The sequence below is a fragment of the Chamaea fasciata genome, unplaced genomic scaffold (genome assembly GCF_029207755.1).
Source record: "Chamaea fasciata isolate MVZ Bird 193981 ecotype frontalis unplaced genomic scaffold, bChaFas1.0.hap1 SCAF_11, whole genome shotgun sequence".
Lineage (NCBI taxonomy): Eukaryota > Metazoa > Chordata > Aves > Passeriformes > Sylviidae > Chamaea > Chamaea fasciata.
Genome location: NW_027094096.1, coordinates 3,250,783 through 3,307,602, shown reverse-complemented (window position 1 = coordinate 3,307,602; position 56,820 = coordinate 3,250,783). Strand labels below are relative to the sequence as shown.

Genomic DNA, 56,820 nt, shown 5'->3' with positions numbered 1-56,820 from the left:
CTTTTGAGAGAAAACAAGCTTTTTTTAGCATATTCTGACACACGCTGCATGAGATTGGGTCAGCAATGTCCCAGGAATAGGAGTTCACTCTGTGCTTACACATTTGGTTCTTGTCCCAGCGAGTTTGGAGAGGTGAGAAAATGAAAACTGGCTGTGCTGTAAGTTAGCCAGGCTCCTCTGATCAAGGAAGTTCAGCTCGGGTTTCAACCAGCAGCTTGTGGTTTGGCATGAAAGAGACTATTCCAGCTCATGGCAGGATGTAAACACCCTGGGCCAGCATTACTCTTCTTTGGGAGACCTCTGGCCACCTGCTCAAGCATTCATCCTTAGTCTGAACTCATTACAAGTGCCCTGGGATTTGGTGTGGAGGAGTAGCAGTAAATACATGGTTTTTTCACTCTCTGAGATAGCTTTGAAATCATTGCTATACGTGCCAGGAGAGAGGGGGAAAGTGAGCACGTTTTCACACACGCCGCTGGGCCTCATGCCCTTTTACCTCAGGTCTCCCAGCCTCTCCCACCCCAAGCTACCCCACACAGCCCTCGTGCTCCAGCCAGAGCAGGGCCCTGAAATTTGCTGGCAGATCCCCAGGACCTCCAAAACACACGCTCTCACAGATGCTGCTGGCACGCGAGAGCCTTACCCCAGCCCAGCACTGTGCTCTCGTGGGGCATTCCAGAGCAATCCCCCACCCCACCCTCCTGAGGGGCTCCTGTGCAGCCTTCCAGAGGGGCTGTGGGGTGAACTCACTCCCCAGTGACGTCCTGGGAATCATCGTATTAAGTAAGTTGGAAAAGACCTCTGAGATCATTGAGTCCAACCTATGGCCCAACGCCACCTCGTAAACTCAACCTGGCACTGAGTGCCACATCCAGTCCTTCCTTAAACAACTTCAGGAGCAGTGGTTCCACAACCTCTCTGGGAAGTCCACTGCAAGGTCTAATCAGCCTTTCTGTGAAGAACTTCTTCCTAATGTTTAACCTAAACCTCCAGCACAGCTGAAGGCGATGTCCTCTCATCCTGCCCCTTGTTTGCTGAGAGCAGGGCTGGTCCCCACCTGGCACAACCTCCTGCCAGGGAGCTGTGCAGAGCCATAAGGTTCCCCCGAGCCTCCTTTTCTCCAGGCCAAGCACCCCCAGCTCCCTCAGCTGCTCCTCACAGGACTTGTGCTCCAGCCCCTTCCCCAGCTCCATTCCCCGCTCTGGACTGGTTCCAGCTCCTCAGTGTCCTTCCTGAATTGAGGGGCGCAGAATGGGACACAGCACTCGAGGTGTGCCCTCACCACTGCCCTGGTCCTGCTGGTCACACCACTGCTGACACAGGCCAGGTGCCACTGGCCTTCCCGGTGACCTGGCACACCTGGGCTCGTGTTCAGCCACTACTGACCAGCTGCCCCGCGGGGGACCCAGTTTCCTCTGGGCCGCTTTCCAGCCCCTCCATCCCCGACCCGGAGCGCCGCAGGGGGCTGTCGTGGCAATGTGCGCCATTGGCCGTCTTGTACCTCATGCTGTTGACCTCGGCCCATCGATCCAGCCCGTCCAGATCCTCCTTCAGAGCGCTCCTACCCTCCAGCAGTGGAAGAGCCGAGTCCTCTGCCCCGATGCTGCAGGGAGCTGCCTCCCCACAGCGCCGAGGGGGCGGCAGCGGCCCCGCCCGGCTGCGGCCCCCGCCGCTCTCGAGGAAGCAGGAGGTCGGCACCCCCAGGCTCCTTCCCAGCCCATCCTGCAGGAACACCAATCCCTCCTGCTTAGCGCCTCTCGGGGTTTGGGGGCTTCGTGGGGAGCAGCGTCCCACCGGGGAGTGCCGCGAGGGGAGGGCGGGCACAGGTGCGGTGTGGCGGCGGGGGACACAGGTGCGGTGAGGAGCAGAGGGCACAAGTGCCGTGAGGGGCGAGCGGGCGCAGGTGAGGTGAGGGAAGGCACAGGTGCGGTGAGGGACGGGCGGACACAGGCACCGTGAGGGGGGGAGGGCACAGGTGCGGTGGGGGGCAGGGGGCACCGGTTCCGAGCCGATAAATGCCCGTGGTGGAACAGAGCTGGGTAGTTTGGTTCAAGGCCCGTGTTGGCGGCCCCCGGATCCGGGGCTGCCTTGCAGGAGCAGCCCCTTGGGGAGGTGAGCGGTCGGGTGTGAGCCTTGCTCTCTACAGCTCGGCAGAGCCTCTCGAGTCGCCGTGTTCAGGTGAGCACTTCAGGCTTACCGGGAGCCGCGATAGAAGCTGGGACCTGGGGCACAAGCTGCTCAGCTGGAAACGGTTGGGGCTGTTTGTTTGCAGGAATTGTGTGACACAGGCTGAAGCTGTCCGTGTGTGATCGGCTGAGTGTGCCGTGGGCGGGAGTCACGCGTGTCGGAGAGCAGAGCATGGTCCTGCGGCGACAGGTGAGCGCTCCAGCCCCCTTGGCCTGTGCCAGCAGGTGTTCAGCCAGAGGGTGCCGGTGAGCACCGTGGGTTGTTATCTGGCGCACCCCACCCAGTGTGTGTTTCATGGTATTTTGCTAATTTCTGCAATTACGGCAACGTGCCTTTCTTTGTTCCGTGTGTGTTAAATAAGGTGCGTTATCAACTGAGTTGTGTTCCTTTCATTCTCATTCTCGTGCCTGTCATTACCTTCCTTATTGCTCAAGATGCACCTTCTAAGGGACCCCCAATAGGACTATGTGGGTTAGTACTTGCGTTTGTATGATTACTGTTGCATTTCAGATTGTGCCAGCTTTCATTGTATCGGTGTTCCATCATGGAAAAACTGGGCTCCTTCCTTCTCTTTCTGCAATTATCTGCTTAGGAGCATTAATGCAGGGTTACAATTATGCCAGCATTAAGCAAACTGTTAAAAGGAACTTGTACTTGAGTGACAGATGCTTATGACTGAATCAATTTAAATATTCAATATAAGACTATCAGGGATAAGATTACAGCATTTTGATCTTGATATTCTGATTCTCCCAGTGCTGATTGACTGATAAGGCAGGTTGTCCTACACAGAGGAGAAGAATTAGAGAAGAAGTGAATTTTGCCTCTATAAGCCTTTGATAAAGGCTGGGGATTTAAAGAAAATAAAATATTCAAAAGCAGTAGGAGGGTTTTTTTTCTGAATAAAGAATTTGCAGAACTGGAAAATAGCAATTCAATAATGTCATATAAAACAATAATGTGATATTGACTAGAGACCAAACAACATTGAATCCAAGTGACTTTAATATGTAATGTAGAATATGGTAACTAAAATATAATACATAAAGCATATATACATTAGATATGACATATATGAAAAATAGTTAACAAAATACATTAAACAGCATATAAATGCATGTATCTTAGTTATATAATAAACCATGTTTGTACTGAAGTTTTATTAATCTGCTACTCAGATTTTTAAAAGGTACCTGCTTCAGATTTCATCCCTATTCTTGAACTTAAGTTTGCACAAATCCTTTTTTTGAGTGTGTGCATACACACTTATTATTTTATATATATATATATATATATATACGTACCATGCATATACATTGTCAATCCGGGAGTTTTATTCTTTTCAGTAAGTAGAAGTCAGAATATGTTACGTTGTTCTCTCTTAAATATTCCCTCATTTTACCTGTAACTTTATTGTGCATCCTGTGCTTTTTTTTTGTAAAGTGTAAGCATTTCCAATATCCTGCCACCAGATGCTCCAACTTACTTAGAACAATGGAATACTGTGAGTGAAGCAAAGTGTTGCTCTGGGACTTGTGTCTAAGTTCCCATCTCCTACATCTGACTGGGATGCCTGACTGCTATTTTAATACTTTGCTTTTGGAAGGAACACTTACCTGACAATCCCTGTGGGCCTGATATTTCTGCCTACATTTTTTACAGACATTTTTACCACTATGAGATTATTTGCACTGCAGTATTTAAAGGAGTAAGTGCTCTCTCCACTCATAGCAGTACATGTGGGTTTATTAAGGGTACTCAGGTACCTGGTCTTTGTGCTGGGAGTTCCAAAAATGCCTCTGAAATTCCACTGAAGTCTGCATTAAAAGAAGGAATGTCAATAACTGATGTCTTAAGAATATAGGGTTTTTTAAAATAATTTTTTCCAGAACAATTTTTTTGCATTTTAAAGAACCATAAGATGAGGGGAGAGGGGAAATCCTTTTTTTCCTTTTTGGAGGTTGTCTTCAGCACAAAGGTATTGTTCTGATCTTTGTCTGGACACAACTAATCACTGCTTCCATACTTGCAAAAACAAGACAGAAAGTAGGTGAACAGTTTCATACAAGCTGCTCTGAAGTTTTGTATCCAGAAAAATCTGAAAAAGTCTTCATATTTTATCTTAATTTTTTGTTACATCCATTGAAAAGTTTAAAAAAATCCATCTAACACCAAAGTGGAATGACAGTATGTTAGACTGAATGCAGCCTGAAGAAAGCTGTTCTCACAGCTACATACTGCATGAGAAATTGAATAGTTACATGCAGTGAATATTGAGCATTCACATTAATTGCACCAGCATGTCTTCGTTTGTAAAAGAGGTGTTGCTTGGGAAATATAACAAGTTTAATTTAAAGATTCTCCTTTAAACTCATATACAGCCAATCTTAGTAAATGCTTTATTTAGTATGACCTTGAGGAGGGAAGTTTTCTGTTGGTTCTTTAAGTGGAGATTGATTGAGCCCCAAAGATTTTTGAGCTTTCCCCAACATTGCATCAGCAGCCATGCAACTCCACAGGGAGAACTAGAACAGACTGCCCACAAGCATTTTTTCTGTGGTATGTAATGCAGATCCACAGTTGGTTTTTTTTGGCAGCATGGATTGAACCCAGGAACTTTGAGGGTCAGAGTGCAAGTGTGAGGAGGCTGCACAGCAAGATCACTACCCTGGACTTCAGGAGAGCAGACTTTGGCCTCTTAAGGGATCTGCTTGGTAGAATATCATAAGGTAAAACCCTGGAGGGAAGAGGGAACCAAGAAAGCTGCTTGATACTCAAGGATCATCTCCAAGCTCAGGAGAAATGCATCCCAAAAAAGACGAAATGAGGTAAAAAATCCAGGAAGCCTGCACAGGTGAACAAGAAGCTCCTGAACAAACACACACACACACAAAAAAAAAAAAAAAAAAAAAAGAAAAAGGTCAATGAGGATGGAAGCAAGAGCAGGTAGTCTGGAGTCTGGTAAGAATACACGGAAATTGTCCTCACCAGCATTGTCCAAACAGACAGAGATTAGGAGAGGAAAGCTAAAGCCTGATAGAATTAAATCTGGTCAGGGACATCAAGGGTGCTAAGAATAGCTTCCATAGGTATGTTGGTGATAAAGGAAAGATTAGGGAAGTTATGAGCCCTGTCTGGAAGGAAACAGTAGACCTGGTTACTCAGGATACAGAGAAGGCTGAGTTACTCAGAGACTTTTTTATTTTAGTTTTCACCAACAAGTGCTCCAGCCGCACTGGCTGAGTCACAGGAGGCAAAGGCAGAAGGAAAACAAAGAGCTGTGCATTGTAGGAGAAGATGAGGTTCAAGTACATCTCGGCAACCTGAAGGTGCAAAGGTCCGTGGAATCTGATAAGATTCATCTGCAGGTCCTGAGGGAAGTAGTGGATGAAGTGGCTGAGAAGTCACAGCAGTCGAGTGAAGTTCCCAATGACTGTAAAAGGGGAAACATAACCCCCATCCTCAAAAAAAGGAAGACCTGGATTGCTACAAACCAGTCAGTCTCACCTCTGTGCCCAGCAAGGTCGTGGGACAGATCGTTGTGGATAATGTGCTAAGGCACATGGAAAACATTGGACAGCCAACATGGCTTCACTGGGGACAAACCATGCCTGGTAAATTTGTGGTGTTACAGCGTGAGTGGGCAAGGGGAGAGCAATTCACATCTACATGGACCTGTGCAAAGCATTTGACACCGTCCCACATGACATCCTCAGCTCCTGACTGGAAAATGGAAGGACCACTCAGTGGATAAGGAAGTAGCTGGATGGTCATGCTCAAAGTGTTGTGGCCAACAGCTCAATGTACAATTGGAGAGTGACAAGTGACTTTCCTCCAGGGCTGGCTTTGGGACTGGCCCTGTTTACATGGGCAGTGGCACCAAGTGCACCTCAGCAAGTTTGCCAGTGACACCAAGATATGTGGAGCAGTCCACATGCTGGAGGGAAGGGATGCTCCAGAGGGACCTGGACAGGCTATTTATGTCAATGCATAAGAGCAGTACAAGCCCCTCTTTCTTGTCTGCATTTGTTCCCTCTGACTTGCAGACAGCAGCAGGGATTGGTTAGCTGTTACTGATGAGCTGGGCTTAGAGGGAGAAGGGCAGCAGCGGCAGGAGAAAGACACCAGTTTGGGAGGTAAATGAAGGTAGACAAATCATTTGTTGCTCTGTGCCTGTGGGGTGGGAGAAATAACAGTCTCCTTTGAAATACTGTCTCCTTTGCTATGTGGGAGCAAGATGACTTTTTCTTTCCATTGCCTCTGTTTCCCTCCATGAAGTCAGTTACTCAGCCTGAAATCCAGGGAAGAGGTGTGCAGTGCACCACAAGGGTGAGAAATTCTGCCTCTGCTTCCTCGAGGTTCTGGGCTCTTCATTATAAGAGATGTTGGTGAGCTGAAGCCAGTGAAGGGGGCTACTGTGGTAATTGCAAAAGGAAAGGGAATACTTGTGTGAGGAACAACTAGTTTTTGTACAGACTGTCTGTTGCTGGAATATTAAGCCCTATGTTTATTATTATTTGGTTAGCTCAATTCTAATGTGTCACTTAGTATTTTAGGGGAGAATGCCTCTATGACAAACTCCTTGGCATTTCAGGGTTTTTGTAGGTTAAATGGCAACTTCGAAGCAGTCTTCAGAAATACCATTGTGTGCCATGAAAGAGGGTCTTAGACACTTATAATCTATATTTTCAGGAGATACTCGTGGTAAAATGACTGCATTCTCAAAGTTGATTTGTGCTGACAGTCTTGGGGTGTTGGAGAGAGAAGCTCTCCCCTTCAAAAGTCTTGAGTAATACTGAGAAAGCTCCATAGCTAGGGGAAGTGATTTCACTTTATACCTTCATAGTCCTGCTATTTCATGCATTTTAAAACCCAGATTCTGCAAAATGCAGACATCTCTTAAATACTGTGGTTATATATTCTTTACATTATTAATGATCAAAGGTAGAAATTAAGTTTTAACATCAAAATTCAGGCATGTAATCTAAGCTATTTTTCCCTTGCTGCAGTTCCCAGCCTCATGCCCTTCTTCTACTTTTCCCCATGACAACAAATCTCAGGGCAAAGATACTGCCCCTAAATACTGTCCAAGGCAGGATACTAATGAGGGGGTTGTAAAGATCTCTGCAAACATACCATGGCCACAAGGGACCATTTAATCACCAGGTTTCATCTACAAAGCATAGTCAGTTTTTTTCAATTTATTCTCAAAATATGAAAGCCAAGACCAGATTCAAACGAAGGTATGAAAATGACTGTTCTGTTAAACTAAAACCAAGAATACCACAAAAAAAAAGAAAACTGGGTTAACAGTGTATCTTATCTAGTACTTTGAGAACAGTTTTTCTCAATTAGAAATTAGAAAAGGAAGACTTTGTATAAGGTTAAGTGCAGCTGTTATCATGGATATTAAAAACGTGTTTTCTCTCATTTAAAATGGAATCAAATAATTTATCTTTTCAGTCGTGATTTTCACATATAATTCATTATTCTACTCACAATTTCTGCTACAATAAACACATGTCTTTGGACAATATAGGGCATACTATATTCTGCTTCCTGATATTTCTGTTAAAAATAATACCTTTTCCTAGGCACTAAATCTTGCCATATCAGCGTTATCTGCAGCCTAGAACCTTGTAGCTTGGTTGCCATAAAATATATAAAGCTTTTCTCTAAAATTAAAGAAAATTTAGTACAACAGAAAACAATTTTACCTCTTCATATCAGCGTCCCAAATGAAAACTCATTGTGCACATACCTGTGTTTTAAAAATATACTGATATTTTCAATTGTTGTGTGGCAGAATATGTTGATATGACAGAAATAGGCTATCACTTTTTTTCTTAAACCTTGTCATGGCATGAATTTTTTCAAAATTCTACTGAACTTGGGTTTGGTTTTGTTCTTAAAAAAGAGTATTAGTTACCAGCCGTCTGCAACTATGATTTCAGGGGTGTGTGGTTGTCCAGAACTCCTAACTGTGCCTGTCATTCCAACAGACTGGCATGATTTTCTCCTGTAACACTTGGGTGAGGTCCCCAGAGAGAAGTCCTTGTTGATTCTGCTCTTGATATAATGTCATGGAACTGTCATGCTATGCTGTGTTGGGAGCGCACCCATATCTACAAAAGGATTCTTCAGTGTTGCACCTGCAAAATAAGCAAAAATACCTTAAATGCTTGCATATTTGTTTCAGGTTTTTATTTTAAATATATTGGTGAGTGAATGAAGGAAAATAACTAAAACCAGAAATTAAAACTAGCTAGCACCAGAATGCAACCAGGGTCAGATTAGCTGTGACATAAGAATTCCCAGTTGTTTAGACAAGCTAGTCTAGAGTAACTTGTCAACTGTGTACCATATGCCATCTGCATCTCCCTGCAAGTGTTTTTTTAGCAGGAGTTTTGTCATTAGGCTTCTGAATTTTCATGAGATAAGTAAAGCAATCCCCAAAGCCTTCACTATTTCTAGAAATGTGGTTATAGTTTTTTGTGATTCTTTCCAGTGATGCAGTGCAATGGTTTCCCAGCCTTTTTTGCAGAGGAACCTCACCTAAAGAACAAAAGGTGGAAAGTTACAATCAGTTCTGCTTTGCTTTAATGTTCTCCTACCAGCTGCAGCCTTTCCATTGCCCCTCCTACCCAGCCCAGACCTCTCAGCTTTCCCTTTCTTTCTTGTTGTCCTGCTCCTTTCCTGTGACGTCTCTGTCTCTGCTGCTGTCACAGGCTGCAGTGGCACTAAAACAGAGCAAGTACATTTGGACAGATCAATCTGTTTCTGGTGTTATTTGTGTCCTCTTGCAGGCAGAATCCTTTTCTTTGGCTCATCTAAATGACTCTCTTCATGGGTTGGAAGGCACTGATCCACAGAAGTCCAGGTTGAATGAGGCTGTAGAGGAAAGAATATGCCTGCTCCCCCCCTGGATGGTTCTTGTTAAGCAACTGCCTAAAGAGCTCCTAAAAAATATTATCAGATCAGCTGAGACAGACCTCTCTGGTGCATCGGGACCAAGAGGCTCTCATGGATGCAGTTCAGAGAATGGCTCTGGCTGCACTCTTGATTCCCTTGTGCCAGTTGCAACCTTTGCCTATGGTGAGGAGCAGGCACCAGGACTGTGACTGGTCAGGCAGTGGAGGGCACCCTGCCTGATGTACACGGGGGACTTGGCCACCAAAGCCATCTCTGTGTCAGTGGGAGCTCACTTACCCAATTCTCAGCTCTGAAGCATGTAAAATAGGGCCAAGAAATTCAACTGATAAGAGTCACCCCAGAAATCAGAAAAAATTTAAAATGTGCTTAGAGGTGGCTGACTTAAGTAAAAAAATCAGTTATTGTCCCCTTTCTATCTCTACATTTCATGTAACTGGAAATATAAATATAAGACATCTTTTTATTCCTTCAGTGCTCAAGGTTGGTTGTTTGTTTTTGTTTGTTTTTTTACTCAGAAACTGGTGCTTAGGGTCTCCTGTACACAGTCAGCTTGTCAGTGTCCCCAGGCAGTAGCAGAAATGACTCTCCAGTTTGTGCCCGAGCTCCAGGTGCTGGGTATAGCTGCGTTCCTGCCTGCTCTGCTGACCCAGGTACCTTCCCAAGCACGGAGGAGGCCTAATCCTTTGAGAATCCCAAACGCAAATACTGCTGCGGTATTTGGCAGGCCAGCACAGGAATTTGGGATATTCATAAGCTTGCTACAGTTTGTTTTCCTTGACCTGGAGGCTGTTTTTCCAGGGGTTAGAAGGCACCGATGGAGCAGTTTCCCACTCCAGCGTGTGCGCTCCCGGCGCTGAGCGGGTTTTCCCTGCGGAGCCCCAGCGCAGCGCTGCCGGTGGAGCACTGACCCCTCGCGGCTGAGCTCCGGGCCCTGGGCACGTCCCCTCTGTGCGGCTCTGCCGCAGCATTTTTACATAATAGACGGGTTTTGTGATCGGGCTTTCCAGGGCAGGATTGACTGCAGTGAGGAGTTTATCAGGCTGACTCCCCAGCTGTGCAATTCCTACAAATTTTTGCTTAGACCACACCCAGGTCGTTCAGGATGCTTTACAAAAGCGAGGGGTTAGGCACCTGAAAGTCCCCATGTAACCTGAATGTCGGCAGCTCCTGAAAAAATCAAAGAGGTTCAGGATAAGTCTGGACAAATGATATGAAAATCTGCTAAATGCAAAGGCCCTCTTCAGCTGTTTGGATTGCTGTGCTTCATTCTGCTGAATGTACTCTGCAAAGCTCCAAGTGTGTGCCCTGTTGTCAGAAAGGTGTTTCTGCCAGTTTGTTAGAGCAATGTCGTTTGCAGATCTGTAAAACCCATCTGCTGTGAAAAATCGTGCCAAAGCTCTGTCACCCTGGTGAAATAAATAAGTGCCGTCTGTTTTACAGTGAAGTAAGTAAAAAACACGAGGTTGTCATGTGGTGATTCAAAATACTACACGTCAGCATCAAAGTTGGTAAAGGAGAGGGAAATTCTTAATGTGCGTTCCCTGTTCTGGGCCCTGGGACATGCTGCTCGACAGCCCAGAGGACAAGGACAGCGGACAATGCAATGGCTCTGGTAGCAACTGTGAGAAATATCCACCGTGCAGATCTTACCCAACGAGCTCAAAACTCTGCCTGCAATCACTGAAAGTCTGGAAACATCTGTGAGCATCTCTGCCGTCACCAGAATACAGACAGGATTTTGACAGTGCAGCGCTCCGTCTTCACCTGTCCTGTTTCCAGCTGTGTCACCGGGCACAGGCCACATTGCTCTGGTCTCAGAAAGGCCAGCACGAGGGACTTCAGTGATGTGCAGGTGTCCCTTTCCATGCAGCAGTGTCAGCTGGCGAGCACGAGGTGGCACAGCAGAACAGCAGTAAGGAGGAAGAGGAGAGGGCTGCAGCGGGGTCGTGGGTAGGTCTGGTAGCTGAATTTTCAGGTCCTCATTGTGTGTCTGGAAATTGCAGCCTGTAACTTCTGATATCATCATTCCTACTAAGTCCAATTCTCTCACAGAAAGCCTGATTTTTCAGTGTTTCCTAGGCACAGCACAGTCATTTCATCTGCAGATTCCCTAGAGTTCATGAGTGAATATCAGCTCAGTCCTTATTGGCATTATCAAATGACTCAGTTCCTGAGCTGGTCCCCTTTTATGATGAAGTCTTCACTACATCTCCAGTGCACCTGCAAATTAAAACTGTGTGATAGATCCAGCGATGTTTCAATTCTCAGTTCCTTCCTCCTGCAATCACATTTGATGATTTTTCTCTTTTTCTTTTCTGGTGTGACTTTTATCAGTTGAATTTATAAGCCTCGTTGTACCTACTTTGAACACTGGGCCTTTAAGGCCAGAAGGGATGTTTTGCAAGATCAATTGCTCATGTGCCTAAGGAAATCTGTTTAAAAAAATATTTGATGTAGCCTTTGCTGGAGAGAAGAGTGTCTTGGGAATTATTAATCTCATGAGCAAGTAAGAATGTAGGGCCACTGTCCCCCTAAGGGCTTGGGATGCAGAATCTTGCATGGTAGGATTTCTCCTTCTCTCATCTGGGACAAAGATATGCCTATTATATCAGCCTGAGAATCGAGAGTGATTGGATGAGTGAAGTTAAGCATGTAACTGATGGAAGATTGGACTAATATGGACTCTCCAAGCTGGAGAAAAGCCTGCTGATTGCAGTTGAAGAGGAGCAGGAAAAGCTGATTTTAAGTCAAGAAGTCTGAACTGGAAGCTTAATAACAGCATCAGTTAATAGATGAATAGAGACTTCAGTGCCCCCACCTCTGCCCCACCACCACCACCCTGAAAAAAAAATGCTGATTAACTTAAGTAGATATTGGGAATGGGAAATTGAGGCAGGCCCTTTGCAAGAGCTGTTTCTTCCATGAGGGAATGCCCTGAAGCATTCTTTGTCTAGCCTGGCCATTGAACTGCTGTAACCTTGATGCCAAGGTTATTTAATAGATCTGCTATCAGGCAGAGCTAATTGCTCTGGGTGAATTGACAGTTAGCTGGGAGTTTTACGATGGAATGATTTTCAGATGGGGAATATGTTGCTTTTCAAAAGTTTAAATATTATTTGTGAAAATTCGGTTTACTCAATGTCTTGGGCCAGGAAAATAAGAAAAACGCCTCACTACCTAGAAGATTTTACAGTAGAACAGGATTGATCAAAATCAGCATGCACAGAACAGGCATATATTCTGTCTTGCCATGGAGATATGCAAAAACTCCCTTTGCATAAAAAGGTATTGTTTTTAAAAACTATAATAATGAATTTTATTAAAATTCATTTTCTTAAATGATTTTTTTTTAATGGAAGGGCTTTATTTTCCAGTCAGTTCAGTTTCAGGGCATGTACCATTTCAGAATGGCACCTTGAGCACACTACTGCTCACTAACAAAAATAAGTACTGTGATTTCTATTCAAAAACACATTTGGTAGGAAATTCCCAATACTACTGGGTTGGATTTCAATCCTGCTGAAGACTGACCACCCACACAGAAATACTGCAGCCATGCTGGTGCCCTGTGAGCTCAGAGGATCTCTGTGCAAGGGCCAGAGGACCTTGATGCTGTAATATTATATCTCTGAACACTGTGCAGTTTTGTTTGCTTGTGGAACTCAAATTCTCTCTCTGTGTCAGGGAAAAAATCTACTTCGTATCCCCTGTCCTTTTCCAACCTTTATATGCCACTCCAGAGGTCCTAAGAAGTCAAAGCGGTGTTTTCTAGGTAGAAGCAGAGGTTCCCCCATGGCTCAAAGGCCAGGACTGTTGTACAGATTTTGTAATGGCAAAGTCACGCACAGCTCAGCACCTGGGGTGTGACCTGACAAATAGTTACATTGCCAGAAGTCACTTGTGCATAAAAACCAACCTGTCACTCCAAGGTAATCAAGAAGTTATACTGTAAAAACCTTTTTTTGCTATTATAAGCTGCATCTGCCTTGGAATGCTGTGCCAGCATAATATACTGCATAATATTATAATACATGATCCTGTGCTGACAAAGCATTCTGAGTGTGGACCTTGCCTAACCTGCTAGCTCCTTCCTTCCCTGAGCTACACCATAGAAAAGGCACAGAAGGAAAATAAAGACAGAGTCTCTTCAACTGCTTCTCTCTGGAGAAACAGTCCTGTAATAGTAATGTGGTCCTTGGCTGTTCTCTGGTTCTGAACAGTTTGTGTCTGGTCCCGTAACTCAGAGCAAATTTTAAACCACTCCAGCCACTCTTCCGTGTTTTTCTTAACTACATCACATGGTTTATCAGAAACCACTGCTTTTCTCTTCCTTCATGACTTCATTCTTTCTGTAAAACTTCACATTACTGCAGACCCATCATAAAAAATTTCAGAGCAGAAAATGAGTCAAATATTTTATGAGCGTGTGAACAAATGAAACTATCAGAATGTGATAAAATAACTGATGCATTGTATAGAAATTTCGCTTCATCTTTTCCTTCATCACAAGTGGCTTGAATAACATCTTTCTGAAATGCTGCCTCAGAGAAATAGTTTGCGAGTTGTTGTGCTTTCATAAACACCCAAAGATCCCTGCAAGTTAAAATATCATCACATGCTTACTGCACTTGATTATGGGGGCAGGGACAGGCCGTCAGAATTTGTCTGTAATCTCTAATTCCAAACCAAGTTTGCTGTTTTGCTGTCTGCAGCTTGTTCCTGTCCTCATTGTCTGCTTCACAGCTCGTGTTCAACCTCTGAGTCAAGGTCACAGTCAGTCTGAAAATCAATTTTCCATGCCTCCATTGCGCCTTCCTCAACCTTATTTCTTTTCTTATCTCTCTCACTGAAAGAGCTGCCTACACAGCTCAGGCTGAAGCATGGGAAGAGTTCACATGTGCAAAATCTTAGTCAAATAGGAAGCCTATAATGAAATAATCTGTAAATAATCTCTGCCCCTGCTATCACGAGCCTTTCAGATTATTTATATTGGGTAGTCATTTAAATCTCGTCAGTGCTGCATTGTGCTGCTGTTGATTGAAATGGTAATGAATGCAATACAGTCTCTCAAATGGTTCAGTTTTTTAAAAAATGCATCATTTACAGGCAGTTAGCAGTGTTCCAATTGCATCTGGCTCATTGATTGCCAAGTACAAGCTGGCTGTGTCTGCAGGGCAGTCTGGGTTGCAATGAACCCTGTGTCATCTTTGCGTTGCACATCTATGGTGCATTTGCTGGCTTGCTGAAGTTAGGGTCAGCAAACAAGCTCCCAGCCACCAAGAGTAAGTAGCAAACTGCTCCAAGTATGTTTGCAATTAATTTTCCTGAGCCAACTCTTTTTCTTTTGCTGGTACAGCCCACTATTGCAAGTCATTGCACTGCTCTTTGACTCAAAATTCTCTGTCTGTTCTCATATCCAGGTTGTGTCTGCATCTGTTTCATCCTGAGTATAAAATCCTTCTATCCATATGTCTAAGGCTGTAGCTGATGTTCTGTTTACATTACTTCTAAGGTATCAAAATTTGCCTTTCCTCTGGCCTTGATAAGCACAGTCTTGTTCACATCTACTCAGAATGCTGTCATTTGAAATCAGTATTTTTCTGTCTGATTATGCAAACCAAAATACATGCTGCTTTGTGTATTCTGCCTCATTTATCTTACTCTGTAAGATCCAGGATTTGGTGGTTGACACCCCTTCCAAGGCTTCTGAGGGCCAATTTGTCAGTTGTATCCTAGTCTACTTAAATACTTGCTGTTCTTTATGATTAGTCAACAATTAGAGTCTGCGCTGTCTCCTTATTATGCTTCCAATGAAGAATTGTAATTTTTTTTTTTTTCCATGGGGCTTCTTGTGTCTGGAAGTCCATTCCTAAAAGTATGGAACCCTTGATGACACTTCCATTTCTGAAGGACCAGCGAGTGCTCTTATTTTCCTTGTACTGTTTCATTTGTTTGTATCTATTTGTGGGTGTTTGTTTGGCACTGTCATTTCCAGACATCATTTCCAGCCCTTTGGAGTACAGTCCCAGAGCTTGATCCTGATTTATATGGCACTTACATGTGAGGAGAAGGAGGGTAAGGGGGCAGGAAAACAGACATCCAGGTCTGAAATATGTGGTCACGGCAGCAGCAGAAATAGTTACATGATCTTTATTCTTTGCTCCTGCGAATCTGAAATTGCAATTGACTTTTGCCTGAAGGTTTTCTGCGGTCAGCTTGGTGCTGGAGCTTAGAAAATGCTACTCATTTTTACCTCTTTAGTGTATTTATAAAGCTAATTGTGTGTTTTGGTAGTAAACAACCATTTCATAGGTCTGTGCAAGTTTTTGCTAAGCTCCACTGGAATAGAAATCTACATGAAGTAGTGATGTGACACACAGGACAAAAAGCACGATTTTCCATCTGGAACAACTCCAGATGTAAAATGAATGCTTCCACTCTCAGGAACAAATTAATATCACTTCCTCTTATTGAGGAAGGCTGGACAGAAATAAATGGAGCTAGAGAGAAATTGCCAAATGTTACATAAAAATTTACTGGCTTCATTTTGAGCCATGATAAAATAAGGCAAATCATTTACTTTTTCTGCCCTGAAACATGCTGGGTCATGCAGAGTTTAAACCTAAAGGGGTAAAAATAAAATGGACCCATTTCCAGTACAGAACTTCAGCTGGCTTGTTGACCCTTTGGCAGAGGAAAAACATTGACTGGGACTGCCTCTTATACTGGGGAAGGAATGTTTTACTCCAGAAACCTGTGAGCAGGGTTCAGTCTCCACCAGAATGCCTCAGTCTGACAGAATGGGAAGCCATGCAAATACCAGCAGCTTCTTGCTGCCAGGGTCACATGTACCACTTCTTGGGAGAAGTCTAAAAGTTCATCTGTCTCTCTAGTGTCAGTTCAAGAGATTTCTGTGCCACCCTTGAGAGGAGATGGTCCCTGCCTGTGCTCAGAGGTTGTGGAGTCCCCCTGAAGAGGCTTCTTGACGTGCTAATCTTTTCCAAAGAAGGCAACCGTACTGTCAGAGAAAATTACACTCTCAAGGCAAAAAAAGCCTTGCTAACTTTTTCTTGCAGGTGCTTGATTCATACATTGCAAAGAAAGGTAAACCAACTATGCCATCTGTGCCTCTGGGGCTTTCAAAACTGTTGTGGTGTTCAAGGAGCAATTATCTAAAAATGCCTCACTGGAAGTAAAGCTGAAGAGATCAGGAGGATTGGTTAGATGGTGAGATCTGGTCCAGGCAGCCCAGGTTTAAAATTCAATGGCAGGTATCCAAATTACAGCACCATCCAAACTGGTAAAAGTTTGGCTGTGAGGGAAATAACTGCTCTCATCAGAGCCTTGACCTCTGTCTGTGGTGCTCTGGGGACAGTGCCTGTCAAGCACGTGGATTTGGATCCAGATAGGGGAACAAACAGTACCTGAGGAGAGGCTGAACTGGGGCACATCCTGTATGACCCCATCAGACCAACCTGGCTGAAGTTTGTTCGGCTTCACTGGCACTGCTGAGAGCTCCTGGTTCTCTACCAGCCAGGGAAGCCTTGGCTTTTACTTTTTGGTCTTAAGCAGAGTCAGGCACTGAGGACCCTACTGTGCAGTTCTCCTTTACACTCCTGCCACTTTAATTTGTTCCACTTGCAATAGGAATATTTTCTTCAGTTGACCTTCCCTCACCTGGTAACTGTGTTTCTAACCACAATTCACATCTTCGACCTCCTAACAAAGAGCCAATGCATTAAAAATGCATGAGGCCCTTGTGAGGGGGGCAGCTGAATGGCTGCATTAGCCCCAAGGCTGAATTATTGATAGAAACGGTGACTTTTACTTTCCTTTTAGCTATTGAATAATAGATTAAAAGCTGCACAATAAGATTATTTTCATTTTACTCACATAAATTACTTGTTCAGTTAAGAAGAGCGAGGAGAACAAATGAAAAGTACCCTGGGGTGGCAAATACATTAGGCTTAAAATTTTTAAGTTCTAGAGTATTTATTAATTTTAGGTGCATTTTCAAATAAATGTTTTGATTTAACTCAAGTAATAAGGAATGTTTTTTAGTCTTTGGGACATAGAAATAGACATTTTTGTATTGTACTCTTGGTGAAACTTAAGAATAGAGAACAACCAATGTGCTCTGTATTAGCTGGTGCCCGTGCTAACCCAAGTAAGAAGTGTTATTTAACAGTTGAAATTACCACCTGCCCTTTAGAATTATGATGTTATTGAATCCCTCAGTTTTCCTATATGTGGTCTGCCACACTGAGCTGTCACCATCTTTGTAGTCCTAGAGAAACAACCACTTTGTTTGGTTTTGTTTTTCTGATTAAGTTTGGTGACGGTAAAAAACATTGCCCATTAAATCTTTTCAAGGATTAATAATCAATTTGACTTTCTTCACAGCCTTTGGCTCTCCTGGCTGGTTATTACTGTGGCCAGCAAGGATCCTGCTGCAGATTTCTGTAAGTCAGTCAATTCTTACAGAAGGTATTAGATGTCATGGTTGCCCCCAGTTTGGAATAGACAGTTGCTTTGGCATTTCCACTTGTGCTACCCTCCTGCAGGGCTGGAGGATGTTGGCTTTGAACTGGACAGCTCCTGGTCTACCAGCTTTGAAATAATTTCAGCACAGACTCAGCAAGTATCTGGTAGGCTGGCTGGACAGTTTTCTACTTATATCCCTGTGGCAACAATTCAAAAAAGAGGAAGAAAGAGACAATTTCCTTTAACTGACATAATGAAAAATAATTTGTTGCAGCCTCTAAGGAAAAGGGGGACTTTCAAAATAGTGCGTTTCAATTCTTCTGCAGGTATTTTCTTAGCCAAAGAACCAAAAGTAACACAGCCATCAGTATTGCTTCATATAAATACCACAAAATGTTATGGTTTAGTCATGCTAGCACTGATTTAGTACCCACTGTAATCACTGGAAAAATCACATGGATTTGTGACAGTCTCTGCAACTTCTGTTGATGGGAGGCATTCCATTAAATACAGATGACTGGATTTACGTGGAATTGCACCTGTTTGCAGCCACACAGGGCAGTTTCCTTACAAACCCCTAGGTGACAGAGGATGAGCAATTCCAGTGCACCTCTCAATGCAACCTCCCTGCATGACAGCCTCAATATCCAGCTCCAACCCCCACACATTTTCAGATCATGAGTTCTCTACAGGGATGGGAGGATTTGGTGAATTCTGTGATGCTGAAGACTGGTAAGAAGAGAAGGAAGGCAGTGGGAGTTCACTGTGAGTAGGCTACTGAGCGACTATCCAAGGGTAAAACAGAAATATGTACCACTGACCTACTTAGTGCTCAAAATCTCCATATTCCATTATTGATGAGCTGATCTACTTAATGCCCTCCTTGTTGCCTGCAGTTAGCTCAATAGCAGGATGGTCTTGACTATTTCTCCATTTCTTTTCTTCATGTAATTAGAATTTTCCTGGTTTATGACCTGATAGTCTGACCCAATGGAATACGTAGAGCTGAAATATATAAGCTGAGTCAGTATTTTGGATCTGCTTTTAAAAGCTAAATTTAGGCACACAAGACTGTGTACATTTTCATCTTCATGGTCTGATAAGGTCTATAAGAGAAAGCACTGAGGGTGTTTAAGTCTTGGAGTGCTTTAAACTTGCAGTTTAGAACTGATCCATTTTGGTGGGGTGTTTTTGAAAAGACAATTTCTGCAGGATTCTAAGGTATTGGCACTGTATTTTTGCCCTTTTTGTTGTTGTTGTTGTCGTTGTTGTATTGTTAGTCAAATTCCAGCAACAGATCAGGCTTTTCATTGTTAAAGAAACTCAGCTGCCTCTGACAGAATAAAAAGGCAAATATTCTAGGAATTTCTCACTTTTAGTATATATTTAAAACATCTATTTTCAAAACCTGCTTTTAGGTTCAGTATATGTCATACACATAAAGAGAGAGATGAATATAAATTACATCTTAACTAATGTAAGTGGCTCTCCTCACATTGCTGAAGGAGGTGATTTTAATTTTGGAAGATAACTTCTTTTTTTAACTGTGAGGCTGTGAATCTGACAAATGTAGCTGTCAGCCATGCGTGGGGTGGGGAGGAAGGGAAAAGGAAGTCTTCCTGTGCTATGTTTAGCAGTGTTCCTGACATAAATACAGCAATTGTCCCGGGCTGTAGTAAATTCTGTAAGTTTTATGATGCAGATATTTAGAACTGCCTGTATGGCTTTGTGAGGTTTATGCAATAGCAGTCTCTTAGAGAAAAAAAAAAAAAAAAGGAAGAAAAAGCAGTGAGTCAGTCTAGGATGTCCTTGGTAAACACCTCGGGGTAGGCAAAGTGCAAATGCCCAAATTACTTCCTTTGGGCTTTGTAACCTCTAGGTTCCTGCCAGATTTAATTGTTTGCATTGCCAGTGACGGGGTACAACAGATCACAAGGGCTGTGAACAGTGGGGCATATCTTTTCTGAGAGCCAAGCTCATTTCCCTTTCTCTTGAAGAGAAAGAAGTGCCTCCTTCAGACTCTGGTATTCTTGAGTGCCACAGAACTTGGGCCATCCTTGCCTTTCCTGCCAGGTGAAAACCTCATTTTAGATTAGTTATCTGCAAACCCTTCTGTAGCTTAGCATACTTCTCTTGGGACACCATCAGCTTTCTCCTAATGCTAAACATTAAACACACCATTTCTGTGGGAAGTCTGGCAGGTCTTTTTGTCAGCAGTTATTACCAGGAGTCTGGTATTGTAGCAACAGATCTTGGATCCAGGCAGACCTGCTTGGATAAAAATTAGGTGTTACTGGTTCTGCTCTAAAACCAGTCTCAGCCCAGAGGGAAATGAAAAGAGAGGAGCACAAGTGCAGCTGAGTTTTCTTCAGCAGCACTCTATGCCAAGAACTATGCCCAGCACTGAATGGAGAAGACAGTATTTCTGTGTCATCTTTGCGTTCCTCTTTTTCAGTCATCAGTGTAGGCTTCTCTGTGCTCTCTTGTTTCAGACCCCACGGAGCTGCTCTGCCAACTGGAAATTTGCCAATACGAATGTGTGACACAGAGATGTTGCCAGATTTTGATTATACTGCTGATGCTTTTTCCTAGCCACCCAAGTATTCCCTTGCCACACTGGCAGTCTTTGAGGAGAGGATCCAGTGAATTTATGGTCCTTAATCAATCCTAAGAATCTGAAACTTACTATCATCACCTTTACTGCCAGTTATGTTGCTCACCTAGTGCTTTGTAAGGAAATACTGAATCACTGACCCGTTTTCATCTGATAACCCAGCACAGGCTGTTTTGTAGCCCTTCCCCCCCCATCTCCAAAAATTAGGACACATTGTATTGTAAACTTGCATGTCCATTAAATGATGTGAATATAGAATGGATCGCAGTATCTGGGAAATTAGGTCCAAGGGTGCCCTGTTGCAGCACAGTCAGCTGCATATGGTGTTCTTCTTGCTCCTGACCTTCTGGGGAAGGGAACTCTATCTGATAAAGCAGAATACTTACACAGTCATAATTTGTGTTTTGTTAGCATTTGTATTCCTGCAGATGAAACAGCTAAAAGGCCCCTACAGTGTAAAAGCTATCTGTGCAGTATGCAACCATCCTGTTTTATTTAAAAGATGAAAAGTGGCCACTTAGACATCATAACTGAATCATGTGTCTTATTTCAAGTTTTCATTTGCATCCTCTTCAGAAAGTCACTTCAGAGGTTAAAAGGACACAGTAAGCAGGATTAAGTTTTCTATATTTTATGGCTAAAATTTCGAATGAAACCTTGGAAAAGAAAGAAGAGAAGGTGATATCATATGACACCTCAGTTCCACCAGTATGTAGCTTACTGCACTTCCTTCATAGGTCAGAAATAGTATGGCATCAGGATTGTCCCCATGTGCTGGGCACTGCTAAGGCCCCTCCAGTCCTGGGTTCAGTTTTGGACCTCTCACGACAGGAAAGACACCGAGGGGCTGGAGTGAGTCCAAAGAAGGGAATGGAGCTGGGGAAGTCTGATGAGGAGCAGCTGAGGGGGCTCAGCCAAGAGAAAAGGAGGGGTGGGGGACCTTCCTGCTCTCCACAACTCTCGGACAGGAGTCTGTTTCTATCTTATCTGTCTGATCAAAGCTCTCTCTCTTCCTCTCTCATTTATGAAAAGAGAATTATTCAGACCTATTCTTGAATTATGGAAGGTATGAGTTCAGCCTTGTGAATTACTAGGAAGAAATTCCAGAATCTTGTCATTTCTGGTTTTTGGGGGCTTTTTGGCTACAAATTGAGTCTAAGCCTTCATACTTTGCTATTCTTTGAAGCGAACCTCATTGATATGATAGATGTTTTCCAAACTTGGAACTATGATAAAAACACAAAGATTTTGGTTTTAGTTAGCTCCCATGGCATAAAACACCCAAGACTTTGAGAAATCAGTGAAGGGCTACATGCAGTGTGCTTCGTACTCAGGTATTTAGGTTCATGGAAATGCAGTTAAGAAATAATGCCAAGTTATAAACTGATTCACTTGCCACATTAAAAGTACTTGACAGCGGAGTGCAAACCAGAAATCAGTCCCATCAGTGACCCCTTCCCATCTTGAGAGACTGTGTTTGAAGAAAAGCCTGACCTTTAGGCAAAATCAGATCTGTTGTTAGCCAGCACTGATTGGTTTATGCTTCTCCCTAACATTGGGTTGACCTTCTGCACAGTTCAGTTGAAGGGAGTTTAGCCTATTAGCAACAACAATTTTAAATGTTCAGACTTTCAAGAAGAAAGATCAAACAGTGGTCACAGGAAAGTAGAACTGAGTTTTCCTAAAAAAGCAGCAGTAGCACCATTGCCCAAAAAATAACCCAATGGACAAATCTCTACTTCTCAGTTAAACCTGAGGAAATGACTAGTTCTGCCAATTAATGAAAGGGAAATTTGAAAGCATTGCTGAAATATTGGCAAATTGTTCTAATAATGAGACTCTACCCATTATTTTTTCAATATGCTAACATTGGAACTGCACAAGTGGAAATGTGAAGAAAAGCCATAAAGTTACAGGGATGAACTGTTCTGATTTTTTAGATGAATACACATTTTTTTATTCTCGCTGAGATGGATTTTTCAGGTATGCCTCAAAAACACAAAGAAATTTTCTGTGTCAATAACTTAGTTGAATTAGATTTTTCAGTTGAATTTGCTGCTTTGGATATTTATGTTACTGTAGACTAAGTAACTAGTTCCTCTAAAAAGTCAGGATCTCCTGTCAGAAAGCACAGTAAAACAAGGTTTTCGGTATTTGTGTCACTTATTTTGTTAATAGTTAGGTCTTAACTGACTCAAGGTTTTTCTTCCTGGGTGCCAGAGCAAGCTGCCTTCATGGTAGGGTTTTTTCTCACCTATGAAGTGGTTTGTACTGAGCCATTATTCATCACTCTATTGTGCCCACTTTAAATTTTTATGCCTTCAGTCATAGCACCCAGTGGGTTGCTGTGTGATACACTGAGTGATAAATTGCTGCTAGGGGAAGTTTATTGATCCCTATGCTGTGGATGATTGCCTTATGACGTTCTCATTCAGTAACAGAATATTTTCTATAGATTTCCTGAGCTGATTAAATAAAATCAGGATTGAGACAACAATGCCTCTGGTCAGGCTGAAGGTGAGACACTGTCTCTGCTTCAAGGCAAAGAGACACAGTAAAGAGAAGAGCAGCTGCACCACCAGCAGCAGAACATGGTCTGTGAGTCCCTTCCTGGAAGACCTTCCCGAAGTCTTGTGTCCATACAGCACACAAGCAAAGACAGAGGGAGGGGGACAATGAGCTGTTCTCTCTGCAGCCTCCTTCCTGGGGGCAGGAAAGAGACCTTCAGGTCTGCATCTCTTCCCCTCCCTGCAGAAAGTAACCAGGGCTAAGGAAACTGAAAGAGGAGGCAGAAGCAGGGCAGTAGCACAGGATTGTGAAGAGGTTGATGAATAGAAGGAAGAAAATTTGGCACCGTATCCTGATGGAGGATGCTCAGGGTCTAGAATTGCCTAAAGACAGGTTTTTGTAAAAAGACTTTATTCTGAACTGGTTTGTTACAGAGAGGAAGCCAGTCTAAAACATATTTAGGAATCTTGTCCCTTTCTTTTACTTAACAATAGTTTGGTGCCATAGAGGTGCAAATAAACTCAGCTATTCTAAATACATACTCTCCCAATTTCGGTTAATTTTAAGTATCTTTTTAATAGCATTTTTCAAAAGCTTCATAAGTAATAAGGGAAAATAATAAAAGAAGGTCTGTGGTAGTTTAATAACCCACTAATTTTTGTAACTCAACATTAGGAGATGGCAGTTCATTGCTAACAATGCTACTGTTGTCTCTGTCCTTCTAGGCAAAGAACCAGAAAACATTTCCCAGCTAATTGGAAGCTACATGCAGCATTCACTCTTCTAAGACACGGAGCATCCCATCAGAAATGCCAGTGGCTAACAGTGCACTTATTAATAGAAGCAGCCCCAGTGACCAAACAATTGGGCTGCTTGGAGCACTGGGGTTGCAGGGACAGAGTCTGTGCCCAGCCCATCCCACAGGCACGGACAGCACCAGCATGGCTGGGCACTGAAGCAGACTGTGAGCAGGGAGTGTGAAAGGCCAGTGCAGGGCCTGTGCTCTGTAGGGAACAATGCTTCCCAGCAAATCCCTGCCTGGAGTCAGAGGGGCCGGTGATGTGCAGTGACAGTTCCTGCTCCGTCACCCGTGGAGTGAGGATTGAGCAGACTGCACACGCAGGGCTGGCTGAGGTGCCTCACGATGCAAATCCGTGGGAATGTGCTGTGTCTGGTGTTCTGCTCTGCCAGAACGTTGGCTTGTGGTTCTCAGCTGCTCCAGCAGGCCAGGCCAGATGGAAGCTCTTTCACGCAAAACATGTTTGGTCCTACTGCAGTGCTCTCAAAAAAAACATGTATTTTCTTTGGTTTTTTCACTGTCCAGGTGTTCCCAGCCCACTGAAAAGCCCAAATCATGGAGAGTTGCCAGCACATGAAGAAATCTCTAGAACCTAAAACCAGATGTTTTGTTGGCTGAGGAGGACCAAGTGTCTTGTACACTGTGTGTGTCCTGGGCACATGCAGGAAAGAGGTATGTGACCTTGAGAAGTCTAACCAAGGAAGTGCCTGTGGCCAAATTGTGCTGCTTAGATTGCTGCCAGTGTTCCACTGGTACTTTTCCCAGCTACCAGTGCTTCACAAAAATCTTCACTGCCTTTTTTAATATTACACAGGTTGCAACCTTCCTTTAACTTCCTGCCTTAGCCAGCTCAGCTACAGTAACTGCAGCTCAGCACAGGTCTGGCCACCAGGTCCATTTCCAAATTCAGTCTGTGGCCTCCTGGTTTGCCAACAGGGCCAGCTGGTGTACAGCATGCATCCTGCCCAAGCCAAGGGGGGCTGGCTTGCAGGGACTGTGTCCTCCCTCTTCTGACTGCTCACTGCTGGCTTGCCTGGTGCTCAGCACAGGTGAAGAGAAGCCCAGCTGTGCTGTTCTGGTTCTCTCCTGCCCTAAATTCCCAAGCCTGTTCTGGGGGGCATCAGATACTTCTAGAAAAGTAACTGCTTTTTAAAAGCAGCTACTTCTACAGTGCAATTCTACAGGAGACTAGTTGTACCTTACAAGAATTTGTCTCCAAAGCTTGAAGTGTATGAAATGGGTAAATGTAATGATTTGTTATTCGCCGTTGACATTCAGCATAAAGATTTTTGTGTTTCCTAGATGAAAAATTGTAATTATGGTCTATGTGCAGCCAGATGGTTTTTGTACATTCACTCAAGTTCCCTCACTTTCCATTCCTTTTGATAGACTGTAAGGTATTACATTAGATAAAGGAATGGAGAAACTGGGGTGTGGGTTGTTTTGAGTGTTGTGGGGTTTGTTTGTTTGTTGTTTTTTGGGAGCTGTTTGGTGTTTTGCCTGTGTGGGCAGCTTGGAAGTTCAATTGTCTGTCTGTAGAGAATCCAAAACGCATCTGAGGTCACTTTGCTACTCAGGTTTAAGGCAATAACAGTATCCAATAACAGTTAATGCAATTACAGATTTTTTTCATTTTCTCTTTATCAAATCAAGGGAGACAGCACACCTCCTGACACAGGTCACATTTCAGTGTAGGGAACAATGCCACCCTGCTGACTGGGAAATAGAATACAGCGCAGCTCACGTGAGCATGTACATGATGGCAATAAGTGAAATTGATTTCTGGCAAAATCCCACAGGTATTGAGAGCAGTATCCTATCGGTTTCAATCAATAAAAATTGCTAATTGTGTTTACTGGTTGTTAGGCTAAAAATGAGATACAGGATTTGGCCTTACAAAAATACAGCTTCAGTACAGCACAGTTAAGGCACAGAGAGGAGCAGCAGGATGGGAACGGTGTTGTGGCAGACGGTGGTGGCTGACAAGGGGCAGAACCAAGCTAGAAAGAAGAATCCTTCACTGGAAGGGGATTAGAATGGGGGAACCTTTCTTTTCTGACCATGAAATCCAGAATTTTTGGAAGTACACTACAGAGCAGCAGTTTGCAGTTTGTGGTTCTGAGGTTAATACTGGTCTAGAAAATGTTAAACCATGGTGATAGTAAAGTATAAACAATCAATATTTAGACTTAATTTTATTTAATTACAGTTAAATTAAAGTTGCCTGGGCTCTGGACTTCTTTTCAAAGCCTGATTTGTATTTGGATTATTTTTTCATATTTAAGACTTTAATGGCCGTTTAATTGAGTAAGTCTGCAACATGCTGCAAGAGACACTGGTCTTACTTTAGAAACAGTAAGCTGCCCTAGCATTTTCTGTTTGCATGGGTGAAGGGCTATTTTATTGAACCACTGTGGGCTGAGAGCATTGCAGTTTCTAAAGAGACTGGTGGGTACAATATATTTATCTCTAAGAATTTGGAATGTGAAGTTCAGAGGTCAAGGGAGCAATAGAGAGAAATCTTCCTTTTAAGTGTCTGTTCATATATTTATATCTATAAAATCTGATAAAACCTTCACATTTCTATCGCTCACATTATATGACCCTCAACAACAAATGTCATTTTTAAAATAACCTCATCCATTCTTAATTTACGTTTCAAGGATTGCATTTAATCATACAGTTTGGCTCTCATCACCTTTAATAAACACTAATGGGAAAACTAACATACCTTTTTCTAACGGAAAAATTATTAATTAGTTTTGGTGTGTGATTTTTAATGTAAAACATCTTTTGGATTGTGGAGAAAAAAATGCTGAGGGCATTTTTAAATTGTAAGTATTATTCAAAATTTTACAGATTACAGTTGAAGAACACTTTTGAGAGCTGAGATGATTCAAGTACTATCTTGTTATTGATTGAAGCTTTTAGAAATCTAGCCAAAAAAGTGCCTTGCATTGCAACCCTGCTGTTTCCTGGCATCCTTTTGATGTCTCAGTAGCAAACTGCTTCCAAAGACATTATCACTCTCGCAATCCCACCTAACCAACCTTACCCTGATCAGATGGACTCACTGTAAAAACACACAGTTGTTATTTGGGAAGCAACAAACCTGGGGGTTTTGCAGGGTGTGTTTTTTTGGGTGGTTAGACCACCATCTTAATTATAAATGGGTTTCAGGGAGTTGGTTGCTATAGCAACAGTCTACTTAGTGCTTTTTTCAGAGCAAAACCCTACTTGCCTGTATGTTCAAGGGAAGACAGAATGGCTAAGGAAGGGAAAAGGAGCTTTTATTTCTCCAAGAGCCATAAATTGCAGCATCCCCTATTCAAAGTACAAACACGGAAGAACTGCTCCTTTTCCTCAGTGTTTTTTCTGCTGCTGAAGAGCCCCATTCGATGTTTGTGTAAAATACACCCTTCCCTTATTTCAGAAATGCAACTGCACTAGGGTTAATTAGGGCTAACACCCAATCAGATTTTTCCTAAAAGTGCAGCTGAAAGCAGAAGGCACAATCTCTTTGAAAAGATGGAGCTGTGAAAATTTCTGATGTAGTCTTTTGCCTCATGTCTCCTGCTGTAAATCAGGGCCCCTCTCCATCCTACTGAAGTCGGATAGAATTTCTCTTGCCATCAATTTCTCTGTAAGCTCCCTGGTTGTGTATCAGAGACCCAAAGCCACCTTGACTTGATCTCTTCCCCCTCTGTTGGCTGTGTGGTGGAGAAACATAACAAAGGGGTTGGGGGGTGTCAAAATTCATTAATCCTGCCTGGCCATAGGTTGTGATCCTCCCATGTCCTTCAATGACTGTCTGCACCTGTGCAGTGTGAGCAAAGCACAGAACCCAAGTTTTGGGGAGTTAAGCAGAGCTTGGCTGGCATTTGCAGGATTTTCCTGAAAAGGAGTTTCCAGGCTCCTGAGGGTGGGGAGAATTGTCTGGTTGGGGTAATGAGCTGCTTCACAGGCATATGGGAAGGGGAAAAGGCTTTTGAAGTCGGTTCACTCTCCAAGAGGGAGCAGAAGGAATGTGAAGCATGTGATAGGGAAGAGTTGAGCCAGTCTGGAGCAAGTTAAATGGAAAGTTGTCTTGAAAGGAAAAAAAAATCAAATTGGAAAATATCGCAGTTGGAGAAGACCAGCGAAGGGAAGATGGAGAAAAACTCCTTCTTTGTTCTCTGTAAGACAAAGAGGACCTTCCTTTTTATGGTTCTCCAGTCATCTCTCCTGCATCTTGACCTGCAGACTGACAGTTTCCCCTTGGATAATATAATCACCCCAAAGTGGAGGAAAGCTGACTGTGGGAAGAGAGAAATCAATGGCTGTAGTATCTTGGCATCATTGGTGCAGTTGTCATCCCTGGCTGACACTATGATTAAGTGCCACAAAATCTTCTAAGCTTTCCCTGAGCAAGCCTGCCACATGCATGTAGAGAGAAGCTCAGAACTCAGAACTCAACAGGAAAACCCTAGTACAGCACTTTTTGTGTCTCTCTCTCCTGAGCTCTATTTGTGTCCAAGAACTGTATCTTTCTCACCTCCAAATGCAAAAGAGATGCAGTCCCCATGATTTGAGTGACAGAGAAAACTTGCCACACCAGTTGTACACAGTCTAATCTTTCTGGAAGAACTGACCAGTATGAGAGTTTGCTTTAAACAGGACAGTGTTCATTCCATTAGACTGATGGGGAACTGTGTTCATTTGGGGCATTTCATTAAAACACTGCAGGCTCCCAGTGCGCTGGTGCTGACAGTGGTCTTCTATGCCTTTCACTGGATGGTTAAGTTTTTTGCTCTTAATTTAGCCAGATTTAAAATTTTCTGTTTGGGTTTGAGGTTTGGGGGTTTCTTGTTGGTTTTGGGTTGGTTTGGGTTTTTGTTTGTTTGGTGGGGGTTTTTTTGAGAAATGCAGAAAATCTATTGATGCTGGGGAATTCTGTGCTTTCCATCTCTCTGAAATCTGTCTTCATTTACAGAGACCCCAGACCTACCTACTGAATGATGACTTCTGCCCTGAATCACAAAAGTCTGTAATCTCCCCAGTGTTGCTAGACCACAAAAGAGACAGTGCCTTTTTTAGGAACAAATAGATGTCAGAAAAGGAAAAAATTCAAAAGGAATATTTTTAAAGTTTTGCAAAGCAAAACTGATAAGTATAGCACAAATGCACAAGATTTTAAGAGGGGCCTTAAAGACATTAAACTATGAAAGGTTCATAACAGAAATTAAAAAGCTTTGAAGTTCTCATGCTTAAGGGTGTTTGGAAAAGGGAGCATTAAACCCAGACACCCAGGAGGAGCCAAGGTCTAGCTCAGAGAGTGCTGGTTGCCAGAAGATAGGAGATTGATTATTTCAGGTTTCTAAATTCTCAGTTTGTTCTGTTTCTGACACTCCTTTTCCAAACACCTACAGCAGCCCACTGGCAGAGGTAGAATGCAGTTTTCTGGGGCCTCTGTCTCTGCCCTTCTGCATTTTCTGATGGGGGAAATGGAATGATGTATTTTACACTTGAGATCCAAAAAGCTGAGGTTACCAGGCTCTTCATTTTTACTTGCTGGCTTGTGAGTATAAATGCCATCAGGGCCTTGCAGCCCATTCTCAAGGTGAGGATCTCCTTTGCATTCAGTTTCCCCAAGACTGTATTCCAGAGGGGGCCAGATTCTCTCCTGTATGAAAGAAGCAGCCTGCTCTGGATACAAGGCTCTCACTTTCCCCTTCTTCCCACTCTTATATCTTCCTGACCTGAAGTGAAGCAGGCTTTCTTCAGAATGGCAACAACTGATTCATTTGAACAAAAAGGCCCCAATTCCATAATTCCATAGCCAAATTTCTGTGACCCAAATCTGACTTGTATTTTTGCACTTCAATGTCAGACAAGACATGAAGCCTCTGAATGAGCAGTTAGTGTGTTTGCATTTTGCCTTGACTTCGCCCCACTTCTCACACAGAGGCACTGTGTGTTTCATATGTCCTGTCCCTCAGACCATGCTGCTGTTCTTTTTCTTTTTTCCCTCCATTGCTACCCCCTTGGAAATCTCAAATTCAAGGCTGAAGGAGACTGGGAGCCAACTTCTGCTCTCAGGGTTAAATCTGGGAATCATTGCCCTAGCTTCAAATTTATGCCAGTGCAGTGAAGATGAGAATTTAGCTTTCTGTACTGTTGTCAACAGGGGGAAAATAGAGTCCCTATAAGGCTGTATCCATGGAAACCATCCTGCTGCAGTAGCGGGTAAAGCAGCAAATCAATTTCTTCAGTTTTAAAATGAAACACATTATAGTGCATCTGGCATTTAAGAGATTATCCGTGCTGATAACTGTGTGGAAAAACCCTCCTCTAGCAAGTGCACTGGCAAGAGCATTTCTTCCTCCTGACAGAATTCTGATTTTGGGTAGAATGAGCATTGATGACAAAGTACCATGAAGACAGTGCAGTGAGACAGAGCCAAGTCCAGAAGCAACAACACTTAATGAAGGAGAAAATCGTTTAATTTAGCATTTAGCCCAAGTATGTGGGCACATGGTGACTAACATTCTGTTAGTATTAGCAGAGGCAGTGACCTGTCACCTCTGTCTCCCTGCTCTTTGCTTCTGTGGTACCATGTGTGACAAACAGAACGTTCGTACCTTGTGATGCATTTGTCTGAACAGGAGTGTGGGTGTGTGTGGCTGGTGGGCTGTCAGATGAGATTTCAATACCCACTGCAACATGGTCTGGGTAACTGACTTTATACAGGTGTGTATTTCAGAGCCAGAGGCATTTCCAGTGCAGAAAATGTGCTGGCTGTCTCTGTGCTGTATTCTTGTTACATTTCATCATGTGTAACTTGAGAGGCCATCCCTTTACTATGCCATGGAGAGAGCATGGAAAGAGGAGGATTTCTTACACCAGACTTCAAAAGCTACCATACGTTTTTCCTGCTGTGTGCACAGAGGTTCTGCCTTTATTTTTTCACCTGTTAAGGTATCTTTCTGACCACTTTGAGAAATAATACCCTACTTGGGTAGAAAACTGCCTATACGCAGATGAGATTTCATGCTGCTTTTCCTTTTTCATCAAATCCAGATATTGCAGTCTGCCTTCTTTATGCCTATCAGATAGAGAAATTGTCTGTCTGGGAGAAATACAACCTTATTTAAGAGAGGGGGAGTGAAGCTGAACCAGCAGGGAATAAAAAGCATTAGAGGAATTGCCCAGACCATGAGTAGCCCTTCAGTTGGCAAGGATCAGATACACATTCCTCTGTCACTTTGCAGTGCCTGGGCTGTATTTTATCTGCTTTTGAATCTCAATTCCTTGATAACACCAATCACATACGCAATACTGTCTTCTTTTATCTACAGCTGCCCCATCTATTATAGCAATCCCTGTTTGATTGACAGTTATGTATTTTTTTCTGACCTGAGGGCAAGCTTATTGCAATGCACTCCTTTCAGAGCTATCACTGAAACGCATCCAAAATCTTCAACTGGTGCATAATGTGGCAGTTCAGCATTTGAATGAAGTGAACACATATTGTTGGGGGCACAGGAGGTTTTGTTGCTCTACCACATCTACCAGTTAATGGAAGGTGCAGTTCAAACCCCATTAAGTGGTAGAAATGGCTCAGTGGTCTGAAATGCTGGTGTTTGCAGAGAGTGTTTTGTTCTACATGTGTCTAATTGCTATGGCATCCAGTGTTGTCTGTTTGGTCAGTTGCAGAGGTTTTAAGAGTCAGGAAAAGACCTCCCAATGCACTGCTTGGGGACTGTGCTTCCTTTTTGGAGATGGAGTTTCCTGATGAAAAACGTGGTTGAAGATCACAAACTTCTGCAGCCTGTTTTCTATGATCCATGAATGTACAGATCTAGGAATTCTCCCTGTATTCAGGGGTTGGGCTGCATTCACTGCCTAAGTCCTAACCTCTAGATACTGAAGAATGAAAACTTATGCTTTGCATTGCATTTTTTCTCCAAATTCCCAGTTTCTACATAAGCCTTCCGTATTCCCATGTGAGGATGCCTGGGGTTTCTGGTGAGCTCAGATACAAGGCATTTTCAGATTTCTCTCTAAAAGGCCAGGGAAGTGAGAAATGGAAGAGGAGCTGTGACTGGCATTTCTTGTACCATTCTTCATCACAGTCCTGTGTCTGTGCTCATCAGGGTAGCAAAGCCTGCACACCTTTTGGAGGAGAGAGGATGGGCTTGTTTGTTACTGTGAGTGCTGGGATATGTTGAGATGGGCTGACACAACCTGGAGATTTTAATGACCTTTGATAAGGGCTTTCCCTCTGCCCTGCAACAAATGGCAAGAAAGGTGACCTTCTTCCCACCTCCTGCAGGTCAGACCTGGGAGCCCATGGCAAGATCAGGGGCTGCATTTGTTCTGAGGGACAAAGCAGGAGGCACCTCTGGATGTGCCACTTGTCTCACAGCTCCCAGGGGTGGCATTTTAGAGCATTCTTTGTGTCTAAGCCCTCGCAGTTTGCACAGTCATGTCCAGCGTGGGAGTGTTTCTCAGTGCTGTCTGTCTCCATGGATTCGGAGGTGACACAGTGTTTGTACACTGCCTCTCTTGCACTACCACCCCCATGGCTGAACAAAGCTCCTGAGTCATCTTCACAAAGATGTAAAATTTCCGGCAAACCTGGAGGCCATCTGTTTATGTGGGCAGGCAAGAAAATGTGGGTAGGGAAACTCAGTCACACTCCAGTGTTTGTATCTGCCCCCACAGCCAGTTCTTTTAAATGACATTTTAACTATTGTCTAAAATCTTTTTCTGCAAAAAATTGTAACAAACAGCAACCTTGCTGTTAAATGATTCCTTAAAATGAGCCCAGTCCTCAAAGCCACTTTATGAATATGTAAATCTATATTCTATAATTCTAAATCTATATTCTAAAATTTCATTCATTTTACTGTTTGAGAAACCTTTATCAAAAATCAGCAGTTCCCTCTTGGGAAACAGCTTGAATTGTCTTTTCTCTGGGACTCAGGTGAAAGCATGACCTGGTCACATTCCTGCCATGGCAGGTATCGTCAGTGCTGGCACGTGGTGGCACGCAGCAGCTGTCACTTGACACAATGCAAAGAATGTGCCCCAAGTCCAGTAATGTCTACTTGTGTTATGTCTTGTTCAGTGTAAAGATACAGTCTGTTACCACTCCTGACAGCCACACAGCTCCCTTCTCTGCTCCTAGCATTCCACTCCTCAAAACTAGAATCCCTTTGCATTCCTAGCCTGCAAAGACAGGGATATTCCTAGCAGTAACCCTGTGGATTAATATTCACAGCAAAATAAAAATATCAGGCCAATGCATACATTGATCTGTTCTTCTAACCCAAGCTGCTGTGCCTAGTCCCGGTTCCATACATATACTAGCTGTAAGCACAAACCTTGCCTCATCTGTACTCAGTTTATCATTTCAGAAACATCTAAAAGAGATGAGTAGTTCTAAGGACTATGGTGTGTCCTTGGATGGCAAGTTCTGCGCAAAATTCTGGTGACACGAGAAGGTGAGTTGCTGATCAGCAGAACCACCACAAATGCAAAATTGTTTACAACAAAAATGGGGAAAAAAAAAAAGCCAGGATCACTTCTTTCAGTTGAGAAAGACCTAATTTACTGATGAACAGATTATAACTAAACAATGTGTTTATTAAGGGTGTGGAAGACTGAGTCGCTGGCCCTTGACTTCATGCAGACCCTGAAAAATATCCCTCTCTGCAATGGGAGACTTGTTAGTGGGCAAGGTCATTTTCACAATGACGTAAAGAGAAAAGCAGGTGGCTGAATCTACCCAGACTTGAAAACGGAAGGGTGTTCTTGCTTCACACAGAGAGGAACACTGTCCTTTCTTGTTTGTGCTGCTTGGGAAGCCTTTGGAGATGACCAGAAAGCGGTCACACCGCTGTGAGCAGCAAGAGCCAGAGAAATGTTGTGTTCCCTGTTTCCTTCTGTTCAATAGTGATCTGTTCCTTAATTCTGTGTCCTGGCCCTTGCTGCAGCCTCCTCTTTGTCTTCCACCACCTCCAAAGGGGCCGTCTCAGAGGCCAAGGCTGGGCAGAGTCCAGCCAATCTGTCAGATTTGGCAGGGCACATGACAGAGAATTTACCAAGTGACTTCTACGACAAATTCCTCTCAGCAGCTGGAGGCCAGAGGATTTCTCAGCTGGCACAGAGTTAGAACTCTCTGTACAGATAGTGCCCACTCTGGCCTAAAGCCTCGTGAGACAGGCAGGCCTGAACCAGCACAATCACCGTGTGCTTCCTCAGTTTCTGGTTTGCAGCAAAGGTGTTTCTTACCCTGTGTCACAGGGCAGATTCTGGCTCTCCCTAAGCTGTGTGAGTGTGGCTGAAGGATTTTCAAATGCTTGAGGTGCAGCACAGACTCTGTAATCCCTCTCTTGAGAAGCCTGTCAAGCCTTGCATGTGGAGAATGCCTCGGCTTCATTTCTTGCTCTGCCACAGCACGGTTTGGCCAGAGACCAAATGCACCCTCTGAAGGAACACTTCAGGTCTGGAAGAAGGAGGACCATCCTTTTGGTGAACTTAGGAGCACCAGCACAGCACTCTGGCCTTTCCCTTGTGCTTGAGAGCACACTGTATGTGTGCACCTGCAGGACAGGGCACATCTGCACTGTGATTCCACACTGCAGACCCCTGGCTTTCTCGTGTGACCCCCTGCAGAAATGACAGACCCTGCATCCCTCAGCCTCCACTGCTGTAAAGTGTCCCTCTGTGAAAAAGGAAACAGATTGAATTGTTTCACATTTAATTTCACCCTTCCCCTAAGCACTCACCTTCTCCATGCAGGTGTGTCACTGGTGGTTCCTGGCTGTCACTGCTGTATCCCGGGCCACTGCCTCTAGGAGAGGGGACAGAGCAGTCCCTGCAGCCAGGCCATGGCAGGGGCTCTCTGCACAGTTCCAGGGCTCTGGACTGCACTGCTTGGCCTCCTCAGGCTGCAGCGAGTCGGACAGACACACAGCCGTGCTGTGTGAGCCCTGTGAGAAGGTACCAGCGATGTCTGGGCACACAGAGTTAAAGAGAGGTAAAAATGTTGGTCTACTAAGAGATGTCTCAGGGCCAGAGTCACTTGGACTGAGACCAAAATCCTTTAAATAGGAGAGTGCTTGGTTATTCAGCTGGGCATATTCAAAATTGATCTTGCTTTGAGTAACCTCATCTAGGATTTTTGCTCTCCTTTTCTGATCTTCAGAGGAAATTTGCTCCCCATTTTGCTTCAAATGATACAGACTGCTAGACTGGAAACTTGTCTCATAGTTGTATTGGTTTGTGCTAGGAGTACTGGGATATTCTGGAATTTGAGCAATGCAGCTGCATTCATTTTGCAACAATAACTTGTTTTTGTACTGAGACATCTTATGAATTATACTGTTCATTTCATTCCCAATGTATTTGTTCTCCAGGCGCTTGTTTTCATAGCTGATTTTTAATGATGCCACCTGTGTTACACAGTGCTCTAAGAGCTGCACTATGTTAGTGCTGCTCTCTGTTGGTGTGGGGCTCATGTAGCTCTGGAAGTGATTGAGGGTTAGAGGCTGTGGTGGCTTGTCACAGGAAATAGAGAGAGAGTGATACATTGGTTTATTTCTGTCTTCCCTCTCAAGGGGATCTTGGAGTGAGGTCGCTGCAGTCTTGTAGGAGTAACATGATTCTACTTCGTGATTATCATCTAATGAAGGATTTTCAGGGCTCTGAGAGCCACTCTCTCTGTTCAGCTTTTCTGGCAGTGGGTTTTTATCTCTGGATGTCTCACATCCCAGAGAAATTGCCACCTTCTCAGTCTCAGTTGAAGGTGTCTGTAGATTGTCTCTGTTAGCCTGTGATTGTGGTGAATAACTTGATGATCTGGTGGTTTCCACAGTCCCAGGCACTGCAGATAAGTCCTTGTGGTGACTCCCTTCTCTTCCTTGGAAATCCAGATCAGATGTGCTCAGGCAGGAGGCCAGGCTGTGGTCTCTCCCAGCAATGTTCACTGAAGAGGCCTGGGTTGCCTGTTTGCTTTCCTCCAAAGGCGCACATAGGTGAAATGTATTAGCTTCACTCTTGCCTGGTGTCTCCTGCTGAGTTTCTGTGCTCCCTTTCTGCTCTGGACTGTGACTGGGAAGGATCAATGAATCATTGGACTTTTCTGGTTGTGATTGAGGACTCTGAAGAGAGTCAGGGGAGGAGATGAGTCCCGAGTGTTTTCGAAGCCAGTTTATTATCCCCATGGTCAGTGAAAGCTCAGTATCACAGAGCTTTAGCAAACATTCTTTGCCTTTCCATGTGCTGTGGAAGAAACCCTGGCTAATGATGTCTAGAGTTGGTTGGGAAGCCATGTTCTCCTCAGCTCCAACATGAAAGCTGTAAATGGACAAAGGGATTTCGATGGCTTGCTCTGACACACTTTCAGAGGCACACAAGTCATCATCAAGGATTGGGCTTACTTTGACTTCATTTGGGTCATAGAAGAGCTCATAAAGGGCATCTCCACTGTAGCTGTCTCTTGGAAATCTACCTGGGACACCAGGGGTCTGAGCTTCCTTCAGTTCATCATCTTGTCCAGGAGAGAAGGAATCATAGTAGCCTTCATCACTTGTGGATGTGGATTCCTGGTTTTCACTTTTCGGTGTTTCTGTTTCTGTGGAGCTGTCTTTGGAATTGTCACCCTCTTTATCGGGTGACACTTGGGGCTCTGTGACTGGTACAGCAGCCTGACTTCTATCCCTTTCTGTGTCAGAACCAGGCATCTTCAGTAACTTCTTTTCAAACAGAGCACTCTGATGCAGCCTTACTGATTTGTTGATGTTGTCCCAAAACTTTGCAAATTCCACTGTCTCGTTCTGGCCAGGAGAGGCCAGCTGCTCCACCCCTCCTTGGAAGGAGCCCATGGCAGGGCTGTCTTTGTGCTTGCTTCGCCTCAGCAGAAGCTCCTTGCTGTTCTCCAGCTCCAGGTGAGCAGAGCTCTCATCAGCAAAGATTTCCCCACAGCCAGTGAGGGAGTCAAAGCTCTTCAGGGAGGCAACATCTTCACACAGGGCGTTGCAGTAGTCGTAGGAGGAGTCAGACTGCAGTTCGTTGTCTGAGCAGTCCTGTGACAAGCAATCAGCTGCGCAAGTTTCTCCAGTTTTGAAGAGATACTTTGCAAGACGTCCAGACAACTCACTCTTGCAGCCTGGAGAGGCCAGGTTCTTGTCCTTCTCCACCAGAAATGAGAGGCTGTCTGGTTTATTTTTTCTTATATGAAATATATCTCTGAGCCCTTTCTTAGATCTCTTGAGGGAAATCCTCTTCCTGGGAATGGTTTTTGCGACAGCTGGTACAAAAGGCATCTGTGGCACAAAGTTCCTGTAATCAATCATCTGACTGCTGCATGCAGACTGGCTGGGGCTGACCACACACTCCTTCTTACTGCTGGAGCTGGACATCCCTGAAAAGCTGATGCTGTTGACAAGTCGACCCTTGCCCTTTCCAAAAAAGCCCTCCTCGCAAGCCCTGCTGCTGGGGCTGCAGTGCTCTGTTTTGTCTGCCTCAGCAACACATTCATGCGTTTTACTCTTCCTTACAAGCTTGTAGGTGGGGCCAGATGATTTTTCCAGGCTGTGACCACCAGGTGCACTCCTTGCTGCTCTGGTGGAGAATCTGTAGTTCTTGTGTGTGGCCAAACATGCCAGCTGGACCTCGTCCACACTTTGTTTTCCCTCCAGAGCTGCCTTTTTGTCTTTGCCCATCTCATCTTTGTTGGTAGTAGCTGGATGCACTGGTGGCACTTTCTCATGTTGCACACTGGATTTTATGAAGGTCTTTCCTCTCTTGAGCTCCATACTGCTTCCTCACATCTGTTTCTGTAAAAAAACCAGCAGAACACAACTATTGTGAGGTTGGTGGGTAGCACTTGTAAATTTTGAAAGCAACTGGAGAACAAAGGAAGGGACAATAAGCGTTATAAAATAGAGCTTCTCTGCCATCAGACATTTCCGTCATTGAGTCGTGGTACTGCATGAGAAACAGACTGAGTGAAACTGAAGGTGTGTTGGCTGGGAGATTCAACAAGGAGAAAACAGTGCACGTTGTGGATTGGGAGTTGAGGCTCAGAGAACGTTTTGTCTGTTAGAAATAAACAGATTTGCACTGAGGATTATGACTTCAAGATGGCTTTTAACACGGTAAAGGCCCTGTTCTGAACGTAGGAGAGGCATCAAAGAAAAGCAATGCCTGCAAAACTTCAACATGCAAATGTGTGCATCAGAGAGGCAGCAGTTCATACATCTGTACCTTAGAAGAAGACAAAAATCTCAAGTTTGGAAAGCTCCTGAGAAAACGGATCAAACTTTTGATACACAACGCTTGTTTTATATTAAAATAATCCTTGTCTGTGAATAGAAAATCCATAAACCTTGGTACTATCCTGGAAGCATGCAGAAACTGAATTACTGATTTTGTTTCTCCCTGAGCAGAATGTATCATTTTCTACACTGCTACTTTTGTTGTCAAAAATCAAACACTGAAAATCATTGTTAGTCATGACAAAAGCCTCATCTCCAATTTACAAAGACCAGTGTAGCGCACAGAGGCATTGCCACACTGAATTTGCACTGTGCATTGATTAGCTATTTCTAAAAATATTCTAGTACCTGTATCAATGCCAGTGCCAGGCTCTGCCTATATAGTTTACTATTAAACCTGTTTTATGTTTTCATAAATCTAATTAGTCATTAATTATTTTAGCCATGCCACTTTCAGTTTTCTGGCAGTTCTTTCATAGAAAGATCTGATCCTTTCCTGTCATGCATCAACTTTGAGTAAGTCATTGGAGTTCCATAAAGGTGGGTCAGGGATGAAGCAGGCACTACCTAAAAGCTGCTGGAGCAACCAGATTTATACCTGGAGGGAAACTACACAATAACTCCGAGATCTCTTCTTGAAAGGACGTGCTTGGATCTCTCCTGAATGAAACCTCATTTAATGATTTATCTTGTTTTGAATTGGTTAGACATAACTAAACAATTGGAGACACTGAACAGGAGATTTTAAATTCAGCACCAAGCCTAGGCTTTGTACTCCTGCAACAGAACTTAAAGCAGTCTTCAGTCTATTTTGAACTCTAACAGCTGTGTGTAGCCTCCAGAAGCTTTCCAGCTGCCAGGCCTTGCTGGAACAGCCACACTCTGACCTCACTAGATGCAGGACTGTGTGTTTGGGAGCACTTCTCCAGCAGGCAGGCCAGTGACAGCCCCTTTCTTACAGAAGCTGCAAACTAAGAGGCGATTAGCAATATTTACAAATAAATATGAATCAGTGACAAAAGGTAGAGAGCATAAAGGCAAAGTGTGAATATTTGACATGTGGTGAAAACACGGTGGGCAGTGATAGATGGGCGTCTATCAGTGTGATTGAGATGTTGGCACATTCACTTGCACTTGGCACTACATGTGAGTGTTACAGAACGTTCTTAATGAAAGGCAGTAAACATTTTACTACCCTGTCAGGTGTCTGGAGTGCACTGATGCTGCGGGAAACTTGTTTTGCATATTTAGAAATAGGTCACTGGGACACGATTACACTCCTCTTCTGAAAAGCAAGGTGTGATCGACAAGCAATTCAGCGTGCACAACTCCAGCAGGGTTGTGAGAACAATCAGAAACAGCTGATGCAAGACCAGCTATTAATATCCCAGAAATAAAGTGTCTGACATCTCAGTCCTTTGCAAGTGCAGAAATAGGTACTGTGTCCCTGTGTCCCTGATGCAGCAGAGGAGCTCCTCAGAGGTCTGTGACATTGGCAAGTGCCATCCTTACAGCAATGTTCTGTAGGACTCTTTGAAGTCCTGCAGCTGTTTCTGCCCATTCTGAGTATTAAGCAAAGGTCACTTTTGTAGGATATTGCATACTTGGGAACTTTCCTGCAGATGCATTAAAAAGGCTTTTAGGGATGGATTTATTTACTGTCAAGTATGAAACGTATTAAAGCTAAGAATTTAGGATGACATTAGATAATCTTTGGAATAAAGTGATGTTTTATCTGAATTGTGTCTCCTTGATACGAAACACAATGGATGACCAGTTTGATGACTGGATCAAGAAACTTCAAGGCTTGTTCTTCTGTCTTTTTGTTATAGATTAGATGAACAGTTCTATCTTGAAAGGCAAAATGGCCCAAGTAACATTTTTACTGAGAATATCTGTGGTATAATAATATAAGATACACTGGTGGTAGCTGATGTTGCCTTTTCAGTTTCTTCTGATGAGGAAAAAAGTGTTAGCTGTTGTTTCGGTTTTGTGCAGATTTTGTGGTTTGGTTTGTTGGGGTTTTTTTAATATCCACTATATATATATAATCACCAACTTTGTATTCTAATTATTTAATGTTACTATTTATTCCCATATATTCTAATTCTAATTCTCCCTCAGGATTCATGCCAGACTTAGTATCTAGTTCATCGTGTCATCCTGCTTATTCTAAGACTGTCATATCTTTGTAAAACTTCCCCATTAGAAATGTTATTTAAAATGAACAAAATGAAGGGAGGACCTCCTCAGTCAAGTCTTTGAGGGCTCCTCAGGGCAGACTACCAGAGTCTGCAGATTTTTTGAAACATCCATCTTAGATGCTGTTTTGTTACTTCCCATGCTCTGAGTTCCTCTTCATACTCATGTGATGTAAACTATCAATGAACTTCTTTTCAAAAATAGACCAGAAATATTTATGTGATGATTCTGTCTTTCTATATCTGTTAATACTTTTAGCCCTTTTCATTGTAATGGATTATACCATGATATCTTTTTTTTTGGGTCTCTGCAGGGACACAAGTCCTGTCTCTGACTCGAGGAGCTGTACCAGTAAAGTTAGAAACAGATTAAAGTGCTGTAAGGGAAAGTTACCCTCCAGTGGTTATGTAAAGCTAAATCAAAATTCTATGAAAAACTATTACAGGCATTTAAAACATAGAACATTTTTCTGGGCCTTCTTGACCCATGCACCCAGCTACACTAGTGCCTGTCTCTGTTCCTTTTCAATTATTCTTCCCTTGGACTTGCAGGATATCACTTCTTCCACAGTGATAAAAGATCTATGAGGGCCTGATTTCTACCTTTGCAAAGGAAATACAATTTGGACTTAAAAGTCACCGTGAAGAACAGAAACCTGTGGAAACTAGCAGTCAGTGTACTGAGAGTCTCAATATTTTCTTCATTAACAACAAAATGTTTTTTTACTATCTGCAAAATTGCTTACAGAATGTGTTTAAATAGAGGACATCCTCGAATCTTACACTGGGCTGCAGTTTAGTTGTCTTTTACAATAAGATTGGGTGTAGCAACAGCACTGAGGCTTCCCATCCACAGTAAACAGTACTTTTTATCCGGCTTGGTCACACCAGCTGCTCACTTTTAGGATTCACAGGTGTCTAAGGAGGCAGTCAGATCTGGATTTGAGGCTGATACTGTAATGGAAATAAGGTTTTCTTTTAAAATTGGATAATATTGCTCATAAAATGGAGAGGCAGTTCATGCTCAAACATACACCATCTGTGCAGGGTGTGTCACAGCCTTTTCATAAAACCAGGAGGTTTTACTGCGTCTGTGATTCATCTAAAAGTAAATCAAACTTTTAGAATGGAAAGATGAACACATTCCTGTGGGCTGAGGAGACTTGATTTTAGGACAATCAGAGCAATTGCTTCTGGATCTGGGTTATGAGGACCTGAGCAAGACTGAGTTAGGTAACTGTTCTGGTTAATAAGAGCCATATTCAGATGGCATAAATCCTCCCAAAGTCCAGGCCAACATACAAGGGCCAAAGAGGGGTGCAATGGAGACAGACATCCTTTAGTAAAATGGGTGGAGACGGGATTCAAACTGTCCAGATATTGCCTCTGTCACGTCAGTCAAAGACAGGGGTCACATTTGCCTCTGCCCATGGCCCCAACACTTTGTGCCAGCCATCTACAAGTTTCCCTCTGAGCTGGAATGTGAGAGAGCCTTGATTTGGGTTTTTGGCTGGGTCAGAGTTGTATCTTGCTAGCTTAGAACGCAGTAGAAAGGTTTGCTTAGGCTACCTTCAAAGAAAAGGTAAAACACCAGTCCTCTTGCATGTATTTCTAGGAACACCATCCTGCTGGGAAAGTAGAAGCATCCGTTTCAGCGAGGGTGCATGGATAGAAATAATACTATGACAATGAGGAAATTCAGATAAAGTCTCCAGCTTCGGCAAGTTTGGCTCAAAAATAATTTTGCTTAAGTAGGAAAAAATATACTTGAGGCTCATTTATTTCAAAATCTTATCAGCTATCCAGCTTGGACCTCTCTTATTTGCTTGTTTGATGTGTAATTTATATATAATCGTCTCTCTTGGAGATAGAAATAGGTAAAATTCAGAATATAGTGGCTTTGAAGGGGAGATAGGAGTGTTCTTTCTTTACATTTCTATCACGATTGGCAGGTTGTGGAGATGGTGCCTTGCTGTCTCTTGCTAAGCAGAGTTCTGCATGTCACTTGGCACCTGAATTTCACCTCCCTACAAGCATTTTCCTTTTATTAAATGAAAACGTTGATAAACACTGAATAGTCTTTTAGGCATTTTAATTCAAAAATAAGGAAAAGCCTCTCTTTGTACAGCTTTTATGTTTTTGGATATGAGTTTGGAGTGAGTCCAAAATCCCTTTTCCACAAGTGGCTTCATATCAATCCAACTTAAGATGCTGAGTATCAGAGGTACCTTTCAAAATGCTACCCTGCTTTTCCATCAGAAACTGTAGCATAATTAAATTCCCTAAAAACATCTCTCTGGTTTGGGTATATGGACATATCCATGCATTTTAAGATGAAAAGTTTTTAAAAATATTTCTTGATAAATTGTGTAATGGGAAAGGGAAAAAGGACAGAGCACTCTGAGAGGGTCTCCTGACTCTTAACCTCAGGAGGATTTTTATTGGTCACCAGTTGGAAGTCCTAAAACGCAAAAACAAGCCAAGAATGAGGTGGTGAAAGCCACAGCTACTTTTAAAGTCAGTGAACAACACTAATTTTTAATCTTTAGTATCTAATCAATTAGCAGGGCATAAGGAACAGCTGGTGCTCCCAGTAAAAGGGGCTGGGGGGGAAGGGGAGATTTTTGGAATAAGACTGTTTATTTACAGGCCAAAATATTAACTCTCTGTCTGAGAAGATGAAAGTTAATAATGGAAATACTAATAATCATGAACATCATTCTGTTCATTTGATTTTTCAGTTGCAAAGCAGAACACCGCTTCCTTGCCAGAGGGTAGTGATATTCTCACTGCAGTTATTGTAACACTGTTTCTAGCAAGCAAATAAACCTAACGGTTCTTCTGGTAAAAACCAAAGAGGATTTTAAAGCAGGGCTCATCTTCTCCCTTAAACTGATTACCCAGCTCCTATCTCATCTCCATTAGAAAGCAGAAAAGGACAGGGTGGAAAGGATGGAGGATGTAATCAGGGACAGCCGTGATTCAGGAAACAGCAGAATGTTTGTTTTCACAGGCGCCTGTGTGACACACAAACCTGCATTGAGATCATGCCTCTACTTAGGAGTACTCCTCTCATCATCCTTAGTGGCTGTATCTTATTATTCCCCTTAATCATTTGTCTCACTCAGGTAATCCAGGATGCCTAATTATTCGCGTTTACATTTAGGTCAGGCAATGGCTTTCACATGAAGAACCAGCAAAAAGCACATTTTGGTGTGTTTTTAATTCGACCCTCATTCCACTGAGCACATGAAGTAAAATCTCACACTCCCCAGCAGAATACTAGAAAGATGTGTAGTTAAATGCTTAATCTTATTAGCAATGTGCTATAGGGAAGTCTGAACCTTCCTTTAAGCCCTGACAACTGTTTTGTGGAGCTCGGGATTTTTCATAGTAAAATTAACCACATTTCTACTCCCAGCACGCTGTTCTGCTGCGTGCTGATGGGAGGGTGCAGCAGCAACCAGTGCTTCCCCCAGCCCCATGTGGGGCACCCACAGCATCCCCCAGCCCCATGTGGGGCACCCACAGCATCCCCCAGCCCCATGTGGGGCACCCACAGCATCCCCCAGCCCCATGTGGGGCACCCACAGCATCCCTCTGCCCCATTTGGGGCACCCACAGCATCCCTCTGCCCCATTTGGGGCACCCACAGCATCCCCCAGCCACATGAGGTGTGTGGCAGGGCAGAAAGAGGCTGAGCCCATGACAAAAGGAGGCTCCTTCACTGACAAATCCTCTGCACCCCTCACTCAGTTTTCTCCTATACCTGAGGCTGAAAGAAACGTAACTGGCTTGAAATGTTCCAATTACATCATGTGAAAGGGCAGCTTTAACTCCTGCGCAGGGAGCTTTCCAATCATCACTGTACTGCTGAGAAGGCAGCAGAGTAGAAATTTCCACTGCATACCTGAGAAGGAAAGGGGGCTTTTTTTCTTCTTGCCCTGACCAGCAGCCTGTTGGTACCAGACAGCAAAGTGTTAACACTGACAGCTTTGGCTGTCCTCAGTAATTTAGTGCTTTAAAAGGAGGTAGCATGTGCATTTTTATAAATACAGGCAGAGACTTGCCAGATGTATGGAAAAAGAAGTAAAAAGCAATGCTTCAAAAGCAAACAGTCATCCCAAAATAATACTCACAGACTCAGAGTGGCTGCGAGTGTCAGAGCAAAAGAAAAGCCATTGCACCAGAGCAAACGAGGCAGATCACAGAAATGCTACTCACCATGTTTTATCACTGAGCAGAAATCCTCTGTCTCCCAGCCTTGCTCCTGAAGCTGGTCTTTATCCAGAGGCTCCTGTGATGCTTTTCAGATTCTGAGGGGCTGGACCACTGCTGCTCTCCAGTGTTACTCTCCACCCCCCGTCTTTTCCTCCTCCTTCTTCCTTCATCCCCACCCCCTCATTCCTCCGGCTTGTAGCTTTTTCGTACCTTACATAGATTCTAAGCTTCCACATGGAGCTTGATATAGGAAAGATGCTTATTTCAGCCATCTGCTTGGATGCCATGGAAATGCCTTCTTTGCTTTAGGAATAAAAGAGGGGAGGTAAGCTCGGGAGTTTCTGAGCCAGCATTCTGGTTCCTCTCTATATGACTGCTTGTTAAATAGGGAGGAATGCATCCAAATTAATTGCATTTCTAGGTGTTGTTTTGTTTCAGACCAGGATTCAGGAAAAGTGATCTGAATGTGTTTTGGTAAGTGTGATGCTTCACTGGCAGTGTATGCAGGCTACTGGACTGTGCCACCCTTTGTAGATAGAGCTCGAGTAAAAGCTGAAGTTAGAAGGGATTTCGTGTGGAAGCAAAGCGGTGTGAGGGGAAAGAGGGACTATTTCAGCTGCCCAAGGCTGGAGTGCCTGGTGTTACCCTCATACTGCCTTCATCAAACATCATTTACCAGATTCTCCTTTCAGTCTAACTTCTGCTTCAGTGTGCAGCAAAGGCAACATCTGACGTTACAACATCATTCTTTGTTATACAGAGGAGTTTATTACCATCACAAACACCAGGGCTCTAATTTCACAGAAGTGTAAAGCTGGCATCCTTCCCCCAGCCCTCTCCCCTTGAAGGGCTCCCAATCTGATCGCATCTTGATTGTCCCACTGATTCCTAAGTCCTTTACATCAGCTTCTCAAGCCTCCTGCTTGTTGAAACACCTCTGCTGGGGGCATGACAGGAGCCTCTTAAAGGCCAGAGTGAAGCAGTGGCTTAATCCACTTCAGTGGCTCTCCTGTGAGTTTCGAGCTGCACTCAGGATAGGGCAGCAATTGTTTCAGACCGGTGTGTCTGCAGGGAAACTGCCCTCCTGATGTAGGGGCCACTTCACAGCTGCTCTAAGGCAGCAAACAGGCAGCTCCTGGACGGCTCAGACGGACAAATCCAATCCGTGGAGGCATTTAGAAAATCTCCAGCTCTTCATGGACAGAAAATGAGCATTCCCTCACAACTGGAGCAGGTGCAGCAGTCAGAGAGCTAATCTCTTCTGTCCCCACATCACAGCAGAAAGGGAACAAAAGCCTTAACCTGCTACCTGTTCTCATCTTCCTTTTCATCGTGTGCTTTTGCTGAATCTTGGAGACGGGAGGAAAGGAGCTTGAACTTTTGTGCTGTCTAAACTTCTAAAGCTGGAAAATCAGCCTGTTAACTTTAAAGCCTGCAGAACAGAGTGCTCCTGCTCTGAGTGTCAGGCAGTAAGCCATTCAGGTGTCCCTGATGGTACAGACTAGAAAATTACACCTTGGGGGAAAAGCCTGGGTTAAATCCAAGCTGCAACATGGAGAAAGCCTTTGTGTGACTTCACCAAGAGACTGGTGGGAGGAAAGAACAGGCTGTGCGTGAATCCTAGTAGTCCCGGCAAGTAGATGAAGAACACTCATGAGAAAAAATACATTAATTAGAAATGGATTTGATGGGTTTTATTCTGCATGAGATACTCATTTTAATATAGGAGGAAGCCTTTCTTCATGGGAGGTATACAAAGCCACCAAATTTTCAGGTAGTGCCTCCTTGCTCTGCAGTGATGTCACTTTTGAAAGCCTCCCCTTTGTTTTGGAAAGAGGAGGCCTGTAAAATGTTGCTCATAAAATTCTTTGCTCCAAGTAACACCAAGGTTTGTTAGAAGTGCTGATAGGCACGAGAATCAATCAGAGGTCACAGCTGTCACCTGTGCCCAGGTGGCCAAGAAGGCCAACAGCATCCTGGCTTTTATCAGCAGTAGTGTGGCCAGCAGGACCAGAGCAGTGACCATCCCCCTGTGCTGGGCACTGGTGAGGCCACACCTCTAGTACTGGTTTTGGGACCCTCACTTCAAGAAAAATGCTGAGGGGCTGGAGTGTGTCCAGAGAAGGGAATGGAGCTGAGGAAGGGGCTGGAGCAGGTCTGATGAGCAGATGAAGGAGCTGGGGGTGCTTAAGCTGGAGAAAAGGGGGCTCAGGGGGATCTTCTCGCTCTCTACAACTCCCTGAGAGGATGCTGCAGCCAGGTGGGGGCCCTGCTCCCACATAAAAAGGGATGGGACAGGACAGGAGGAAATGGGCTCAGGTTGTGCAGGGAAGGGTTCAGGTTAGATGCTAGGAAGAATTTCTTCACCAAAAGGGTTGTCAAGCATTGGAGCAGGCTGCCCAGGGCAGTGATGGAGGCCCCATCCCTGGAAGTGTTCAAAAAGCATGCAGATGTGGCACTTGGGGATGCAGTTTAGCCATGAGCGTCATGGTGGTGCTGGGTTATCGCTTGGTCTGGATGGTGTTACAGGCCTTCTCCAGCCTTGATGATTCTGTGATTCTGGTGCTGATTCCAGGCTGGTGTTGATGTTGTCTGAGCAAAACTAGGAGCTAAGAGTTTTCATTTGAAAGTTATTCATACATACAATTTCTGGGCTGAATCTCTGAACTCTGAAGTGTAGGCATTAAAGGTAAAGGCATCAGAAAAGATACACCCAAATACGCCATGTGAAGAAGGATGTAGGCAACAGAGAGCACTTAAAATTACATTTAAAGCCTACTTCATACTCAGATTGAGCTCAATAAAACAAAGATTTGGAGAAAATAATTTTTACTTCCTAAATAGTCCTCAACTTGCAGTTCCCTCAACTATCCTTTTCTGCTATCATTTCCTGCTTCATTTCAGGCTATTTCACCAAGGCTGTTGATCAGCTTGGCTCAAAATGTTGGCCACTGGAGAGCCCAATCATCCTCTCTGATAAATTCTGATTAATTCATTCCGTCCAGAATTGTTCAGGGCATCAGTGGGCATAAAAGGGAAGGGAAATCAAAAACCTGTAAACGAGGGGCACGTGGAACAGCTTCCATCTGTTTAGCACATGCACACAGCCCTTGGCCTGGTGAGGAGGAAGAGAGTTTTTGAGGGAAGAGGGGCTAAGGAATGCACAGTCCCTGCTGAGGGAAAAGTTGACTGGCAGGGATCCTTGGGGAGAGGAGGAGGAAAATCCTCATGGGGGGCAGGATGGAAACACAGGGAAGGAATTTTAGATGAGGCAAGCCCAGCCTCCCAGGACATGGAAGCCTGAGTCTCCTCATGGTGGGTAGGAAATATTTGCATCCAGTGATTAAAGACAACTATTAGCATAAGCAACTCACAAAAAGCAATCTATACATTTTTTTAATTTTCTGCTGTGGAAGAATGTAGCAGATCCTTTAACCCTGAAACTAAAGTGTTTGCTGAACTAGCTCTATTTGTTTCCAAGAAATTGCTTACAGAATGAATTTGATCCAGGCCATTTCCTGCCAGTGAACTAATGAAGAGCCTAACATCCCCAATCCAGTTTCTGCTAACATCAGGTTAAACTTAATTATTCATGGATTCTTATCAGTATTTCTTGAGTTTGCATGTTGAAGAGAATTGGTAATGGGATATGGAGCTTTTTCTGTCCCAGATTGCTAGCAGGAGGCTGCCCTAGGTTGTAGGGAGCAATCCTTGCTACTTATCTGTTTCCCAGAGCTTTCATTAAGTTAATTGCCACTCTCTTCTCAGTTGCTTGGTGAGCTGGTGTATGCTGCAAATTTTAGAATCATGAATTGCTGTTAATAACGTCAGTACTTAGCAAAGGAAATGAAAAGATTTTTATTCACAGATTTCTGCAAGGGCGCTCAGCCTCAACATCTCCTGCTTGCCTTCCCTGCGAGGCACTGACCTTGCCGTATTTGCAGCCCAGGGGATGATGAGGGGCAGCAGGTAGGGTCACAAGAGCAAATTATGGAATTAAAAAGCTTTGCTGTGCTGCCTCCCAGCACCAATAATGATGCCATCGGGGGCAGGAAGGAGTGCCCAGTGCCTCCAGAATGGGATTGATCACAGTCTCATTATTGCTGTCCTGGGGACTGTGGGTGACTGATTGTAAACTGCTTGTTGCCCCAAAGAATTTAAAGGGCTTTTGAGGAAAAAAAGAAAGTATTGAAGACATTTCTCCAGCTGCTTGTGTTGGAGTCATGACTGCCCTTAAACTTGCTGCTTTAAACAAAAAGCTCTTGAGTAATAAGTATTTGTCCATAAAATCAATGTGGAAAAATTATCTGCATTATATGCTAAGAAGAACTACATCAAAAGAATTGTTTCACCAAATCATGAAAAACTGCAAGGCTCTAGAGACCAGAGGCAACACCTGGGAGGGACAAGAAACCTCAGGGACCTGAGAACAGAAATGTTAAAATGTAATGCATGTTTTCAGAAGCTTTTTCCTTCCAGATATGCCTGTGTGTCATAGACATCTGTCCAGATTGGGACAAGAACACCTCCAGTTTACTGAACTGCATTAACAGGCACTGCTGTCTGAAAGGCAACATAAGTACTCAGCTTCAGCATGAGGATGGCAAAATGTACTGCCCCACAACCATCCCAGTGCAACCTATCAGCAAAATTTTCTCACCTCTGCTGAGGAAGATAGTGGTGTGATACCTTGAGGGAAAGTTATAGAAAACATTTTATTCCTGTTTTGTGTGACTTGGTTTCCATACTGAATTTTATATTGCTCTCTGCTTGAATACATCAAATACTCTGAAAACTTCGTTTAAAATTCAGTCAGGAAGCTGAAAAAAAAGATATCGTGTAAGTAGCCAGATACACAGCTTCAAATAATAGATACAGTCCATCAGGGAGGCAGCAAACCTTCCAGTAGCTCTCATGGGACAGCCTTTCAAATAATAAAGCTGGGATCAAAGGAGGCCTAAAAGCAAAACAGCTTAAATAAGAAAAGGGAGCAGTCAGGAAAAGCTGGTGAGGGTGAATGCAATAACACAGCAGGCTCAGGTCTAAATGCAGGGACAGTGGCACACCGAGCTGTGGGCACGACAGGCTGCTGCTCCCTTTCCCCACTCCCTTTCCCTGCTTTTATTTCACATCCCAGTGAAATAAATAATCATGTGTTGCACAGATGCTGGCTTGCTCACACTGCAGAAGATGTACCTTCACAGGGTCTTGTAAAGGAGTCCTCATGGCTGTTATGGAGGCCAGGAACCAAATCACAAATCCTGTTCTGAGGGAAGAAACCATCCTGGCTGAGTGCAGTTGGTTGGTCCCCGAGGAAAAGGAGCCCTACAGCCAGTTGTGAACTGTGAGGAGTAGCCCTATGCTGTGTGTAAAATCCCACTGGTCTGCCAGGCAATATTTAAATGCAGGCAAACAAAAGAACATTTGGAAGATGGATGAGGGGTGAAGCCTTTGAAATTGCCAGCAGTGCAGTTGGTAACAGTGTGGTTAGCAATGCTTCTGCTTGATTTACTCAGTGGAACATACATTTTGAAATAAATCTGTGTGTTTGATTTATGTTGTTGGTAGCAATGTCACAGCCAGATTTCATTTTGAAGTGGCAAGTTGTAAATCTTAGAAGAGAATAAAACACACAGCTTTAAATGCAGTTTGCTAGAGAGATAATTTTGGCAATGTTGGTTGCTCTTGTTCTCCTGCCTTCCACATCCTGGGTGGTAGTGGCCAACTCCAGAAGCTTCCTGCCTGCTGCTGCCTGAGCTGCCATCACAGCTGGAAGGTGAAAACTCTGACTGTGTTCCTCAAAATCATCAAATGTTGTTTGTGGTAGAGTATGGCGAAACAAGCAATGCTCTTATGCTAGTGAAATATGACCATGAATATATTTTTGCAGTAACAGTAAACAAAGCAGTAAAACTGAAAGGACTCAGCATCTGATGAAATGCTCCATTAAAGGATCATGAGTATTGACAATGCCAAGGTTATCATTGGTTTGCAGTTACACTAATTACCAACAGGTTTTAAAATATGGTATTTTATGTGTCTTGTAGCTGGCAGGCTATTTAGAGAGGGATGATTTGCAGAGTACTGCTCGTTGGGTTTATCCCATCACGGTTTTGGCTGCTGCCATCACTCTGCAACAAAACAGCCTCTCACAACAGTTTGCTTTTTCACAGAGGGGTAATTAATGTTCCTGAGCCAGCTGATAGGCCTAGGCAGGACTCAGGCAAATTAATCTGTTGGATGTTTCCCTAACAAGAGTGCAGAAGCCATTTCTGAGGCAGTAGAGTGCCAGTGCTGGGCTGGGAGATGGGAACAGTTGTTGGGAGGACACAGCCAGGAGCTGAGCCCGGTGGGGCCGTGCAAGTGGGGCTGTGTTAGTGTGGGGTGGATGCTCTGTTCTTTGTTACTGTGTGTTGAGGAGGGTGGTGAGCCTGTGAAACGGGACACTTTGATATGGGGAGAGGGATTCAGAAATGATTCCTGAGCTTTAAAACAGAGGTCATAGAATCATAGAACGGTTTGGGGTGGAAAGTACCTTAAAGATCATCTCATTCCAGCTTCCCTGCCGTGGTCAGGACATCTTTCACTAGACCAGACTGCTCAAAGCCCCACCCAGCCTGGTCTTGCAGAGGGCAATGTCTTGCACTAAAATGCACTTCCAGAAACTGCACCTTTGAAAAAGAGTAGCTTATTCTTAATACCTCTGTTTCTATGTACCTGGTTTGAAACACCTTACAGGGAGTCTAACTTGAAAATCAGACATTTTAAGGTGCTTCAAAGCCCTTGATAAGTTGGGATTTTGCTGAGAAAAAAAAATGCAGCAGGTGACTGATGAGTTTGCAGAGTTTGAGTGGGAGGTGTATGAGAGTGAAGTGGGGAGTGCTTATGGCTGCACAGTTATAGCTGTGAAGTCATTTGGAGCTTGGCAGTGTCTCAAAGAGCCTGGTTCTTTCAGAGCTGACGGAGTGGTATCCCAAAGTGGACAGAAGCCAGCTATGAAATGAATTAACTTCTTCCTCAGTTCATTAAATGAGTTGCCCAGTCAAGAATGGAGTCTGGGTTCACACGTAGGTACGTGTGCTGTCACAGAAATGGTATGAGGATGACAGAGCCTGATTTCCTCGTTTGTTGCTTTGGTGTGAAGTTCTGTACAAGGAATGTTGTTGCATCCTTCACTCACTGGGGAGGGGGTCTGCAAGCCAGTCGGCAGAGCTCCAGATGGGGCTGGAGGAGGCAGCTTTCCCTGCCTTTGGCTCTTTTACAGATGTTTTCCCTAATACTAGCATGGATCAAACCCAGGTTAGTCTGCTCCAGATTGGGAAGCATTGCCCCAGTAATTAGAAATTACCGAAAATAACAAGGTGCTGTAATTCCTAAGTAGTGGAAGAACCCAGGTAATTTACAGAGAAGGATGAGTCAGGGAGGAGGCCAGTTCTGAACTGCTGTGATCTTCCCACAGGTGCTGCAGCCTGTGGCAGTGAGGGGAGGAGAGGGCAGCCAGGAGGGCAGGAATCACCTGCTTTCCCTTCAGGTGACTCTGTGTGCCTGGCACCGCGCTGCCAAGACATTCTGATAAGGGCTTCTTCTTCTCTGACTAAAATATAGTTTCCTCCATCCCATAAAGATCTTTTTTCAACAACAGGTATTTGAAGTTGTGAATTTTTTTGCCTGATTTACCTGATGTGTGCTGCTGTTTCCAAGTGAAATGTCTGATGTAATTCTGATTATTGAGGTGCTGGCCTGTCACATCCCTTCAGTGTCCAAGCTGAAGTAAAGGAGAAGTAAATATTCAATGTCAGCTTTCGTGGAATGAAATAATTGGTTGCACAGCATTAAAGAGTTTTCAACAGGAACATTTATCTTAATATTGTAGCTTCTTTTCAGCTTAATTTCCAGATCAGAAAGATTTATGAAATCTTCTTCTTTGTACCTGCCTACTTGCCCCTCCCTTCGAAGAACTTCTACACTCATTAGCCAGGTTTAGCCCAACTTGACATAATGAGAGAGGCCTCAGAAAATTTTATTTGCCTTTATTTAAAGGTTTCATGAAACTAGGTAGAGATAGGCTGTGTAATGGACTCCACGGTGGGAAAAAGGCTGGAAAAGAAACTCCAGTTTAATTGGAAATCAGAAAAGCTGCATTGCTGGCAGGTAAACATCCTAGCAAAAGCAGTTGATTAACAAGGTCCCAGAAAAGAAGGCTTTGTTACGGTGCTTGAACTATTACTTCATATGTAAATCAGAGGGGGGGGAAACCTGTTTGTTGAGCAGCAATGCTTTTATAAGCTTTAATGTAGTAGTAAATAAAACATGAGAAATGGTAAAAACTTAAATATGAGCGATTTTCCCATGCTTTTGGAAAACCTAGTTGTTTTCCAGATTTACAGTGGAATTTTTAGGTAACCCTGCAAGTGCTGTAGACCCCCAGTTCTCACCCTCCTCACTGCACAGATGGGGAAATTAATCTGAAGGGACACCAGTATTCCCTGGGTTATCACAGTCGTCCGACCAGAGAATCTGACTCAGAACATTCGATATTTCTGTGAAAAATTACTGAGTGCCAGCCAGCACCTCTATCTGATTAATTCAATCCAGCACCAGAGATGGAGTGTTACACATAAACCGATGCTTTCCGCTCCATCACACTGTGCTGCCTGAGAGTGCCACCGAGCCTTCTTTGCACTTGTATTAATGAGAACAAAAACTGAAACTCAGGGGTTGGGGGGAAGGGGTCTCTTGTTATTGTTTCCCTTTTTTGAGCAAACCTTCTCGAAGTCATTAGCCAAAAGAAATTAATTTTAGGAAATGCACACTTTTGTCGCACAGGATCCGGCAGTGAGACAGGCTCGATTGCCTGTTCCAGAGGCTCTCCTGGGGATGCTGTACTGTCTGAGCAGGGAAGCATTCCATCCGGAGAGAAAACCTCATAAAATGCATTTCGGAGATGTAACAGCCAAAGCTGTCTTTGTTCGGGCGGCTGTGAAACGCTGCCTGTGTTTGGGCTGTTGTTGCACAAAGAGACTTCCCACTAGATGGCCCTGCACATCCAGCATTGGAAATGTGTCCATGAGCGCACGGAAATAATTCCTTGGCTCTGAATTTCGCTGTTGTCAACAAACCCTCTTTTCCACAGTTCGCGTAGGGCAAACTCAAGTCATCTAAAGTCCTGAAACTGGGCAGCCCCCCTACATTAAAACACCTTGACTTCTTTTACTGTCAACCTGTACCCTGAATAGATATGCTTAAAATCCTGCCTTCCCCTATGTGGGAGCTATAAAAGTGACTGTTAAAGGTGCTTTTCATCCACATATAACAAATTGAGAGGTGAAACTTTCGGCTGGGAGACTCTCATGCGTGTCCATGAACAAAAGAGAGAGCAGTGACATTACATCCTGCTCAGCTGGCTTCTTGCACCTGGTCTGCTTAAAATATTTACATCTGGCAAGGATTCCTAAGGGTGGAAAAACACAGAACCACACTTTCAGAGGATGTAAAGTAGCATTTTGAACATTTAAAGAACTGCAATGAACAACCTCAGTGTTGATTCTGGTCAAGGAATTTTGCGAGAGATCCCTTCTGATTATTCAGTCTGTGACAGGCCCACAGGAGGCCGTTTTTGGAGGCTCCTTCCTTGGAGTGTGCCAGAGAACACTTCCTTGTGTTTGTTCCACCAAGACCCTGCTGTTTGTCCAGATTACACCTTCCCTGCATTTTGCTGATGCTGCCTGGTGTTAAATTGCTGGATGCTTGACACGAGTCTCATCTTCCTGCCATGAGCCCTGAGCAGCCTTTTCAGCACTCCTTATTCCCAGAGGTCAGCTCACAACCCATTAGGGGCACAGAACCACTGCAAAGCTGGGCACCTGAGCCTGAGGGGAGATGTGTAGCACAGAATGTCTAATTCTGCTGCAGTGCAAGTGCTTACAAAGGGAGTTTCACTAAGGAGCTGACCAGGAGTTCATGGGAAACAGATCCCTGGTGCTGACTTGGTGCTTTGTGCACAAATGGCAGCTCACAGCACCTGCAGCAATCACACAGCAATTTAGGAGATGAAAACAGGCCTGAGGAAGAGACAGAGGCTGAGGTGTTGCAGGTTTGGAAGGACATGAAAGCAAAAGCCTTCCTTCTCATTTGTGAGGTAACCCATGGACTTCAGGTCTTAAATGGCTGCAAAATATGAAATAGGTTCAGGACAATTTGAAGTAATGAGCTGCTTGGCAGGAAAATGGCAAACAGCAGTGTGGGGTACCACCAACTGCAGCAGGCAATGAGTAAATTAAAACTGCTCTTAATGAGGTACGTGTGGTTGGCATTCAAGCAGTGCTCAGAGGGGTTAAAAATTGAAATCAAGTGATCATGACTATCAAAAACAAAAGAAGAAAACATACCCTAAAGTGAGCTTTAGTGAGTAGGCAGAACTGGTGCATTTTCTGGGAAGGAAATGCAGCAGGTTAACAAGAATGAGACCAGGTATTGCTGTGGGCCCTGGTGAGGGCTCTGTGTTTCACTGCTTTGCCTTCAAGGGGCTGGAATCAGTTTTCCTTGCTGAGAAGGGTGGTGTTGCTAAATGGTGTTATGATAACATAATGAAAAATCAGAGCAGCTAAGTCTTGACAAGGCATCCGTCTTGAGTTAATTAAAATAGAGAAGTCGTACCATGGTGCCAAGGGAAATAGTAAGAGCACAGATGGGGAGATTTGATTGCTTACTGGGGATTAGTGTAGTTAGTGCAGAGGTCTTAAAAGGACAAAGGGACAATCTGGACAACCTCAAGGCTGGAAACAGAAGCTGAGAATAGACGTGGGCATATGAATTGCAGATAGAATAATTTTAAGCACCACTGCTGGTGTGAATTTGTGAAGGGAAAGGCAAGCTTTAGGGTAAACCCAACATTTGTAATTATGGGAGTTGGGTCTGTGAAGAAGGGTACTTGTACACAGTCTTGGCTTGTCATAATAAATGTCATCACACTCAAGCTGTAGCAGTGCCAAACCCAGGCCAGGTCTGTTAAACAAAAGACAAACTGTGCCCAAGCCAGGCTGGCCCATCCTTTTCAGTGCTTCAAGGTGAATGTGGTTCCAAGAGCACCTCAGCCCACCAAGTGAGCCTTGGAGATGCCAGAAAAAGCCCTTCCCTCCATCAGCTCCTCCAACCAAAAAAATTCCCAACACAGAACCAAGGAAAAGATCAGAGCAGGAGTAATATTTCCATGAGAAGAGGAAAGGGATAGTCTGGAGGCAGAAAAAGGGAAATTCCAGAGCAGATGAAAATGGATAAAAATTTCCAGATTAGGAGGGGTCTTCTGAAAAATAAATAAGGCACATGAGTGTAGGAACATGTTCTTTCCCAGTGTTCAGCTGATTAGATGCTGCTTGAGCTCTGGATGCCTCTCCATCAGGCTAGAGATCTTCTTGTGCCTAAAAAAGGAACACAGGCTGCTTGTTCCTAAGGCTACTATATTAATTGAAAACAAAATCAGTAAATTACTTAGTAGTTCAGAGAAGCTTTTGTTGGGCCAGTTGCTGAAATCAGTCCCAATTATGCAAAATTATCAGAGAAGCTGGTCATTTATAGCATGCTAAAAACAGAAAGGACAGCACGAAGGGTCAGTAGGAGGAGCTGACTCTCTTCCAGTTCATTTACAAAAACAAATACCATTTTATAATTCTGTATCCCTGCAGACACCCTGTGAGGCTCCAAGTTCCCCATCTCAAGTCTGACAAAGAGGGAGTTAACCCACTGCAAGCTGTTCCCCAACAGGCTGAAAGGCTTTGCCTGGTGGGGGGGAAAGTCCCCAGGCTGGTGTTTATTGATGGTTAATAATGGGACAGACTTCTCTCTGTTTTGGGAACAGAAAGAGTGGGCCTGGAATCTTGCCAGGAAACAGCTTGGGGTGTATCCTCAAGGGCTCCTGCCTTCCTCTGCTCTGTCCTTCCGCGCCTTTCTCTCCCTGCAGGGCTGAGGTCACTGCTCCTGTGATGTTTCAGCAGTGTCAAGGTGAGACACTGGCTGTGAAACCCAGTGTCGAGCACGTGGCAGGCAGCTCCAGTGTCAGCCCCAGCACACAGCAGGGGCTGGAGAACTCCTGACTTGTGGGAACGGCCTGTGTTCCTCTCTGACGAGGACAAGCTGAAAGAATTGGGGTTGTTCAGCCTGGACAAGAGAAGGCTCCAGGAAGACTCTATAAAACCTTCCAGCGTGCAAGGAGCTCAAAGAGGGATTTTGGACAATGATGTGCAGGACAGGGCCCTGAGCAGCCTGACCTAGTGGAAGGTGCCCCTGCCCATGGCAGGGGGGTTAGATGGTCTTTAAGGTTCCTTCCAACCCAAACCATTCTTTGATTCTGTGAGGCTGCTGGTGCAGATTTGAGGCTGTGGGAGAAGGGGGTTCCCCTTATGATGACTCCTCAGCTTCCCAGGCTGCCAAGTGCAGAAACAGCCTCAGACACGCAATGCCTTCAACTAAAAGTGGGGCTCAGTGCTGTACATCAGAAACTGCCTCACAGAGGGTCTTGACAGCAGCTGAAGAGGTTCACAAATAGGCCTCGTAGGAGACTATCAGGACAGAGCTGGGGATGAAAAGTGACACTGTGTGTCTCATTTTCAC

At 44.0% G+C, this 56,820-nt stretch overlaps 1 protein-coding gene and 1 long non-coding RNA gene across 2 annotated transcripts; one reads left to right on the top strand and one right to left on the bottom strand.

Moving 5' to 3' along the window:
• The first annotated feature begins 2,028 nt into the window (after positions 1-2,028).
• Positions 2,029-26,318, top strand: LOC136295451 (uncharacterized). Its single transcript, XR_010722672.1, has 4 exons — positions 2,029-2,178; positions 2,273-2,376; positions 24,051-24,197; positions 24,340-26,318. It is a non-coding gene; the product is annotated as an uncharacterized lncRNA (long non-coding RNA).
• On the bottom strand, positions 7,110-37,330 carry AMER3 (APC membrane recruitment protein 3). The gene is made up of 2 exons (XM_066193983.1): positions 34,301-37,330; positions 7,110-8,339 (listed from the first exon to the last, which is right to left on the bottom strand). The coding sequence occupies exon 1, from the start codon at positions 37,328-37,330 to the stop codon at positions 34,319-34,321; it is 3,012 nt and encodes a 1,003-aa protein (XP_066050080.1). The 3' UTR covers positions 7,110-8,339; positions 34,301-34,318.
• Positions 37,331-56,820: the final 19,490 nt, after the last annotated feature.

What these genes read in the sequence shown, in the direction of transcription:
- AMER3 (XM_066193983.1), bottom strand. Translation starts at nt 37,330, where the DNA reads ATGGAGCTCAAGAGAGGAAAGACCTTCATAAAATCCAGTGTGCAACAT.